The 72,089-nt window shown below is 38.1% G+C and overlaps 1 protein-coding gene across 1 annotated transcript; it reads right to left on the bottom strand.

Annotated features, from left to right (window-relative positions):
* Positions 1-21,045: 21,045 nt before the first annotated feature.
* On the bottom strand, positions 21,046-58,117 carry LOC128640826 (vitellogenin-A2). The gene is made up of 35 exons (XM_053693250.1): positions 58,075-58,117; positions 55,703-55,723; positions 55,458-55,609; positions 54,535-54,786; positions 53,536-53,697; positions 53,296-53,444; positions 52,047-52,197; positions 51,570-51,727; positions 50,904-51,069; positions 49,660-49,785; positions 49,031-49,249; positions 46,471-46,694; positions 46,259-46,356; positions 44,345-44,469; positions 43,200-43,301; positions 42,992-43,111; positions 42,711-42,900; positions 42,534-42,627; positions 42,238-42,423; positions 41,823-41,970; positions 41,326-41,551; positions 41,063-41,235; positions 40,304-40,969; positions 39,581-39,631; positions 38,918-39,007; positions 38,618-38,830; positions 38,366-38,508; positions 37,460-37,598; positions 36,363-36,498; positions 36,087-36,273; positions 25,522-25,616; positions 25,327-25,424; positions 24,047-24,206; positions 23,482-23,643; positions 21,046-21,329 (listed from the first exon to the last, which is right to left on the bottom strand). Exons 1-35 carry the CDS (start codon positions 58,115-58,117, stop codon positions 21,217-21,219), a joined length of 5,538 nt encoding a protein of 1,845 aa, XP_053549225.1. The 3' UTR covers positions 21,046-21,216.
* Positions 58,118-72,089: the final 13,972 nt, after the last annotated feature.

The following is a 72,089-nucleotide window of genomic DNA, read 5'->3' on the forward strand; positions in this document are numbered from 1 at the left end:
ATGTCTTTTATTGGTTCAAATCTATTTAATTTATTAGTTGGGCAAAATGTTAAGCCCTTGAATAATACATTCTTATGTTTGTCATTTAGGATACTTAAGTAATCCATATTATACATTACCCTAGGTAAAAAAACACTTTTGGCAAAAAAAATACTTTTTGCAGCAAAGAATTTAACCTGAATGATCATGCAACATGAACATCTTCTAACAAACTATAATCTAACATGCTACTTATGAAGACAGATAAGCATTTTGTAACTATTTTTTGATACAGTAATGATTAAAATAATGACTACTTCCCATTGGCCAGCAATATCATGTGAATCAATGATGTCACTAGAACTTTAACATTAGCTGATTGAGGAGGATTGTGTCACGCCGCTCCTCGTGGCGCCGCTCTGGCTTTTGCCAGGGATGCGGCATTTGCTGTGAGCGTACAGTGATGACGTCATCCCTGCACGTCAATTCCCCTCTCAAGCCGGTTGGATCCTTTGAAGTCTTCCTTGGCGCGAATCGGCCCCTATGTAAGTACCTGCATAACTTACATACACTGCTCAAGTATAGGACTTACTTTGTGTGCTCCTGGGTGTTACTTATTGCTGAATTGCTGGATTGCCTTTTTGTTACTGAACTCTGCCAGTCTGACTACTCTGCTGTTTAATCCCTGAATTGCTGGATTGCCTTATTGTTACTGAACTCTGCCTGTCTGACCACTCTGCTGTTTTACCCAGTACTGCTATTTCCTTGGACTGCCCTGTCTACCATGAGTATTGCTTACCTCATTTCTAATTTTTCTTAATTAAATATTTTATGGTAGATCAAAGGTTGAGATAAATGTTCCTTTAAATATTGGTTTGCAGCCATGGTAGTGATGCTCAGTAGAGTCTAGTGTCCTTTTTTTGTCCATTGCACTCATAGCATTCCTGATCTCATTTCACAACTGCCTGGTTTTCCTCTGTAATAGATCAGCAGTCTCCAGGCCTGTGGCTCACTGGTGTTTAGTGATTGGAGAAGGAAACCATAACATTTGCTCTCACAGGGGAAGTGTGTGTGTATATATATATATATATATATATATATATATATATATAAAGTTCCAGAGGGTTTAGCACTCACGAGTACTCTAGTATCCATGGTGCTCAGCAGTAAGAATAAACATCCAAAGAAAAAAGCAGGCACTCTCCGTGTTTTTAACACCAATGTGTTTAATCCATATTCGTGACGTTTCGGGGGTTTCACCCCCGTCTTCACACTTACATAAAGTGCAATTTAGCATATGCAAATTTATATACCCTACTTACCCCAAGTGCCTTGTTAGCGGTAATCACACCTTGTGTGCGTTCCAGCGGTAGTCGCCTGGTGCATAGCTAGCGTCATCAAAGCCGCAGTTTGTTGCCTAGCAACCCACCTCCAGAGTCAACTAAAACCACGTATAAACAGTGTCATAACCCGGCGCATTGCATGCATCACCAGAGATGCCGTCCGTTGCCAGGCAACCTCTCAATCCAACAATATGTTTTTCATAGTGATTAACCACCCATCTGTGAATTTAAAAACACAGAGAGTGACTGCGTTTTTCTTTGGATGTTTACACTTACTGCTGAGCACCCCGGACACTAGAGTACTCATGAGTGCTAAACCCTCTGGAACCTTGTATTAAGATTTGTTTAGAGCACCCGAGACTGAGACTGTATATTTATATACTATAAGACTATACATTTCAAGACTTTGTATTATCAGTATGTCACAGCCAAATCAGGCAGACATAGAAGGGGCAGGCAGCAGTATCATCCAGGGAGCTATTGTGTTTCAATACACTGATGAAGAGGCGATAGAAATCCTATTTGATACACTGACCACAGGCCTAATGGAAAAAACAGTTACACATATATTATCACATCTACTCAAACTCAAAAAGAGAGAAAAGGATCTGGAGCTACACGGCCAATATCTCTCAGAATATTACAAGAAGAAATTTATACCCAGAGGCTTTAGGGTGAAAAACATTCCAACACTGGGAAGAAACAACCCCACCTTCTGTGAGAGATGGTGCAACATTTTAAATAAATGTGCACTAGATTTGATACTGTTGGTAATCCAAGAGATAAGAAATTTACTCTTACAGGTGAAAATAGAAATTGAAGTATATACAACAGAACATAATGAAACTCTAACACAGAGGGGAGAGGAAGATTTGGCGGTTAAGCTTCAAACACAGCTGGATCAGTACCAAAAAGAATTAGCTGCATTCAAAAACAGAAAGTTTGAAGTGGTATAGGAACATTAGATTACATTACCGCGAAAAGAAAGTCTATAAGTGGACCCTAAAGCCAGAGGAATAGCGAATACGAGAATATCACCCTAGAAGGTTCAGGGCAAGAAGACCCTGGAATCTGACTACCGTGGATAGTTCAGGGTCAGGCACAGACTCAGACAACATATCTGAAAGAAATACCCAGAATGGTACATAACACCAAGGAGGGGTAATATAAGGACGTCCCCACCCGAGGAGGGGGAAATATAAGAGGCAGACCACCACGACAGAGGCGTTAGAATAAAATATAGTAATAAACATAAGCCAGAGATTACTATCAGAAGAAGACAAGTCATTATTACAAAAAGGACTGTCATTTGTACCAACAGGGCTTACTGATAAGTTTGACCTATATGTTGATATACAACGGTTCCAGAGGTCATTAAGGCTTAACGAATTCTTTGGACCAAATAAAACTTAACAACCAATGGGTTTTAAAAGGAAGGGCATGTTTGACCCTAAAAGTAATAATCCTACTATACAAACTTTCTGTAGAATACTGGAGAGAGATATTCACAACTCTATGAAAACACAACAAGAACAAGTTAGATTTAATCTAACAAAGAAGGAAAGGGAAGCGATGAGGAACCTGGCTAAAGACAATACAGTTGTAATTAGACGAGCGGACAAGGGCGGTGCAATTGTACTGTTAGACTATTCATACTACAGAGAGGAGATTCTTACCCAGCTAAATGACTCTAATGTCTACTCAAAATTACCAAGGGAGCCCACTACAAAATTTAAAAAAGACATTGACGAATATCTCAAAGAAGCCCTGAAAGATAAGTGGATAGATCAGAATACAATGAATTTCCTGAGTATGGACTTCCCAAAGACCCCAATATTCTATACACTCCCTAAGTTGCATAAGGATCTGGAGAGACCACCCAGCAGATCAATAGTCCCGGACGTGGATTCATTACTACAGCCCCTGGCTATATATATAGATGGCCTACTACAACCGTTGGTTCAGAATATGGATACCTATATTAAAGACTCTAATGATGTGATAAAAACCCTGACTGGCGTTTCCTTGGAGGGAGAAGAATGGCTAGTGACACTAGATGTCACTAGCCTATACACTGTGATCCCCCATCATTAGAGATTGGCAGCGGTAAGGAAGCAAAGGCTTAGACACCCTTAAATTGGACCCCTAATAGAGTTTATTTTGGACCTTCTAGAGACCTGCCTAAAGAAAAATTACTTCAGATTCGAGCGACAGTTCTATCAGCAACTAATGGGTACAGCAATGGGGTCCAATGTGGCCCAATCCTTCGCAAACCTTTTTATGTCTGAATTTGAGAGTAATGGGATGAATTGTTTCAAAAGGAAAGAGATAATATACTTTAAAAGGTTTATAGATGATCTTATGATTATATGGTCTGGCAAAGAAGAAGATCTACTTACCTGGTTTAATGAACTGATCACAGAGCATACTACATTAAAATTTAAAATGAACCACAGCCCAGATGAGATTGAGTTCCTGGACCTAAGGATATTTAAAGAAGGAGACAAATTGGGCACTACCCTATTTCGAAAACCTACGGACAGGAATTTGCTCCTAGAGGCATCCAGCTGCCATCCTCTGGCCTTAAAGAGAGCTCTGACTAAATCGCAGTTTGTCAGGGTCAAAAGAAATAATACTGATAGAAAGAAGGCAGATATACAGACTGAGGAAATGCATGATTGTTTCCTAAAAAGAGAATATTGCAATCAACTCCTCCAGCAACACATATCAAATGTGGAGACAAGTGGTATTAATAAAAGAACAACTGGCAGTAAAGAACCAGAAAAAAAATGACTATGGTAACCACCTATGCTGCAGATACAAATGACTTTAATGAAATCCTGAAAGAGAATTGGAAGATATTGAGCGCTGAAGAATCACTACCCTTCAAGGAAATGGGACACCAAGAATAGGTTTTAGACTGGGCAGATCATTAAAGGATATATTACAACAAAATGACCCCACTGGCACTGTTTCTTTAGGCATGTTATAACAGTTATGTTTAGAATAATATGTGAATGATATTTTTAACTGTAATGGGTTAAAACCCCTAAATGATGCTGACATAGATCCAATTCCTGCTATAAGTTCTTCCTGATGTGATATGTGCCTTTCTAAAATGTTTAAATCTAAAGGAGTTAAATCTAGAGTAGTACCTAGAGTAAAATGTGTATAATAGCTTTGGTAAGAGGCAACATACTGCTTCTTTGGTCTTTAAATTCACAGATGGGTGGTTAATCACTATGAAAAACATATTGTTAGATTGAGAGGTTGCCTGGCAACGGACGGCCTCTCTGGTGATGCATGCAATGCGCCGGGTTATGACACTGTTTACACGTGGTGTTAGTTGACTCTGGTGGTGGGTTGCTAGGCAACAAACGGCGGCTCTGATGATGCTAGCTATGCGCCGGGTGACTACCGCTGGAACGCACACAAGGTGTGATTACCGCTAACAAGGCACTTGGGGTAAGTAGGTTATACAAGTTTACATATGCTACATTGCACTTTATGTAAGTCTGAAGACAAGGGTGAAACCCCGAAACGTCACGAATATGGATTAAACACATTGGTGTTAAAAACATGGAGAGTGCCTGCTTTTTTCTTTGTACAGGTAGCCCTCAGTTTACGCCGGGGTTAGGTTCCAGGAGGAATGGTTGTAAATCAAAACCATTGTAAATTGAAACCCAGTTTATAATGTAAGTCAATGGGAAGTGAGGGAGTTAGGTTCCAGGCCCCTCTCAAAATTGTCATAAGTAACACCTAATACATTATTTTTAAAGCTTTGAAATGAAGACTTTAAATGCTAAACAGCATTATAAACCTAATAATATAGATTGTGTCATCATCAAACTAAGTTTAATGAACAAAATCATTTGCTAAACATCACCTAATAAAATAATTACACAACAGATTGCATCATCATCAAACTAAGTTTAATGAACAAAAACGTTTTTTTACTTGCATTTTTCTGCAAACAGTTCTCTGCATTGTTAGCATGTTAGATAATATTGGGTCCAGGCCCGGACTGACCATAGGGCATACCGGCCAAATGCCCAGTGGACCGCCAGTTACCTTAGCCCCGCCACTATTACAGCACATACCAGTGCTTGCCTTTCAATGTAGCACTGTCTTTGTTTGCCCCATTATTACTGTGACGTCCATGATGTTATTGTTTAGTGCCGGTGCGGCTGTTTTTTTTTTTTTGGGGGGGGGGGCACTCCCTCCGCTCAGCCTTGCGCAGGTTCACTATAGTCAGGAGACCAGAGAGACTGAGTCAGAAGAGGGCATTGGACTTTTGTACAGCAAGGAAGTGTAGGAGCCTGAGGCGAAGAGAGCATGATCTCTGAGGCTGGTTACCAAGCACGGAACGTCCACAGTGTGTGTGACACTGTCAAACTTCCTGTTCCCTCTGCCTGGGTGAGCGGTCCCTCCTCACTGAGAGAGAGGAGCCAGGTGGGTGAGTAAGGACCGTGCAGGCAGAACGCGGTCTGCACTCTGCTCTGCTGGGGGCCCTGTGAGGCGAAGTTAAGACTTCCTGGGATGAGACTGACATGGTGACCAGAGGCGGAGCAAATGGCTCAGAGGCAGAGAAGAGTCTGCAGAGTGGGCCCCAACCGCACCATGACCTGTACTGCTGCACTGCTGCCTGGACCTCAGAGAAGAAGAGGTAAATAGGCGCTGGCCAGAGGGACTAGATGGAAGCTAGTGCTACCAACCAACTAGTAAAATGTGTAAGTCTCTTGGATGCCCGGGAAGCAGTGGTTACCAGACCAGGGCGCAATGGTGTCCCTGTTCTCTCAAGGCATAATATACACAGGGAAGTTTTCTCAGCAGTAACTAAACACTTCCTTGTAACCCCTTTTTCTGGCTGACTCACCAAGAATGAGACACCTTTTACATAGCAAAAAATACAAAAACTGTTAATATTAGAAATGTTATTCCTAAATATGCTTACAAAACAGAAAGTTCAAAATGAATAAACTCACATTTTATTTATTTTTAAAAGTGCACTGCAGTTGTCTCATCTTGCCATTAAAGTAAAAATTTAGAAAATGCCCTTAATCAGGGTATAAAAAAACTCACACATCTCCTCTGTAGTATTAAATGGGAAATAATACATAAGGCTTTGACTTTGACACCTGATAGAAATGTTGTACACCCAATAGTTCCATGTTATTAAAAAACAAACAAACTAGAAACATGCTGTACTGTACTTTCTTTATAAGTATCTCCTACTTTTGTAGCTTTAATATTATGATAACATAAACATTTTGAAATATCAATGCTTTTGTATTGACATTAGGGCTCCTAAGATTAGGGAGAGTGGTCATTATGGATCTAGCTAGGACAAATGTTTTTTTAGAAAGTTGAACTCTGCTCTGCTGAGGGCCCAGAAGGGTGAGGTTAAAGGGATAGAAACCCTCAATTGTTTCTTTCATGATTTGGATAGAACATAACATTTTAAATAACTCTCCAATTTACTTCTATGATCAAATTTGCTTAATTCTCTTGTTATCCTTTGCTGAAGGAACAGCAGTGCACTACTGGCAGTTTGCTGAACACATCCAGTTAGCCAATCACAAGAGACAAATGTGTGCAGGCACCAATCAGCAGCCAGCTCCCACTAGGGTAGGATATGTGCTTATTATTTTTCAACAAGGGATTCCAAATGAATGAAGCACATTTAAAAATAGAAGTGGATTTAAAAGTATCTTAAAATTACATGCTCTATCTAAATCATGCAAGTTTATTTTTACTTTAATATCCCTTTAAGGCTTGGGGGTGAGACTGAGACTGCGGTAGAGGGAAGCAAAGAGTCAGCAGAGCAGGTCCTAGCCACACACTATGCCCTGAAGTTTCCCCAGCCAGGGGGACTTAAGGACAGCTACTAGCCAGTAATGAGTGAGTTTTCTAAAGGCCCAGGGGTAGGGATGGTTACCAGACCAGGGTGCAATGTCTCCTCCATGTCTCTCTCCCCTCTACCTCTCTCTCCTCTCTTTCTGTCCCCCCCCCTCTTTCCCCCTGCCACTCTCCCTCTCTCTGGCTATCTCTTTCCCCCTCAGTAGTGCATTGTTGCTCTTAAGCAAAGGATATCAATGGAATAAAGCAAATCTAACAATAGAAGAACATTGGATAGTTTGAGCATCATAGCATAATAGATATCTATCTAAAAGACTGAGCATTATGAGTAACAAAAAAATATACTACTTACAAGCATGTTTCAAGTGACCTCTAGGTCCTCTGTTTAGGTATAGTTGATGTGAATTGTAAAAATGTTTATCTCATACATGTAACTGCATTTGACTGTGTGTTTTGTGTGCATATAAGAGTGTATGTGTGGTGTGAATGCATGTGAGTGTGTGTATGTGTGGTGTGCGTGCTTCTGAATATGTGTATGAGTGGTGTGCATGCATATGCTTGTGTATATGTGTGGTGTACATGCATATATATGTGTAGTGTACGGTGTGTATGTGTAGTGTGCATACTTATGAGCGTATTTATGTGTGGGGTGCGTGCATATGAGAGTGTGTATGTGGGTGGTTCAATAAAAAATGGGGGAGGAGTGGGCTGCTTTGCTTTAAAATGCCCGGGCCTATTTTTGGTCCCAGTCCAGCCCTGATTGGGTCTGCACCTATTCTATGCATTTCAATCTGCAGTGATTAATAGGCAGTTAGGCACCCTCACCTCAAGCAGCTGGACAGGAAGATAATAGGGAAGTGGCTGCTATATCTTGCTCGATAGGTCTTGTCTGATCTGTGTACACAGATCAATTTCAGGCTGTTAAACTTGCTTAACTTTGCTGAAACACAAGCGGACAGCTCCCCCTACTGGCTATTTTAATCAGTGCACTGCTTTTCAATGCATTTCAATAGCAGTCCCATGACTGAAAAAAAAGGTTGTTATTCTGAAACGGCGCAAATTGAACCGGCGTAACTGAGGGCCCCCTGTATGTATATATATATATATATATATTTATATTTATATATATTTATATACATATGCAATATACTTTCATAATTTATTTTGTCCCCTTTTCCTGTTATTCCATTCTGGAATTGTGAGCATCTGAGTTCCTTTTAGAAATGGAAGTGCAGAACACTGTTATATTCCACACAGCCATTCGCTGCACACTGACCTTTTATAACTGTCTCTAATTGGCCACAGCTGAGAAGATATCCTAAGTTACAACATGACAGCTCCCATTGTTTTATAGAAACTAAGGCCTAGATTTGGAGTTCGGCGGTAAAAGGGCTGTTAACGCTCCGCGGGCTTTTTTCTGGCCGCACCATAAAATTAACTCTGGTATCGAGAGTTCAAACAAATGCTGCGTTAGGCTCCAAAAAAGGAGCGTAGAGCATTTTTACCGCAAAAGCAACTCTCGATACCAGAGTTGCTTACGGACGCGGCCGGCCTCAAAAACGTGCTCGTGCACGATTCCCCCATAGGAAACAATGGGGCTGTTTGAGCTGGAAAAAAACCTAACACCTGCAAAAAAGCAGCGTTCAGCTCCTAACGCAGCCCCATTGTTTGCTATGGGGAAACACTTCCTACGTCTGCACCTAACACTCTAACATGTACCCCGAGTCTAAACACCCCTAGCCTTACACTTATTAACCCCTAATCTGCCGCCCCCGCTATCGCTGACCCCTGCATATTTTTTTAAACCCCTAATCTGCCGCTCCGTAAACCGCCGCCACCTACGTTATCCCTATGTACCCCTAATCTGCTACCCCTAACACCGCCGACCCCTATATTATATTTATTAACCCCTAACCTGCCCCCCACAACGTCGCCGACACCTGCCTACACTTATTAACCCCTAATCTGCCGAGCGGACCTGAGCGCTACTATAATAAAGTTATTAACCCCTAATCCGCCTCACTAACCCTATCATAAATAGTATTAACCCCTAATCTGCCCTCCCTAACATCGCCGACACCTAACTTCAATTATTAACCCCTAATCTTCCGATCGGAGCTCACCGCTATTCTAATAAATGGATTAACCCCTAAAGCTAAGTCTAACCCTAACACTAACACCCCCCCTAAGTTAAATATAATATTTATCTAACGAAATAAATTAACTCTTATTAAATAACTTATTCCTATTTAAAGCTAAATACTTACCTGTAAAATAAATCCTAATATAGCTACAATATAATTTATAATTATATTATAGCTATTTTAGGATTAATATTTATTTTACAGGCAACTTTGTAATTATTTTAACCAGGTACAATAGCTATTAAATAGTTAAGAACTATTTAATAGTTACCTAGTTAAAATAATAACAAATTTACCTGTAAAATAAATCCTAACCTAAGTTATAATTAAACCTACCCTATCAATAAAATAATTAAATAAACTACCTACAATTACCTACAATTAACCTAACACTACACTATCAATAAATTAATTAAACACAATTCCTACAAATAAATACAATTAAATAAACTAGCTAAAGTACAAAAAATAAAAAAGAACTAAGTTACAGAAAATAAAAAAATATTTACAAACATAAGAAAAATATTACAACAATTTTAAACTAATTACACCTACTCTAAGCCCCCTAATAAAATAACAAAGCCCCCCAAAATAAAAAATTCCCTACCCTATTCTAAATTAAAAAAGTTACAAGCTCTTTTACCTTACCAGCCCTGAACAGGGCCCTTTGCGGGGCATGCCCCAAGAATTTCAGCTCTTTTGCCTGTAAAAAAAAACATACAATACCCCCCCCCCCAACATCCGTTCCGATCAGCCAATAGAATGCAAGCTCAATCTGATTGGCTGATTGGATCGGCCAATCGGATTGAACTTGATTCTGATTGGCTGATTCCATCAGCCAATCAGAAAATTCCTACCTTAATTCCGATTGGCTGATAGAATCCTATCAGCCAATCGGAATTCGAGGGACACCATCTTGGATGACGTCCCTTAAAGGAACAGTCATTCGTCGTTCAGTCGTCGGTCCGGATGGATGTTCCGCGCTGGAGGTCTTCAGGATCCTGCCGCTTCGCTCCGGATGGAAGAAGATCGAAGATGCCGCTTGGAGAAGATGTTTGCCGGTCCGGATGTCCTCTTCTTGCCGGATAGGAGGAAGACTTTGGAGCCTCTTCTGGACCGGATTATGGATCGCCAACCCCCGCTTGGGTTGGATGAAGATCTTGGAGCCAGGACGGATCGGTGATACCTGGATGGTGAAGACAAGGTAGGAAGATCTTCAGGGGCTTAGTGTTAGGTTTATTTAAGGGGGGTTTGGGTTAGATTAGGGGTATGTGGGTGGTGGGTTGTAATGTTGGGGGGGGGGGTATTGTATGTTTTTTTTTACAGGCAAAAGAGCTGAAATTCTTGGGGCATGCCCCGCAAAGGGCCCTGTTCAGGGCTGGTAAGGTAAAAGAGCTTGTAACTTTTTTAATTTAGAATAGGGTAGGGAATTTTTTATTTTGGGGGGCTTTGTTATTTTATTAGGTGGCTTAGAGTAGGTGTAATTAGTTTAAAATTGTTGTAATATTTTTCTTATGTTTGTAAATATTTTTTTATTTTCTGTAACTTAGTTCTTTTTTATTTTTTGTACTTTAGCTAGTTTATTTAATTGTATTTATTTGTAGGAATTGTGTTTAATTAATTTATTGATAGTGTAGTGATAGGTTAATTGTAGGTAATTGTAGGTAGTTTATTTAATTATTTTATTGATAGGGTAGTGTTAGGTTTAATTATAACTTAGGTTAGGATTTATTTTACAGGTAAATTTGTTATTATTTTAACTAGGTAACTATTAAATAGTTCTTAACTATTTAATAGCTATTTTACCTGGTTAAAATAATAACAAGGTTGCCTGTAAAATAAATATTAATCCTAAAATAGCTATAATATAATTATAATTTATATTGTAGCTATATTATGATTTATTTTACAGGTAAGTATTTAGCTTTAAATAGGAATAATTAATTTAATAAGAGTTAATTTTTTTTCGTTAGATAAAAATTATATTTAACTTAGGGGGGTGTTAGTGTTAGGGTTAGACTTAGCTTTAGGGGTTAATACATTTATTAGAATAGCGGTGAGCTCCGGTCGGCAGATTAGGGGTTAATAATTGAAGGTAGGTGTCGGCGATGTTAGGGAGGGCAGATTAGGGGTTAATACTATTTATGATAGGGTTAGTGAGGCGGATTAGGGGTTAATACATTTATTATAGTAGCGCTCAGGTCCGCTCGGCAGATTAGGGGTTAATAAGTGTAGGCAGGTGTCGGCGACGTTGAGGGGGGCAGATTAGGGGTTAATAAATATAATATAGGGGTCGGCGATGTTAGGGCAGCAGATTAGGGGTACATAGGGATAACGTAGGTGGCGGCGATTTGCGGTCGGAAGATTAGGGGTTAATTATTTTAAGTAGCTGGCGGCGACGTTGTGGGGGACAAGTTAGGGGTTAATAAATGTAATACAGGGGTCGGCGGGGTTAGGGGCAGCAGATTAGGGGTACATAAGTATAACGTAGGTGGCGGTCGGCAGATTAGGGGTTAAAAATTTTAATCGAGTGGCGGCGGTGTGGGGGGACCTCTGTTTAGGGGTACATAGGTAGTTTATGGGTGTTAGTGTACTTTAGGGTACAGTAGTTAAGAGCTTTATAAACCGGCGTTAGCCAGAAAGCTCTTAACTCCTGCTATTTTCAGGCGGCTGGAATCTTGTCGTTAGAGCTCTAACGCTCACTTCAGAAACGACTCTAAATACCAGCGTTAGAAAGATCCCATTGAAAATATAGGCTACGCAAATGGCGTAGGGGGATCTGCGGTATGGAAAAGTCGCGGCTGAAAAGTGAGCGTTAGACCCTTTAATCACTGACTCCAAATACCAGCGGGCGGCCAAAACCAGCGTTAGGAGCCTCTAACGCTGGTTTTGACGGCTACCGCCGAACTCCAAATCTAGGCCTAAAACTTTACACTTATTTTGTCAATATTTAAATAACTAATGGAACATTAAAAAATGCATCTATAAAAGCAGTGGATGGTGGATCTGGACTAATACCTCAATAACTCAAAGCCAACCCTAGTGTAGACTGTGATACCTCAAACACAGTTAAAAACTAGTACATAGACAATAAAAGATAAGAGTGGCGCTCTAGGCTGAGTTAAATATAAGATCAATTACAAATATCCAATACACTAAGAAATAAATACTATATGTTGGAGGTAGTAAGTAATTAAAATAATTGTCATAAATATCAATCGCTAAAGGTACAAAAAATGGTGAAAAAAATTGTTGTGGAATACCATAAAAGGACAAGATAAATATATCTTATAGAAACGTTTAATATAACAGTGCTAAAAAATCATAAATAAAGTTCCTTAAAACATAAATAAAGTTCCTTAAAAGTGTTAAATCAGACACAAAATAAGCAAATGCATTCATTCAAGTGTTAAATCAGAAACAAAATATGCAAATACGTTCATTCAAATGTTATAAGATGTGGCCACATCTAATAGAACTAATCAAACTAATCAAACTAATATATCACTCATAGGTTTACTCCTATAACTGAAAGATAAAATGAATAAAACCTAATACATACAAGTAATAATCTACAAATCTATAAAAAAAAACTGTAGAAAAGGCAGCTGCACGTTAGTGAAAGAACAATGATGATTTATTAACAACCAGCAAAGTCCGTTTCCTGTAAAGAAGTCTGTGAAATAGTCTGTTGGATTTAATTTAGCAAACAATTGTCGTAGATATAGATAAAAAGTTGTCTGCAGTCCAAGTATATATACGGAAACAAACTGTCACTTTGTAGGTATCCTATGTTTCTCCAAGTACTCCTAAGCCATATTTAAGACAAAAGAGTTCCTGAAAAATAACTAGTGCTGACCGGTCAGTTAAGAAAATGTTCCAATGTTAGATTAGGATAGCTTGAACGTACCTAACAGACTTGATGGCTGTAAGCAGCTACAGTGCTGTGTAGACGCTCTCACAGAGCAATCAGCTACGGGCACTACACGCCGAGTATTGTTTCACTCCTAAACGCGGCTTCAGCGTCTTCACTGTCAGCGTGTACGTGTCTTCGTCACCTGACTGGATCGACCAATCCGGACCCTGGAAAAACGTACCAAATTTGAAAAGCTCACTTGTATTCTCAGATAATCCAATTGAGGGTGATTCATAGGTTGTAAGTCATTCTATGCGTTTCAGCACTTCGTGCATTTATCAAGATGACTTACAAGTGGTCTAGTCCTTCCTTTTATAGGCTGAAATCTTGTGCTGCCTTTTTAACTCTAAGTTGTCCATTGCAATAAACTTAGGATATGAATGAATCAATTCCATGAATAGGTGTATAGATTAGCAAAAGGTTTCTTTACTGATAATATTAAGACACTTTATACCATATATAATACTTGTTTGAGTATCAATCATAGATATCTGTCAGATTGCATTATTTATTATAATTGAAACGGAATGTCCTTTTGAAATATAACATTTGTGGAATATGTCATACACCAAATAAGGAAAAAGACCACTGATAGAAATTTAGCTTTGTTGCACAAATAAAGTTTATTGCAATGGACAACTTAGAGTTAAAAAGGCGGCACAAGATTTCAGCCTATAAAAGGAAGGACTAGACCACTTCTAAGTCATCTTGATAAAGGCACGAAGTGCTGAAACGCATAGAATGACTTACAACCTATGAATCACCCTCAATTGGATTATCTGAGAATACAAGTGAGCTTTTCAAATTTGGTACATTTTTCCAGGGTCCGGATTGGTCAATCCAGTCAGGTGAAGAAGACACGTGCACGCTGACAGTGAAGACGCTGAAGCCGCGCTTAGGAGTGAAACAATACTCTGCGTGTAGTGCCGGTAGCTGATTGCTCTGTGAGAGCGTCTACACAGCACTGGAGCCGCTTACAGCCATCAAGTCTGTTAGGTATGTTCAAGCCATCCTAATCTAACATTGGAACATTTTCTTAACTGACCGGTCAGTACTTGTTATTTTTCAGGAACTCTTTTGTCTTAAATATGACCCATTAAACTGGCTTAGGAGTACTTGGAGAAACATAGGATACCTACAAAGTGACAGTTTGTTTCCGTATATATACTTGGACTGCAGACAACTTTTTATCTATATCTACGAAAATTGTTTGCTAAGTTAAATCCAACAGACTATTTTACAGACTTCTTTACAGGAAACGGACTTTGCTGGATGTTAATAAATCATCATTGTTCTTTCACTAACATGCAGCTGCCTTTTCTACAGTTTTTTTATAGATTTGTAGATTATTACTTGTATGTATTAGGTTTTATTAATTTTATCTTTCAGTTATAGGAGTAAACCTATGAGTGATATATTAGTTTGATTAGTTTGATTAGTTCTATTAGATGTGGCCACATCTTATAACATTTGAATGAACGTATTTGCATATTTTGTTTCTGATTTAACACTTGAATGAATGCATTTGTTTATTTTGTGTCTGATTTAACACTTTTAAGGATTTATGATTTTTTAGCACTGTTATATTAAACATTTCTATAAGATATATTTATCTTGTCCTTTTATGGTATTCCACAACAATTTTTTTCACCATTTTTTGTACCTTTAGAGATTGATATTTATGACAATTATTTTAATTACTTACTACCTCCAACATATAGTATTTATTTCTTAGTGTATTGGATATTTGTAATTGATCTTATATTTAACTCAGCCCAGTGCACCACTCTTATCTTTTATTGTCTAAAAAATACATCTATATGATATTCTCAGACTAATCTTTTCTTTGAATGCATCATTCTAAGAAGCACTTATTTAGTGTTTAATTTCCCTTTATTATAACCGTTTTGCTAAAAAAATGTCAAACTGAGGTCACTGCAACAGGCATAGAGGCCTATTTATCAAAGGTCTGTCGGACCTGATCCGACAGTGCGGATCAGGTCCTACAGACATCACTGAATGCAGAGCGCAATGCCGTCCCCTGCAGACTGGGGTGTCAATCAATCCGATCGTACTCGATCGGGTTGAATTGTGGTGATCTCTGTCCACCTCATCAAAGCAGGCGGATAGGTTTTGGAGCAGTGGTCTTTAGACCGCTGCTCCATAACTTGTGTTTCTGGCGAGTCTGAAGACTCGCCAGAAACACGGGCCCTCAAGCTTCATTCGGAGCTTGATAAATGGGCCTCATACAATTTAAAAGTTTGGAGTGGTACCTATGTCACCCCATATAGCTGCCACTGAATTCAGGACACCTAACAGACATGCCTAATATGAGATGAAAAATACAGAATGAGGTTAGGGATATATAATATAGATAGTTGTTAATCTTCACTGTGACAGTAATTTTTAGATATATGACTTAACCCTCACTGAGCCAGTAACACACAAAGCAGTGGTTTGACTACTGTTGTTAAACAATGTATTACTGGCACAAAAGGGTTACATAGCTACTCTTTGTCTTACCAGAAAGAATAAAGGGACAGTTTACTCAGAGGAACAGCAAATATTAAAAGCTGATTCAAACATACTCTTTAAAATGATCCAGGCTCTCTTTCTCTTCAACCCCATATTGAGAGTTGTATTTTTTTTCAAGCAATCTTGTTTACATAGCATTTCTGCAACAACTATAGCAGTATTAAAATGTTTAATATATGACACAATAAAGGTAACGGAGCTATTTGTAAATAACTTAATGCTAAAAAGGGAAGAAAACAGATCAGTGTAACCTATTACTCAAGGAAAAAACGATAAACTTTATTTTGCACACACAAAACAACTGACTCTTACAAGAACAAAAAAAATATAAGCAAAACACTGTATATGTACAATTTTGATGCTTCCGATATTGCACTGTCCTTCCATTTCCAACGGACGATCTGTGCTGCTCATCATCAAACGTCTCGGTGGCCACCGTGGGACAAACTTCCCTTGCATGTTTCTTTCTTCAATGGAAAAAAATTCTCAAGGGTATACCTGATTTTCCTTCTATGCTTACTTATTTATTTGCTTATCTACTTCCCCTCACTCTAGTAATTTAATATGTACCGGAGGAGTTAGTTTCTATTGTGGTTAATATAAAAAAGATTGTACATTTACAATTATTTGATTGCAATTTAGTATACACTTTAAAAACATTTTTAGCATTAGAAGTATCTTTATTACATACAAATAAAAGAATAAAATTAAAATAATAAATGTTAAAAACTTTTTAATATATACAATTTATAGATTATTATCAGTTCATACCAAATCTCAAACTTAAAGTGAAGGTCAGTTTGGATGAATTAGTGAACCTATTAAAAACAAGGGCACTTTAATTAATCAAAAATGACATTTCACTCCTTTTCTTCAAAAACTTACCTTTTAATCCTAAAAGCCGCTCCAGCGATTCCCCCGGCCGTCGAAAGCATCTTCTTACGTCAGAAATGACGAATCCGGTTTCCTCCAATCAGGGCTTTCCTCCCGGGGGGGATAATGGCCTGATTTAATGCCGTGATTTGAGGAAGCCGGATTCGTCATTTTGGACCCACGAAGAGGGCTTGCGAGGGGAGGAGGAAGCGCTGGAGCGGCTTTCAGGATTAAAAGGTACGCTTTTGAAGAAAAGTAGTGAAATGTCCATTTTGATGAATTAAAGTGCCCTTGTTTTGAATAGGATTATTAAAAACCGGGCACCTATTATTCATCAAAATTGACCTTCACTTTAAAAAAGACTTTTCTCCCATATATATTTTGTTCGGGTTGCTTTCTTTATAAATCATACTTTATCCATTATGTTAGTAATTATTGATTGATTGTTAAGCAATAAATTGCACTCCACTCATAATCTAGCCCAATATGTCTAGAGTAATGATTGTTTCTCCAAACAAATCTTTCCTCAAACTGGGACATATAAATATTTGCATATAATGGGGCACATGTAATCCCCATTACAGTACCCTGACTCTGGGAATAGAAATGACCCTAAAAGAACAAGTAGCTGTGATTCATTATGTGACCTATAGCGTCTATCTAAAATGTAACATGTTCTTTGGTTCATGGTGCCCTGCACTGTCATCAGGGCTGAGGGTATGAGATGGTGCAATGTACATAATGTATTTATTGATGTGTTTATGGTATCTGGAGGTTTAATATATAGGGATTCATTTATCAAGCTAAAGATATTGCTTTGGAGCTCCTTCAGTGTAGGTTTGCCCCCTTATCTCAGTGCTTTTGACAGACATGCAGTTTAGCCAATCAGCGCAGACTCCCTAATAACTCCACGGGAGTGAGCACAATGTCATCTATATGACACACATGAACTAGTACTGTCTAACTGTGAAAAGCTTTCAAAATGCTCTGAGCTAAGAGGCGGTTTTCAACGGTTTAGAAATCAGTTTAAGCCTACCTAGGTTTAGCTTTTCAAAAATACCACCAAGGGAACAAAGCAAATTTAGCGATAAAAGTCAATTGGAAAGTTGTTTAAAATTGCATGCCCTATCTGAATCATGAAAGTATAATTTTGACTAGACTGTCCCTTTAACATCAACCCAGACTAGTCCAACTGAGTCTGACAGCTGTGCGATGTCAGGGGGCTGCATGGCATTAACTCCACTCTAGTTGCATCTCTTCTTCAGGTTTATGGTGCTGTTATATAAAGTGATAAGCTTGAAGCCATTTTAACTAGTTATTTTATTGATTATAAATGTTTGCTCCACTAGTGTTGTGCAATCACTCTCTCAAGCAGAGAAACAGACAGACAGATACGTTTCCTCTGTATGCTACAAGGACATACAGGTATACCTCACTTTACAGCGCTTCACTTTACAGCGCTTCACTTTACAGCGCTTCACTTTACAGCGCTTTGCTAATACAGCGCTTTGTGGAGCTGAATTTCAACCTACAAGGAATTTGAAACAGTGCTGTAATCATCATGAAATTGCGAGAAAAGTGACTGGCACCATTTTTTTATGCTTTGTTCACTCTATTTACATCATTACAGTGCAATCTGTGTCTCAGTGCTATATTCTGGCAAATTGTACTACAGTAATTGTCACTATTTTACAGGTACAGTATTTATTGAATAATAATTGAATACTGTGCTGTGCGAGTGTTAAACTAATCGTAGCGCTATTGCACCCCTAATATAAGTTAAGTCAAACATGTTATCAAGTTTTTAAACACACTGGCAAGTGAAAAGAAAGCTAAAACTGCCTTGTTTCACTTTAAGGCGTTTTTCACTTTACAGCGGGGCTCCGGTCCCTAACCCGCTGTATGAGCAGGGTATACCTGTATTTAAGTTTTGTGCTGTTAAAAGGATTCTACAGCACATACAGCTCCTCATTTCTGCATTTCTCTCACATTGATAATCTTTATGTTGCCCTTTTCCCTTTTTATTGACCCTGGCTTTTCTCAACAACCAATGTGTAAGTTGAAAATGTTATGAAGTTCCTTTGAAATTGTTTCAAAATACAGATTAGACACAAACATTACCATTTGAGAAAGTAGATGGCAGGTAAACACCAATAAATGGTCTAATTGTGGCCTAAAGTCTATGAACTGTCCTTCCTTCTGGACTACTGGGGTTGCTTTGTGTCTCATATGTGCATGATGGGGCTGGGGAAGGGTCTCATGGAAGCACAGGAGTGCTCTGGAGTCAAATGTGGGCATAACAAAACTGTAGGGGATTGTGATCTTATGGACATATTGGGGGCTTCAGATGGCAGCTCTAAAGGTCTGGTAAGTACATAACGTGGTTGTAGGTGCTGTTCTTTGTTAAGATGCAGTGGCGTCACTAGGGGGGGGCGGGGGGGGCGGGCCGCACCCGGGTGACACCCGCCAGGGGGTGACACCAAAAAAAAAAAAAAAAAAATTTTTTTTTTTTTATTTTATTGAAATTCAAAGAAATACAATGTTGAGATGCATATATTTTTTTTTATTAGAGGGGCTGGCATTTGTGAACATTGGTGGGACTGGGGAAGATGTAGACACACAATTTTTTTGCCCCTTGAGCCAGTGCTGCAATTTCAACAAATAGTTTTCCCGGCTGCTTTTGCTTGTTTGTACTTTGCTGCTCCCCAGCCCAATTTCGCTATGAATGTTGTGGGCATGCGGCTGCCGTGGGGCTTGCAAAGTTGCGCTGCTAGCCTAAACCTGCCTGCCTATCTGTGCTCACTGCTCAGTGACATGTGGAGCAGTGGAGTCACTCACTGCTGTGCTGTCTCTCTAAACGGGAACTGGCAAATCATGAGGGGATGCCTGGCACCTGACCGCATGACTGTTTGACACTGTCTTTAAAGTGAAGGAGCCACGTATGATGCCCACCAGACCATTACGGTTACGGTACACTAAGTGCACACTGAACAGGTAGGAGGGCGGGCGGGGGTCTGGGGGTGGGCAGAGTGCAGAGGTGATTGGCCATAAGAAGCGGTAGGCACGCGGCCCGGGGCTGTGCACTGACAGACTTGGAACAGAGTCAGAGAGCAGAATTTTCATAGTTTGCACCTAAAACTTTTCTTTAGTGATTTATTTTTAGAGTGCTCTGTTTATCTTTCATTTGATGCTCTGCTGAGCCAGGGAGCAGCTCTAGGCATGAGCTTTATAATTAATGCAGTGCAGTTTACATATTTTGTATGTGTGTGTCTGAGTTTTTGTGTGTGTGTCTCAGTGTTTTTGTGTGTGTGTTTTTGTGTGTGTGTCTGAGTGTGTTTCCGAGTGTTTGTGTGTGCATCTGAGTATGTTTTAAGTGTGTCTGAGTGTTTGTATGTGTGTTTGCCTGTGTTTTTGTGTGTGTCTGCTTTCTGGGGGGGGGGGGGTGACACCATAACTTACCGCACCGGGTGACACCAACCCTAGTGACGCCACTGTTAAGATGTGGGCTTACTCGGGCTACAGGACTATTCTAGGCAATACTAAAGGCATTGTAGGGCTGGAGGGGAATTATATGGGGCCATGTGTGAGCATAATTTGGTTCCAATAGGCTGCTGTTGAGTCTTATGTCGGCATAATTGAACTGCATGGACAGGCATCTGTTCCAATGTATGATATTATAGGGTCCGAAACGTTGTCTTGTATTCTTTGAATATCCCAATAAAGATGGAATCTTTTGCATAATTGGTGAGTGCTGCTGTCTTCTTTGGACTATATTACAAGTTTAGGGTTTTTTTGTGGTACCCCTACAGCCTGCACCACCTACCTACCTTTGTGCTGTACCACTTGGACTGTGCCAATTTGTGATATTGGCATACTCTAGCACAATGGGGCTGCAGGGCAGATATGTCTTCAGTGATGCAGCAATTTAGGTAGAATTAAAGGCTGCAGGGGCTATGTACTAGCCTGAGGTGTGACACTGATATATGTCTGGCATTAGGATCTGTATGCATCTGGTCTAAGGATTGATGTTGCATATAGCTGTGCATATAGCTGTGCATAAAGTGGTGAATTTAACATGGGTAAATATCTGGTCTGGGAATTCAGCTGGAATAAAGGTGTTCCTGGGACTTACATAGTAGGTAGGTAGGTGTATAAATCATGTGCATATGCATACATTGAATTCATCGTTTTTTATTCTCAATATGTCCCTATGAAAGTGTAGTTTCTATAGACAATATTATTATTAATACAGTATTAATTATTGCATGTTGGATGTGTGCACTAAAATAAACTTCTTTTATGTTTGTGGATAAAACATGATGTAGACAATGCACCAAGAAATGTATGAATTTAGAATAAATACTGAATCTGTAAAATTCTTTTTCAAATGCAAATATTTATTTGGAATGCAATATATTACAACATATAGATTGTTGGGGTTTTTTGATAATTCCTCAAATAAAAATCACGCACGTACACAGATTATGTATTAACAGCTTCCCGATATTTAGAAAATTACAATATAATCTATGCAGTCTTCCTGAGAAAGAATAAAATGCATTGTCTTTTATGCACATGGGGATGATTCACATGAACAGGCTGTGTGAGCTTGAATCTTATCAGAGAAATCTTCAGATTTATCCAGGTGAATTTGCTCATCAGCCAGGTCAAGAGTTGCTTCTGCAAGAGAGAAGTTACGTTAATCCACAAATAATCCAAAATGACCATAAATCTCTTGCTTAATAAAGGGATAGTCCAGCCAAAATTGTAATCCACATGGATGTATTTCAGTTTTAGAAGTGTATTTAAGTATGCACCGTGCACCGCACTTACTCAGAGAGCCTAAGGTGCTTGTACTATTGGATAATGACTCCATTTGTTAATTGCTGATATAATACAAGCCCCCACTGGCACTCTGAGCAACTGCAGTATTTACAATGCTGGTGCACTGAGAATATCTAGCTATGCTTCACATGCACGTGCAGAGAAACTTGTTATCATTAAAACAGTTAAAACTTTTAATAGAAGCAATTTTGCCAATACATGTATATTTAAAATATGTCTCTATTCACACATGTAATTGATTAATGTGCATTTACATTTCGACCGGAATGACCGTTTAATGAAGAGCACAACATTTTAAGTACAAGAATCAACTCAAGATTAACTGCAAATGGACTAATGTTTTAGACTTATATGACTAAACCTCTTTTCTATGCTAATGATTATTCTCTGTGTTGTAGTGTATGTTTATATTTGACTAGGAAATGTTCATTATGAACCGTTCGTATGAATAGTAACTAAAGTGTCTACAATTTCAGGCCTATTGCACTGAAAATAAGTTTATCAGTTTTTCTTCTACAAATAAAAATAAATAATAATGAATTAAAGGGCCATAATACCCAAATGTTTAAAAACTTGAAAGTGATGCAGTATAGCTGTAAAAAGCTGACTAGAAAATATCACCTGAACATCTCTATGTAAAAAAGAAAGATATTTTACCTCAAAAGTTCCTCAGTAGCCACATCCCATTGTAAAGGATTTCTAAGCAGCATATTAGTATGTCTGTCCTGGGACAGCTAAGGGGATGAGCATTGTGCACTCTCATATTATTTCACCAATCAGGTAAAGGAAGCTTACTATGAAATCTCATGAGAGTTAAGTCAAATCTCATGAGATCACAGTAAGAGTTCATGACCTCAGCACTGCTGATGCTGATTGGCTGCTGTTCATTTCTTCATGCTGAGCTGAGGAGATTGTGAGGTAAAATATCTTCCTTTTTTACATAGAGATGCTCAGGTGATATTTTCCTGTCAGCTTTTTACAGTTATACTGCATCAGTTTCAAGTGATTTAGCATATGAGTATTATGTCCCTTTAATAATTAAAATGTATGATGGATATTTATGCCATTATGTCAACTACTTGAGATCAATACTTTATAAGTCTTAAACAACCATTACAATCTGATTTTTTAGATTAGATACTTCAGTTTAATTTTTTATTTCTTAATCTTATTAGGATATTTCACTATCTATTAATATGATCATTTAAAAATAAGACAGCTTATTGGAATTCCTTCATGATTTCCGTGTGCCCTGTTAACATTATCTGACTAAGTATTTTTATTTCTTGTCAAAGTTGTTTACTTGTTTTTGTTGTTACATGAAAAACGTCCTAATCCTAGTGTTATTCTTATTTTGTATAACTTTTGTTTTGTAGCATTTTATAAATATTTATTAAAGGTGGATTATGACTAAAAGAATAAATAAAATGTATGGAACTTTTTGTAGATATATTATGTGATAAGCTATTTCACCTGGAAATAGACCTACTTTTCTGTTGGTGAAATATTTTTAGTCCTCATCTGGGTAAAACTATATACAGTATATATATATACTCTCTGAGCAGGCGGACAGACATCACCTTAATTGACACTCCCCTGCTCGCGGCCGATTGGTCGCGAATCTGCAGGGGGCGGCGTTGCACTAGCAGTTCACAAGAGCTGCTGGCGCAATGCTGAATACAGAGAGCGTATTGCTCTCCGCATTCAGCGAGGTCTGTCGGACCTGATCCGCACTGTTGGATGAGGTCCGATAGACCTTTGTTAAATAGGCCCCATAGACCATTATATCTTCCTGCAATTCAACATGTTCCCATTAAATGTAACTTTCTCACTTTCTAATTTAGCCATATTTAACCATTCGGCTACCTGGGATAAAGCAAGACATTATGGGGCAGAAAAAGGCATGCATAAACAAGTTGTTGAACTACAATACTATGTAACAACATAAATATAATTGTCTAGGGAATTAATGCAGCTTTAAACTTACCAGAAGGAAGACAGTGGAAACCAGTAGTGACCTCTGCAGTCTTAACTGGGGAGCATCCCTTGAGACATTGTAAAACTGGACGAACAGAATAACATTTTGCATTTTCCCCATAAAGTCCTACTGGTTTGTCAAATTTCACCAGAGAGTGCTTAACTTTGCAGTCTACAAAAGAATGTAATAATTTGTACGTAAATATTAAATGATATAATTAATTGAAAACTCTAAAATGTAAGAATGTTTCATGCAGTTATCCTTCTATACATTATTCTTTTCAGTAAATGAAACAAATAAAAAACTAAATTAAACAGATTTATTTCACCAAGTGCATTTCTCATTGTTGCTGTATCCAAGTTCAAGAGGTTCTACTATATCCTAGGTAGTGGTTATTTATTATTAAAATAATATTTTTTAAATTCTAGTAACTAAAGTGAAATTGAAAATGTCTGGTATTTCAAAAGACAATAAAGATGTATACAGTATGTATAGATAGATAGATAGATAGATAGATAGATAGATAGATAGATATTACAGATACATTTTGCAGCAGTACATATACTTTATATACCTTCAGAGCATCTTTCTGAATTCAGAATCCATGAATGACCAAAGCTCACATCATCTTTAGCAACATAACCATCAGGTGTCTGGAACTCCTGTTCATTTTCATCATCATGGCGACCACATAATCCACAGGTCTTGGCTTTCATCCAAATAGCAGTTCTTACCTATATATTTACAAAAATTGCTTGATGAATTTTAAATGTCATTAGTCTAGAATCAAGGAAGTGAAAATGATAGTTTAACAATAATTGACAAATTCATGGCCATAATTATCTTGACCTGTTGTATTTAATAAATATTTTCTTTACTGATTTGAATAAGTACGACTTTTTCATCATGTACTTTTTATTTTTTTATATATATATATATATATTAATGAAAAATTTTGAAGTTAATGGAAAAAATTACATGCAGTAAGAGGTATAATGTGGTATGAAGTTGATGAGTAGGGTGTGATGGACTGATTCTCCATGGCACCTTTTACAAAAATGTTAGCTGATGCCTTCCATGAGATAGAGTAGTAACAAATACAATACATTTATTAAAAATAAAATAATCCTAAAATATGTATGAAGACAATCCAATGTATTAATTATGCTTACACTATTGATATGTGTATGGGAAAACTAGATAGGTTTTGTGGTAGTTATGTGTGTCAGAATCCATTTTATAGTTTACTTAGGACAATTAGAAAACATACAAATTCTAAGTAAAATGTATTTTATTGGATGCCACAGGACACACATAATTTAGAACTTTAACATAACTCATCCCTTGATGAGACTTATTGCCCAATCAGGATCTTGAATCTTGAAACTTATGCTGCTGCGAAGTAGTACACAAATGAGCAAATACATGTTCCATTATCACTTTAAATTATGTGTGCCTTTGCTTCTAAAACAGAATCCATTTCAAACTAAGCTATGTAACATACTCAGAATAGATATCTGCAGACATCTATCATTTTATGAAAGATCCTTTACCATGCATAAAATTGTCCTGTACAAAACATTCATCCAACAAAGTATATTTTACGTAATAAAAATATGATGCTTGGGGGTCAATTTACTAAACGCCGAGCGGACACGATTCTCTGTAGCTAATAATGTCGGCCCGGCATCGCTAAATGCCAACAGCATACGCTGTCTACATTTAACATTGCACAAGCTGCTTCTTCCCTGCTTCTTCACTTCAGTTTCCAGATCGCCGGAAACTACGGGCGGATAAAAAGCATCCACTGCTTATTAAATCTCCCCCTTGGACTTTTATGTTATTAACAAGTACCTTGATATTTTCACCATCATAATGAAGAGCTTCAATACCATAGTTTGGGGCTAATACAGTCACACCAGTTTCTTCTTTAAGAATCTCGACAGATGGATCTGAAAACACATAAAGATCATATTTTATCTCTAATTACATATCCTTAGGATAATTCTTTTTAATGCTTAAACTGTTTAATGTTCTTTGAATTCTTACCAGCATGTGATCTATATGGAAGGTTTTCTTCAGATAACTCTACATCATTTATTTTCATTTTCAGATTGTTCTCTACATAATATAAGTCGATGTCACTACATAGACATAAACAAATATATATCAGTATTAAGCAATTAAAACCAGATACAAATATATAAAAGATATACAGTATATTTATATAAGTCAACCATAGTAATATTGTTTAGTGTTTTGTTGCTAGTCAGTAATATTGTGGTTAAAAATCCAAAAAGGGTAAGATATCGGTGTAGTTAGATGAATTGTGGTGATATTGTATGGCACTAACGGCTACTGTGTATTCAGTGCAAAATAACCATTCAGAAAGTATTAGTTGAACTCTATTAGAAGTGTAGAAGTACTCATTGATTCTTAGGACCTACAAACATTTGCTCTATATATAATTGCTATTTGTCCTACAACAAATTAGACAGGTACCCTCCTAGTCTTCTTACCTGTTAGAAAGTGAAGAACCCAAAGTTTTTAATAATTTAAGACATCTTAAAAGCAAATTTTGGTCAATTTACTTTTTAAACATTTTTGTTTTGTTTATGTGCCTGCCTCGCCCCCTTTCCTGGCATCTGGTCATTCCGGTATCCTCACTCAACTGATGAAGATTTGACAAAAATCCATAGCCCAATTAGTAGACATTTTAAATAATTAAGTAGATATGAGGAGTGGATGGATCCATATGACCAGATGTAGATTGAAGAGAGCTAAATAACATAAAACCACCCCGTTTAAATTTATATAATAAAAACAAGCTATGAATGATGTTCCTTTCAAGAAAAGACATCTACCATTTTGTTAGTAACAGAGTGTGTAAACCATGCATTATATGGTTTTTGAAACAAGTACTACTGCAATGTGGCATCTTTTTCCTTATGTAATTGGTAAGCCAGAGTGATTATACTTAAAATGTGACCCCTTTCTGGCTTTTGTAGGACTGTCTTGCACATCAATGGTCTTCAAGTATGCAGTGTTACAAGCACTGTCAAAGAACTAGTCTATGTATCTCACTATCCTGCAGCTAAAACAGACCTATCAAAAAGTACAGGAAAATGTAAGCCATATATTTGCTATTCATCTTAACTGCTGTCTGTAGAGTCTTTCTGACAATATGCTGTTTAAATGCATGAGTATGTTTGCCATTGATCTCCATAAAACTTCAGACCTATAAACACTGGGTTTGAGCCATCCATATTTAAATTACTTCTGAACGATACCATAGGATTTTATGCCAGCATGCAGAGTTACTATTCTGTAAGTTTTTGTTTTTAAATAAATATTTTTAGAAATAAATGATCCAATAAATCTAAAACATTAACATAGTACAATTCAAATACTGACAACCAAAGATCCTTATTCCATATGATACCTTTAAGAGTGACATATGGAAAGTATAATTTTTCTAATTCTCAGACAGGACATTATTCCCCAAAAAGCAAACCATCTTTGATGGATAATCAGAAACTCACAACTACCAAGTCTTCATAGCAAAAGCCATCCAAAATGTAATTGAAAAGAATAACTTTATAGTCTAAAAAACAAACAATTTTAAGCACAAAAATGTGTACACAAGATAATATCCTAAAAAAAACATTTTACCACCTTTTAATTTTTCTGTTTATTTTTCTATAGTCCGCGCATTTTTTCATCTTTAATACCAAAGATAACAAGCCATTCTATTTTTCTGTACTGCCCTGTAAAACTACAAAGCAAAAATAATCCAAAAATTTGAAGGGTCATTCTTGTCCAAGTATGTATTTCAACAACAAAATAAAGCACTGAGACTTCAAATCCTGCCAGTTCCTAAGGCAACTACTCTATGTACCTGATGCCAAGGACGTCTTTGCTAAAGCTGCTAATCTTCCCATACAAGGGGGTATTACGTATTTGGGCATTCCAAGCCTTCTGACAACTTGTTTGGAACCAACTGCCGAATTTTATGCCACTGAAAATGACACAAAACATCAGCAGTTGGATATCACATTACAGAAACGAGCCTGTAAATGTTTCTTTTTTTTTTTTTAAATAAATATAAGACACCCAAACGTCTCAGAAGCTTTACTCATGAAAGCTGACTTGAAGACAATTGGTACAACTTAACAAGATGTTTCCTTATAAAAAACTATTTTTAAATGGTATATAGAGTCTTAAACATTATTGGAGCAAAATGTTGCTTGATGTGATTTAGATTATTAAATTCAAACTTCTTTCTCTGTTCCTTGGATACCAAAATATGAAAAAAGGAAAATGCTTTGTGTTCAGCAATCTGAAGAGGTCCATCATCTATTTTAATCTAATTCCTTCAAATTTTTTTTATCAAGAGAAGTATTTACTTTCTCCGGTAGCTTCTATCATCAGAAGAGTTCCTCAGTTCTCACATAACTTTCATCCTTTGCTTTCTAAAATGTTTGTCGCGATCGCTCAGCTGCTGATCGCTTCCTTCTGTCAGCGCGGTAGCACTTCCTTGGTTGCTTAGCAACCTTGTTCTCCTCGGCCCCTTCTGCTGACGTCAGAGGGCCTTCTTATTCCGGCGTCTCCTCACCTCGGGGCCTGTTTGTTCTGTTCCTGCTTGTAAGTAACTTTTGGATTACTTATTTTGAATCGGAATTGCTGGCTTGTTTGATTCCTAACCCCTTCCTGCCTGTTTCCTGTTATCTGGACTATTGCTGGTATTGAACATTTCAACTGTAAACCCCAAACTGCCTGATTACACGTTTCTGGACCTTGCTTGTTTGACCATTCTACTGTTTAACCCCAAACTGCCTGATTACACGTTGCTGGACTTTGCTTGTTTGACCATTCTACTGTTTAACCCCAAACTGCCTGATTACACGCTGCTGGGACTTTGCTTGCTAGACCATTCTACTGTTTAACCCCAAACTGCCTGATTACACATTGCTGGACTTTGCTTGTTTGACCATTCTACTGTTTAACCCCAAATTGCCTGATTACACGTTGCTGGACTTTGCTTGTTTGACCATTCTACTGTTTAACCCCAAACTGCCTGATTACACGCTGCTGGGACTTTGCTTGCTAGACCATTCTACTGTTTAACCCCAAACTGCCTGATTACACATTGCTGGACTTTGCTTGTTTGACCATTCTACTGTTTAACCCCAAATTGCCTGATTACACGCTGCTGGAACTTTGCTTGCTAGACCATTCTACTGTTTAACCCCAAACTGCTTGATTACACGCTGCTGGAACTTTGCTTGTTTGACAAACCCTTCTGGTTAACCCCTGCCTGCCTGATTCCATGTTGCCGGTTATTGCTTGATGGATTACTCTTTTGGTTAACCCTTATCTACCCGAAGTTCTTCTCCTGACCCTGCTGTATCATCTTCCAGTTTATTTCTGTGAGTATACTATTGCAGCTGTCGCAGGGTCAGTTCCGGGAATATACTCACAGTGCTAGAGTGTTATTCTAACTTCATTTTAGCATTTGGGTCTAACTCTGGACTTAACCTATCCTGACATTACAAACAGGCCATAAAAAATGGACCCTGGTGAGTTATCCAGAGCTGTGGCTCTACAGGGGCAGCTTCTTGGAACCCACTCTGCACACCTGCAATCCCTGGATTCTAAATTGGATCAAATTACTGCACTTTTGCATAATCTCTCTCCTTCTCAAGTTTCTGCAACACCTGTTGTTCCTGCGGCCAGTTCTAACCCTGCATTTAATCCGCCACAACCTGCAGAACAGTCTATTCCCAGAATTCCACTACCGGATAAATATGACGGCAATCCTGAAGACTGTCGCAAATTTCTAAATCAGTGCCGCCTTCACTTCAGAAATAATCCTCAGATGTTTGTTTCCTCTTCCTCCAAGATCACCTTTTTAATTTCTCTTATGAAGGGTAAAGCCTTGGCTTGGGTTTCTCCACTGTTGGAAAAGGATGATCCTTTGCTCCATTATATTGACACTTTTGTTTCCATATTTTCTTCTGTGTTTGATAAACCTGGTAGATCAGCGGCTGCTGAAGCAGGACTTTTAGATCTAAGACAGGGATCTCTTTCTGTAGCACAATACGCTATTGAATTCCGGACTTTAGCTGCTGAAACTATGTGGAATCATGGCGCCTTACGTGCAGCGTTTCGTAAAGGTCTTTGTGACCGTTTGAAAGATTAATTGGTTTATAGGGATCTTCCTGATTCTCTAGAAGAACTTATCAACTTATCTATCAAGCTAGATGCTCGTTACTCTGAGCGTCTCCATGAACGTGACCGTAACAGAAGATCCTTTATCAGATCTTCCTTTCGTCCTATGCCTCATTCTCCAAAACTTCCTACTCCAAATACTTCTATCTCTGAGTCAAGTGAACCCATGGAGGTTGGTGCTATTAAATTATCCGAAGCTGAACGTCTCAGAAGGCGTAATCTGGGACTATGTCTTTACTGTGGTATTAAGGGGTATATGTTAAAAGATTGTCTGACTCGTCCAGTAAAAGCCAGGGCTTAACTCCAGAAAGAGGGACTGAGTTAAGCCAAAGATCTTTTTCTACCCTCAATCCCAAGCTATTTGTTCCAGTCACTGTTCGTTTTGGCAACACCAAATTTCAGGCTCAAGCACTCATCGATTCCGGAGCTGCCGGAATGTTTATGGATTCGGACTTTGTTAATGCTTTTCATATTCCTTTGCTTTCCAAGAGCCAAGTAATCAAGGTCACTACTGTCAGTGGTCAACCCTTAGGTGCTGGTTTCATTCAATATTCTACGATACCACTTCTCATGTCTGTAGGAGTACTTCATTCCGAAACCATTTGTTTTGACATAATCTCTTCCCCACAGTTTCCTCTCATTTTGGGACTCCCGTGGCTGCAATTACATGATCCAGTTTTTTCATGGTCTAAAGGAGAGCTTGTTGCTTGGGGATCTTCTTGTTTCAAACAGTGTCTTCAAAGTACTCCCAAAACTTCTAATACAGTTGTGGCAGCTTTGGACATTCCTGATTCCTTGCCTGGACATTATCATTCTTTCTGTGATGTCTTTTCTAAAAAGGATGCTGAAATATTACCTCCACACCGGACCTTTGATTGTCCCATTGACCTATTACCAGGAGCTCCTCTACCTAAGGGTAAAACATACCCACTTTCTCATCAAGAAAATGTTTCACTTGAGGAGTATATCAAGGATAATTTGGCCCGAGGTTTTATCCGCCCTTCTTCTTCTCCAGTAGGAGCAGGTTTTTTCTTTGTGGAAAAGAAAGATGGAGGCCTTCGTCCTTGCATTGACTATCGAGCTCTAAATCAAATTACAATCAAGAATTGTTATCCACTTCCTCTCATTCCCGAATTATTTGACTGTCTCCAGGGTGCTTCCATCTTTACCAAATTGGACCTTCGTGGGGCATATAATTTGGTCAGAATTCGTAAAGGGGACGAGTGGAAAACTGCCTTCAATACTAGGTTTGGGCATTATGAATATTTAGTTATGCCTTTTGGGTTATGCAATGCCCCTGCAGTTTTTCAACATTTTGTTAATGAAATATTCAGAGACTATCTTAATCAATTCGTTATTATCTATCTTGATGATATTTTGATTTATTCCCGGAATTTACAGGACCACGTTCATCATGTTACATTAGTACTCCAGAGGTTACGTGAAAATTCTCTCTTTGCCAAGCTTGAAAAGTGCTCTTTTCATCAAGAATCTATTCATTTCCTGGGTTACATTATTTCCCCGTCTGGATTCAAGATGGATTCTGACAAACTGTCTGCAATTATAGACTGGCCTAGACCAACTTCCTTAAAATCTCTTCAAAGGTTCCTGGGGTTTGCCAATTACTATCGTAAGTTCATAAAAGACTTTGCTAACATCACTGCACCCCTTACTGCTCTTACTAAGAAGGGTCAGGATTGCAAACATTGGTCTGATAAAGCCTTACAGGCATTTGAATCTCTGAAGTCTGCATTTACTTCTGCTCCCATTCTTTGTCATCCTGTTCCGAGTCTACAATTCATCCTTGAAGTGGATGCTTCTCTGATTGCTGCTGGGGCAGTACTATCTCAGTGAAATCCTGTTTCTATCAAGATCCTTCCTGTGGGATTTTTCTCCAAGAAGTTCAATACTTCAGAACTGAATTATGATGTCGGTAACAAGGAATTGTTAGCTATTAAAATGGCTTTGGAAGAATGGAGACATCTGCTTGAAGGCACGGTTCAACCATTTCTTATTCTCACGGATCATAAAAATCTTCTGTATCTTCATACTGCCAAACGCCTCAACTCACGTCAATCCCGATGGGCTTTGTTCTTCTCCAGATTTAATTTTGTCCTCTCTTATATTCCTGGTTCTAAGAATACGAAAGCAGATGCTTTATCTAGACAATTTCTAGCTTCTGATTCTACAATTTTGGATTCTGAACCCATTCTCCGCCCTGCTAAAGTTCTAGCTCAGTTGTCTGCATTTCCTTTCCAAGCATTACAGTCTGTTCAAGCTTCCGTTCCTTCATCCTTTAACATACCTCCTGGAATCTTATTTGTACCTACTGAATTCCGTCTAAAACTTCTTCGTTGGGCTCACGATAATGTTCTATCTGGACATCCAGGAGTGCGTAATACTTTGAGGAAACTCAAACAACATGTCTGGTGGCCTTCCATGGGCAAAGATGTCAAGGATTATGTTGCAGCTTGTCATTCTTGTACCTCTAATAAACAGTCTTCATCTTTACCTCTTGGACTCTTACAACCTCTACCTGTTCCGTATTATCCCTGGTCTCATGTTTCCATGGACTTTATTACAGATCTTCCCAATTCTGCCGGTAACAAGACCATATGGGTTGTGGTAGACAGGTTTTCCAAAGCAGCTCATTTTGTTCCATTACCTGGATTACCATCGGCCCAGAAACTTGCTGAATTGTTTATTCTTCATATAACCAGATTACATGGTTTTCCTTTGGACATTGTTTCTGATCGTGGAGTTCAATTTGTCTCAAGATTTTGGAAATCTCTGTGCAAACAGTTTGGAGTTACCATATCTCTTTCTACTGCTCATCATCCTCAGTCCAACGGTCAAACTGAGTGGGTAAATCAATCTCTTGAATCCTATCTCAGGCACTATATTAATCATCAGCACTCCAATTGGTCTCAACCTCTTCCTTTAGCTTTACTTGCTTACAATTCCCGTTTCAATTCTTCTTTACAGACTTCCCCTTTTAAGGCAGCCTATGGATTTGCGCCTAGAACTTTTCCTATGTCTTCGGGAGGTTCTGGAGTTCCTGGAGCAGATCGTACAGTGAGAAATCTTTGTAAACACTGGAAGAAGGTTCGGGAAATTCTTCTTCTCTCTTCTCAAAAGTATAAAAGATTTGCTGATCGCAGACGCCGGAAGGCACCCTCTTTTTGGACTGGAGACAAGGTTTGGATTTCCACCCGATTCATTCGACTCAAACAACCTTGTGCTAAATTGGGTCCCAAATACATTGGACCATTCAGGATTGTTTCCAAGGTTTGTTCTACTGCCTACAGGGTAGCTTTACCAGACAACTTGAAGATTCACCCTGTCTTTCACGTATCTCTTCTTAAACCAGCAGTCTCTAACCGGTTTTCCACCAAATGTATAGTTCCCTCTCCGTTCCTTGTGGATGGTACTTTAGAATTTGAGATCAGTCATATTCTTGATTCCAGATTACGGGGTACCCGTCTATATTATTTGGTCCACTGGAAGGGATATCCCATCACTGAACGTTCTTGGGAACCTGCTTCTAATGTTCGTGCTTCTGCTTTGATCAAACAGTTCCACGCTCAGAATCCCTCTAAACCTGTTCGTGTTCCCCGGAGGGGTCCTTGAGGAGGGGGCACTGTCGCGATCGCTCAGCTGCTGATCGCTTCCTTCTGTCAGCGCGGTAGCGCTTCCTTGGGTGCTTAGCAACCTTGTTCTCCTCGGCCCCTTCTGCTGACGTCAGAGGGCCTTCTTATTCCGGCGTCTCCTCACCTCGGGGCCTGTTTGTTCTGTTCCTGCTTGTAAGTAACTTTTGGATTACTTATTTTGAATCGGAATTGCTGGCTTGTTTGATTCCTAACCCCTTCCTGCCTGTTTCCTGTTATCTGGACTATTGCTGGCATTGAACATTTCAACTGTTAACCCCAAACTGCCTGATTACACGTTTCTGGACCTTGCTTGTTTGACCATTCTACTGTTAAACCCCAAACTGCCTGATTACACGTTGCTGGACTTTGGTTGTTTGACCATTCTACTGTTTAACCCCAAACTGCCTGATTACACGCTGCTGGGACTTTGCTTGCTAGACCATTCTACTGTTTAACCCCAAACTGCCTGATTACACGTTGCTGGACTTTGCTTGTTTGACCATTCTACTGTTTAACCCTAAATTGCCTGATTACACGTTGCTGGACTTTGCTTGTTTGACCATTCTACTGTTTAACCCCAAACTGCCTGATTACACGCTGCTGGGACTTTGCTTGCTAGACCATTCTACTGTTTAACCCCAAACTGCCTGATTACATGTTGCTGGACTTTGCTTGTTTGACCATTCTACTGTTTAACCCCAAATTGCCTGATTACACGCTGCTGGAACTTTGCTTGCTAGACCATTCTACTGTTTAACCCCAAACTGCTTGATTACACGCTGCTGGAACTTTGCTTGTTTGACAAACCCTTCTGGTTAACCCCTGCCTGCCTGATTCCATGTTGCCGGTTATTGCTTGATGGATTACTCTTTTGGTTAACCCTTATCTACTCGAAGTTCTTCTCCTGACCCTGCTGTATCATCTTCCAGTTTATTTCTGTGAGTATACTATTGCAGCTGTCGCAGGGTCAGGTCCAGGAATATACTCACAGTGCTAGAGTGTTATTCTAACTTCATTTTAGCATTTGGGTCTAACTCTGGACTTAACCTATCCTGACAATGTTGTATATGAAACAACAATTTTCAGTGGACATATCTGTATGGGTTCTGTTTATGAAAACATTTTTGTATTCTTTCAACAGCGCCCACCCTGAATAGAAACATTCTTCAATCATCAAAGCCAAAAATTCACTTCACAAAAGCCTACATAACATAAATTACCTAAATAACATATACCTTTTATAACAAACACAAATCTTTCAGATAATGTTGAGTTAATCTGTACAAGCTAAGCTATAAATGTTATACTATTGTTTATAAAGTATATGAGGCTATTATTTCAGACGAGTTTACCTTTTATCAACATGATTATCCTTATGAACAACAGGAAAATATCATACTGATCTCTCCAACATTATTTGTTATTTTCAAAACTAAGTGCCTGACTCATTGAGAGTCAGATATCAAAGAATACATATTTTAAACTAACTGAACATACTTCTGATAGAAGTAGCAAATATCATAAAATAGATAATTAACAGCTTTAAAAATGCCAACTAATATTACAAAGGGTACTCATTTCTATCACTCTCCATGTTTATGAACCCTCCCAATCATATTTTCCACCATTTGTACCCTTTTATTCAAGGTAAAAAATACTACCCGCTATGACTGCCTTTATGGGTGCCCCAGTAATCAAAACATGCATAAATGCTTGTTTCCACAAGAGTCCAATGTGAAATAACTGTTAAATGTTTGTAAACTATGTGCATCTCCAGGGACTGGTGCCAAAAAAATATTCGAGAAATCTTCTTTGCTTTGAGCTCAAATTTTTATTCTATTTGGACAAGTCAACCTAAAAGTTCCCTAAAGATTATATAAAGGAAAACATCCAGGGACTGAAACACAAATTCAGAGAATAGACCCCCTACTTTACAATATAAGGACCAAACAAAATAAACTCAAATATTGTTTGGGATTTCTCTCTGTGCCAGCAAGTTTTAGATCATCTTACCTCAAGATTCAAAGGAGTTAATTGTTGGTTTTAATGCCCAATAATGTAGAATATTAATGACACAGCCTTATTTTTATTTGGAATTGTTAGGTGCAGCTGTGAATAAATATACCTTTACTGTCTTCTTAAAAATATGTTGGTTTTATCTATTGTCTTAGAAATAGTTATTATATATTGTATATCTATGGTTAAGGCAATATGCTGAAACGCATAAGATCTCTTTTCTGGTGCACCCTTCTTTCCTGTGTGACATGTACAGCGTGTGCTGTTTTTAAAATGGATAAACAAAATTTTGGCATTTTTTTACTCTATGTTTTTTCAGTTGAGGTTAGTGGTTTTGCTATCCAAAGAGACAATACCATTTAGCCATTTGTAATTCAACTTTTTTTTTTAGCTACCAGCTACAATATTAATGGAGCTCATGGTCAAGAGCACTGTGTTTATTCTGTGTTAAAATGGAGGCAAATAACCAACTCCACTGGTACCTGTATCTCAAATTATGGAGCAATGCCATTTGTTATTTTACTTATACAGATTTAAGGTTCATTAATAAAAGTATTGAGACCATACTGATATTGCATACTGTGTCACTATTACTAAGCTTTAGGAGAATGTGTTAGATGAGTGTATGTGCTGCTGAAGACTATTTAGAATCAAGAAATACTGAAGCAGATGCTAGGAACAGTGTGCTCATTAGCCAGCTGAAGTTGTTATACTTACTAAGTGCCAAGTTTAACATTTATTTCTTTGTTTAAAGTGGAGTCTTTGGAGTTTTTCATTGTCACCAAAAATTTCAATTCAGGGCTGCAGTCCTGCACCAGAACATGGGAGCATCTTTCAGGCAAAGCATAGGCTAAGTTGACCCCATTGAATGTTTGGATTGTGCTTTGAGAGACCTTACATTGACCTAGGAAGTAGGAAACATAATTCACATGTAAAGCTATCTAGTAATAATATGTATGCAAGTAGTAGAATGTGTAACATTACTCAGTCTACCTTGCAAAGACTCCATAATTACACGTGGTGCTTCTGAGAACATATTCCATGTTGGTGCTTGCAGGACTTCTTGCTGCATATGATGACCAACAGGGATGGACACTGGGATTTTCATACCTCGGTAATACATTGTAAACTGCAATTGTAATAAGTAGTAAACACGTGAAATTATATATATATATATATATATATATATATATATATATATATATATATATATATATATATATATATATATATATATATATATATATACTGTATATATATATTACTAAACTATGAGGAATGCCAAAAAATTTAAATTCAATTTTTTTTATATATATCAGGATTATCTAACATAAGGTCCATGAGCCACAATGCACCTTTCTAATTTCTGCCTTTTCTGTGAGGACCTAATGTATATATGAATGGATTCATGTGTATTTACATATTTGTGACAGATATTTTGCTAGTGAGTTACTCAGCTGAAGCTTGTTTATACAGAAGTATATACTTTTGTGGTGCTTCATAGAATCCCTAAGATAATTTACCATCTTTGGAATATGGTCCTTCATTTGAAAAGGTTGGGTATCCCTGATGTATTAAAGAGACAGTCTTGTTAAAATAAGCTTTAATGGTCATTTTTAACAACTTTCCAATATACTTTAATCATCAATTTTGCTTTGTACTCTTGGTATTCTTAGTTGAAAGCTAAACTTAGGTATACTCATATGCTAATGTCTTAGCCCTTGAAGGCCGCCTCTTATTTGGATGCATTTTGACATTTTTTCACAACTAGAGGGAGTTAGTTCATGTGTGCCATATATATAAAATTGTGCTCATGCCCTTGAAGTTACCTAGGAGTCAGCACTGATTGGCTAAAATACCAGTCTGTCAATAGAACTGAAATAAGGGGGCAGTCTGCAGGGGTTTAGGTTTAAAGGTAATCACAGAGGTAAAAATTATATAGTATATTAATATAACTATGTTGGTTATGCAGTACTGGGGAATGGGTAATAAAGGGATTTTCTATCTTTTTAAACATTAACAATTCTGGTGAAGACTGTCCCTTTAAGTAACATAATTTGTTGTAAAATAAAAGTATGTACTGTATTTACCCAAGGCACTTGGACAAGCACATCAAGAGTCCTGGGAGAACTTAAGGACAGAACAAGTTTTGCTTGACGCTGAGAGTTTTTCTTTAGCTTCTCGGAAAATCCAAGCATATAAGCAGCTCCAGGAACAAACTGGGAGACTCTAAAAATTAAATGAATGAATAAATGTATGAACGAATGAATACATGAATGAACCATCAATATGAGCCCAAGAAATTGTATTACAAAAATGTATTTGGACACTGAAATCATATAAAAATGGGATCATATTTCCACTATTACATTACAATTTTTAATTAAAAGTTGACAGGTGATGTTTCCTGTAAAGTTATTTTAAGGACCCAGTTGTTTGCATGTCAAAGACTAACATTTTGTCTTTGACAGCTGATTTGTTAAGGAAAATGTGGCATTCAACAAGGAAGGGAACCAATAAGTTACCTTGGAAATTCATTATGATCTGGGCTGTGAAAAACAGTTCAAGTCTCCTGAAAAAACGTGGGCAGAGAAGCCTACATGTACATTAATATTCCTCATTATGTTCCTTAAAGGGACAAGAAACCCCATTTTTTTCTTTAACTATTCAGATAGAAGATACAAATTTAAAGAACTTTCTAATTTCCTTCTATTATCTCATTTGTTTCATTCTCTTGGTATCATTTGTTGAAGGAGCAGCAATGGTTCTCTGCTGCTCTTGAGCTTGCCTAGATAAACCTTTCAGCAAAGGATAACAAGAGAATGAAGCAAATTAAATAATAGAAGTAAAATGGAAAGTTGTTTAAAATTGTATTCTCTATCTGAATCATGAAATAATTTTTTGGGGTTTCATGTCCCTTTAAAGGACCATTGTCAGATAGGCAGGTTAAGATTACCCATAACAATCTAGAATGGATGCTGCTTATATAAACTTACTTTCGACTAAATGATTTCAATTTTGATGGAATTTTAGGCCAGTTCACAGTCATCTTCATTGCAGGCTGATTACCAAAATGACCGGTTTGTGCTTTCAGTTTAATCTTGTAGTCTTGACAATTCTGGCCCCATTTGAGACTTGCCTATGAATGCAAAGTAGAGAAAAAAAATGTTGTATTGCAAAAAATGGTATCATGTTGTTCTTTGTAAGTTAGGCAATGCTAAATGTATATGTATGTATTTTATATTTACCTCAGCTTGATGAGGATTAACAACAATGCCATCAAAGCAAGCTCTCCATCTGCTTGTTCTTTGGATATCCACAATAAAGGCTTGTACTTGAGGCTTAGAGCTTGAGTAATCTGCATAAGTGATTATCTGGAAACCTTGCTCTTTGTTATCATTTCTTATAGCCCGTGCCGTGATAACCATAACTGGGGGTTTATTGTCACCCATGAATTTCCTCTAAAAAAAAAAAAAAAAATGATTACTGGTGTTTTAGGTGAAATAACCATTTGACTGTGGTGTTATACTATAGGTCATAATACTTACTCTGTGTTGTACAGCGGAAGCTCTGCTGCTGGAAGATGACGATGAAGATGATGATGATGAAGAAGACTGTGAACCTTGTTTACCAGTATTCTGTAAAAGGTATCAAAAATAAACTTTAAGAAAATGTTACTGCAACTTCAAGGGGCCAAATTATCAAGCTCCGAATGGTCTAAATACCACTGCTCCATAACTTGTACGCCTGCTCAGAGGTGGCGGACAGAAATCAACCCGATCGAATATGATCAGGTTGATTGACACCCCCTGCTAGCAGCTGATTGGCTGTGAATCGGCAGGGGGGGGGTTACAAGCAGTTCTGATGAACTGCTTGTGCAATGATAAATGCCCTCAGCATTTATCGATGTGCAGCGGCCATGATACGCTACATTGTATCATGTCCGCTCGCACTTTGATAAATATGCCCCCAAGTGTTCAGCAGAAATATTTAAAAGGTGTAGTCCTATGTTATATGTATATGCAAAGATAATTTGTTGTTACTGTCTAATTAGCATCCATTAAATTAATTTTAATCCATACCAAAATGCAAAAAAACAACAACAAAGTATTTAACTTGATTGTAACACCTTATAATTTGCCAAATGGGAATTTAAATAGTAGATTGAGGTGTCCAGGACATAGAACAGAATTATATTTTTAAAAACTTACTTTTTGTCTGTTTGCTGGATTGAAGCGAAGATTGTAAAATTGTCTATGCTTCTACAAAAAAAAGAGTCCAGATTTGTATAAAACACATAATGGAAACAGTTTTAAATACATCATTATCAAAACGCATGAGGAATAAACTTCTAGACTCCAAGATTTTATTTCTTAGAATATTATACGGGTGATACCACTTTCACATTTTTCAAAGTATTTTATTAAATAATATTTAATAATTATTAAAGGGACACTGAACCCAATTTTTTTTTTTTTCATGATTCAGATAGAGCATGCAATTTTTAGCAACTTTCTAATATACTCCTATTATCAATTTTTCTCCGTTCTCTTGCTATCTTTATTTTAAAAAGGAGGCATCTAAGCTATTATTTGGTTCAGAACACTGGACAGCACTTGCTTATTGGTAGGTGAATTTATCCACCAATCAGCAAGAACAACACAGGTTCTTCATCAAAAATTGGCCGGCATTTAAACTTACATTCTTGCATTCCAAATAAAGATTCCAAGAGAAAGAAGAAACTTTGATAATAGGAGTAAATTAGAAAGTTGCTTAAAATTGCATGCTCTATCTGAATCACGAAATTAACAATTTGGGTTCAGTATCCCTTTAATTGCATATTTATTAGTTAATTATTTAATAATCAATAGATGATTATTGCATAAATATAGTTATTGCTAATTGAATAGTTGTAGGCATAAAGTGTAACTCACCCTGTCCTTAGACAGCTGTTGACTGCTGCTTTCTGAACTGCTGCTGCTGCTACTACTACTGCTACTGCTGCCTGTTTGTTTGTTTCCTTTGTTTTGTTGCTGCTGATGGTGTTGTTGTTGGTGTCTTTGTTTGCTGCCTCTAACAGAGCTGCTGCTGCTGCTGCTGCTGCTGCTGCTACTGCTGCTGCTGCTACTGCTGCTGCTACTCTGTTTGCCTCTGTGTCTATGTCCTTGTCGATTGCTGCTGCTGCTGCTGCTACCACTGCTGCTGCTACTACTGCTGCTTTCGCTACTGCTACTACTGCTTTGACTCTTGGCCCTTCTATTATGCCCAGGATTTTGGTTATTTTTGTTTTGTTCCTGATTGCTGCTTGATTCACTGCTTGAGCTTCTTTGTTGATGACCATGTTGTCCTCTCTGCTTATCTCTCCGGTTTGACATAGAGGATGAAGATGATGAAGAAGAAGATGAAGAAGAAGATGATGAAGAAGATGATGAAGAAGATGAGGGTGAAGATGATGAAGAAGAGCTGGAGCTGCTCGATGGACCACGTTTCTTAGCCTCTACAATTTCATCAACTAACTGTCTAGAATTATGATGTTTTTGCTGTTGGTTTTGATGTTTTCTGTCTTGTCTCTTCCTCTGATGTAAGCTTCCATTTCTGGACTGTATATATAGAAATAATAGTATATATATAAACATACTTCTCCCAAAAGTTAACAATTGGTCCAAAGACAACCTGTTCACAAATTCACTTACCATAAACTCATCATCTAATCCTAAAATCTTTTTCAGTCTTATTTGGACTTCTGAGTCTTCAAGCTGTTCATCTTCATTTTCTTCTAGTTTTACCAGGGCATTGATCTTAGAAGCAGCTTTTGGTCCAGTTGTGATTTCAAGCTGCAGTTTTTCAATTGGTGCATCAGTGCGAGCTGTGTAACATACACAAACAAAATCTTACATAACTTCTTGATTCATATATTTATGACAAGCAACTTAATTTCTATTGAGTGGCACTGTACCTGGTTTCATTGTGACTTTGAATTCATGTTCTCCAACAGCCCGATAAAGAGGAGAATTTCTGAGAAAAGCAGCATTTTGTTGTTTAGCATCAAAGCATATTTGGAAGCCAAAATTTTTAGCTTTAACACAATAATGATATGATGCAATACGTCTTTGTGAAGACTGGTGTTGTACTACTTCTGCAGAATAGGCATATTTCTTGGATACAATTTCTGAGGACACATCCTACAAAGGATAACAAGTAAAGAAATGTTATACAAATAAACTAGAAGCAAGTGTGACCCTTTCTATGAGCCATATAAGAATACAAAGATAGATAGAAAGATAGATAGATGATATATATATATATACATAGATAGATAGATAGATAGATAGATAGATAGATAGATAGATAGATAGATAGATAGATAGATAGATAGATAGATAGATAGATAAATAAATATAAAGTATAATCATTGAAACACTGATTTTATCATATACTTTTTTTGTTCATTACCATCACGCTAGCTCCTTCTGCTGAAGCTTTTCCTGCTGTCTCAAAGTGTTTCTTCTGAATGTCTAGCTCTGCTCCTCTTGGCAAAATTGGTGTCTTTTTGGCTGTGTCTAGTTCTTCCACATTTCTTGTGATAACAAATGCCTGAGTCCTAAGGAAGATATTGAAATATAATAAAACCTTAGAAACAAAAATCTCTATATTTCCCTGATTGTAACTTAAACCTATAATTGTGCTGCTCAAAGCTAGAGTACAGTTAGCTATGCACAAATGTTCCTGTAAAGTAAACCCATATTTCTTTACATTTAGCCTTTCCATGATAAAAATAAAATTACTTAGACATTAACAAAGAAAATGTAGCGGTCATTGAAAGAAATGTTTGATAGTTATTTGGAGTAGTCGATTAAATTTCAATTACCTTACTACAACAAGGTCATCTTCTTGCTGGCATGGTGATGTTTCAATTTTAAAAATTTTCTCTTTCATATCAAGACGAGCAGACAATTTTGCAGGTAGGTTTGCACGTAGTCTGGCATGGAATTCAAGACCACTCTGAATCAAGTGGGTATTCACTCCCATAGTTGCCACTGCATGTACTAATAAACTGCAAGAGAAATTAACATCATTTAGATTTACAATCAATTATGCATTTAAAAAAATTAAAAAAGAGCATTCCTAAAATTCATATAATGCAAAAAATATGACTTTTGTTACCTTGGGTTTAAATCAGTACGAAGTTGCACTTGAGATTCCAAGAGCTGTGAAACACTAAAACCTGAAGATGGAGTTGGAGTAACCTTTACATCATCTGAACAAAAAAATGTACATTAATAAGTAATCATGAGAAATTAACAAGAACATTGGCACTAAATATTAAACATCATGACTTACTTGAGATGGCTGCATGGACAACACCGCAAGTATATAAGCTAAACTCTGCAGGAAAACCAACAGATGTGGGAACAATGTGTCGAACTTCTGTGGCAAGCAATGCATGGGCCCATTGTCCAGCAAACCCTCCAAGAAGCTTGTTCATCACATTCTTGACAACTGTATGTCTTTCAGCTGGCTCATTGAGTGCCTAAAACATGCAGTTAAAGAAAAGATTTTAAGATACAAAAAAAATACAATGATGTCAACAATTACAACATTTGACATGGATTTCTGTATACCTGTATAATGGTTTGAATTACTTCTTTGTTGATTTTAGAGAAAGAAAGCTCTTGACCGTATATCTTGATATAGCCAGACAGAAGAGTAACTGGGGAAGGCAGTGCTTTCCATCCCAATAGCTATTAACAAACAAAATATTGATTATTCACACCAATAAAGATACATTCTATGCAGATAAAATAAATATGGATAAAAAGTGCTTCTCACCGTTTTCACAATCTGTGTGATCTTCTTACGTATTGGGTACTCCGAAAATGGAATGTTCTGTTTTCTGAGCAGTTCCTCTAGTCCTTCTCCTCTTATCCCAATCTACAGAAATACATAATTATGATGCTTTACATTGAGTGTAATTGCATAACAGACCAATTATAATGAGTTATAATTAATGTTACGGTTACCCTTAGTCTCGTTAGGCGCTGGCTTGCTGGTTCAGGCATTGCTGCTGGGAAATAAGCTCTTCACAACAGAATAACTAATGCTTCTGTAACAATTAATAATTAAGATAATGGGGTAGATTTATCATAGTGCGAGCTGACATGATGCAATGTAGCGTATCATGTCCGCTGCACATCGATAAATGTCGACAGCACACGCCCCTGCAGATTCGCGACCAATCGGCCACTAACAGGGGGTGTCAATCAACACAATCGTATTTGATCGGGTTGATTTCTGTCCGCGGCCTCAGAGCAGGTGGACAAGTTATGGAGCAGGGGTCTTTAGACCGCTGCTTCATAACTTCTGTTTCCGGCGAGCCTGAAGGCTCGCGCAGAAACAGGGGCATCAAGCTCCGTAAGGAGCTTGATATATTGGCCCCAATATTTTGATTTTCATCTAACTTCAACCTCTTTTATTTTTCTATTTGTTTCTCCTGATTAAATCATTTAATAAATAAACTCATTTATTTTTCACACATTTCTACTAATGGAGTTTTATGCCATCTTTAAATAACATAAATATAACGTACATTTCTTTTTTTTTTTTCTCTCATATTATTACAAATAATGGGGATTTTTTTTTATCAACTATTTTCTTTCTTTCTCTCTAGTTTTCTCTTAATGTGTTATTTTTCTATTTCTTATTAGTTCTAAAAATGTAAAATGTGAAATTGACATGAATAAATGTAGAAATCATTAATGTTAATTTATTGTGTTTTCTAAAATGTGTCAATAATCCCTATTGGTGATAAAAAAAAAATGTACACCATCATATATTGGTCCTTATTCATGTAAATGGATATTTATTTCAATTCATGCACATTTGATGTGTGTGTGGGGGGGGGGCTGATAAACAGCACAGAAATACTGTAGTTACATTTGATTTTGAAGATTACCCTGGGGTAATTTAGAATTTACCTCTATGATATCAGTTGCTCCTCCCGCAACATATGTTCTGATTTTAGTGAGAATGAACACAGGGAACATGGTATTTGCACTATTCATAATGTAGACTTTGGCAGCAGCACCAGCCATTAGAGAATCTATGAGAAGACACCATAAATATTTATGAAACAGTAGATATAGTAGATTAATGCAAAACAAATATGCTGCACTATACATGAGGAACCGTGATCCACTAAGCAGATCAGTAAGGAAATGATTATTTGTAATGATTTGTATAAACATCTATGATATCTCAGCCAAGGAATAAAATAATGACTAACATACAAATGCATCCTATTAGCAAACACACAACAAAATAAAAAGGATAAAAAAAGGACAAAATATAAGTAGATCAGTCCATTCTATAGAAAGATGTAAAAAATGCACACTGGCATTAAGGAATCAAATATATCAATAAAATATAGAAAAGCTTCAGAGTGTACCTGAGGGTTAAATTAGTAAATTATATTTACACATGGTTGGATAAAATGGCTCAGTACTAGACATGGGCGAATGTGTTTATATTCAAATTCAAATGTTAGAACGAATGTTATTGTAAAAATTAAATTTACATAATAGAAAGTTGATAAGAACGAATATTCTTAAAAATTCTATTTTTCGAATGTTATTTGCAGTTTTTGAATGTCACATTCGAATTCGAATGTCACATTCGAATGTCACATTCGAATTCAAATGTCACATTCAAATGTCACATTCGAATTCGAATATTATATTTATAAAACACAATTGTAGACTAGAAATATTATTTTGAATTTGAATGTGACATTCTAATTGAATATTACATTTAAAAAAACACAGTATTAGACTAGAATTACTATTTCTAATTTGAATGTTACATTCAAATTCGAATGTAGCATTCGAATATTACATTTATTAAACACAGTTCGAATTTGAATGTCACATTCGAATTCGAATGTCATATTCGAATTCGAATATAACATTTAAAGAACACAGTATTAGACTAGAAATACTATTTCGAATTTAAATGTTACATTCGAATTCGAATGTAACATTCGAATTTGAATATTACATTTATTAAACACAGTTCGAATTCGAATGTCACATTGGAATTCGAATGTCATATTTGAATTCGAATATTACATTTAAAAAACACAGTATTAGACTAGAAATACTATTTCAAATTTGAATGTTACATTCGAATTCGAATGTAGCATTCAAATTTGAATATTGCATTTATTAAACACAGTTGTAAACTAAAAATACCATTTCGAATTCGAATGTCACATTCAAATTCGAATGTCATATTCAAATTCGAATATAACATTTAAAAAACACAGTATTAGACTAGAAATACTTTTTCGAATTCAAATGTGACATTCAAATTCGAATGTCACATTCGAATTTGAATATTTCTTTTAAAATACAGTATTAGACTAGAAATACTATTTTGAATTTGAATGGGACATTCGAATTTGAATGTAGCATTCAAATTTGAATATTACATTTATTAAACACAGTTGTAGTCTAGAAATACTATTTCGAATTTGAATGTCACATTCGAATTCGAATATCACATTCGAATTCAAATATTACATTTCGAAATTGAATGAATACATAGCTAAACATTCTATTAATCGAACAAATATTTTCAAATTTTATTGAAAAATTTGAAAACAAAAATTTGAAAAAAGAATGTTAGAATGTTATATAAACATTCGAAATTCGATTCGAACGAATGAATGTATAAAATTCGTTTTAAATATCGAATTTTTAGAAACATTCGCCCATCCCTACTCAGTACATGTTGTACCGACATGAGGTAAAAAATAATGGCTCCACAAGATTTTAAACCATGTAAATATTACTAGGAATGTATAAAAATGCCATTTTTATGCACCTACTTACATTTGAAATTATCTACTCGATAAACTTTGCTGTATCGGAATCCTAATTTGTCAATAGCTGGATTCATTATCTTAAGGGCAACATTGCAAGCTGCAGCCCTAGATGTAAAACAGATATCATAAATATGAAAGTTTATAACAATACGTATTTCTTATTATTATATGTAAAATCTGATTGGAATGAATAACAACCATTGCTACTCTTGTACTTACAGGGGTTCAAGATGTGGCACTCTGCTCCTGGACAAGGCCTTTATTTGGTTGAATGTAAAACTTGCAAGTTGTAAATTTATTTTGCTCTCCTTTACAACCACATTGGCAATGGTTGTTACTAAAGCAAGACCTGGTTTAGTCTCAAACAATGCCAAACATGCCATCTGTCGGACTTCTGTACGTGCATTGCGGTTCATGAAGACCTGGAGTAGGATTTCCTGCACCTAAGAGTGTAAGAAAACAATATTACACCAATATACTTATATGGGATCTTTAATTCAAATATTCTTTTTGCGCTCCCATCACTCTGCCCAAAACTTGATTCTTTTTTTCCTCCTCTCTTACTACCTCCTCACATTGCCACCTACAGGATGTTTCCATAACTGCCTTTATTTTCTGGAATTCTATACCTCAACCCACTTGCCCCAGACTTTCAGAGCTTCATGTGTTGCCTGAAAACACTACTGTTAAGGAATACATACCACTTACACTAACTGAGTTCTCTAATTTATCACCTTAGTTCCCTCTCCCTATCTTATCAACGCCTCCATTTCTCCATTTAGCATGTAAGCTGAAAAGCCCACCAGTCCTGTACACCACCGTCACACAGAAGGAGCAATATCAAATGATCGTCTACCCCTTCCTCATTATGTAACATAGTAACATAGTAACATAGTAGATAAGGTTGAAAAAAAGACTGAAGTCCATCGAGTTCAACCTATACAAATCTAAAATACTTACAAAAAGCTCCAGTTAAGCTTAAATAACCCCATTAAAATGTGACCCATTTAATACTAGCAATCATATCCATGAATTTTGTTAGTATACAGAAACTTATCCAGACTATTTTTAAATGTATCTATGGTATTGGCATTCACTACCTCCTTTGGTAATGAGTTCCACAATTTTATTGCTCTCACAGTGAAAAAACGTTTCCGTTGCAGGAGATTAAATCTCCTTTCCTCCAACCTTAAATTATGACCTCTTGTCAGAAACAATTTTCTTGGAATAAACAGAGCTTCTGCCATCTCTGTATATGGGCCTTGAATATATTTATATAAAGTAATCATGTCACCTCTCAAGCGCCTTTTTTCTAAAGAAAACAGACCCAGTTTGGCTAGCCTCTCCTCATAGGTTAATTTCTCCAATCCCCTTATTAGCTTTGTGGCCCTTCTCTGAACTTTTTCTAGTTCTGCAATATCTTTTTTAGCAATTGGTCCCCAGAACTGCACTCCAAACTCAAGGTGAGGTCTTACCAGGGCTTTATATAATGACAGAATTATGCTTTCCTCCCTTGAATCAATACCTCTTTTAATACATGCTAGTATCTTATTAGCCTTTGAAGCCGCTGCCCTGCATTGTGCACCCATCTTTAGCTTGTTATCTATTACTACTCCCAAATCCCTTTCCTCCTGTGTTTGGCTAAGTCTTGTCCCATTTAAAAAATACGTAGCCTGCTTATTTTTACTTCCAAAATGTAGAACCTTGCATTTTTCCGTATTAAATCTCATTTTCCATTCACTTGCCCATAGTTCTAATTTTAGCAAATCCCTTTGTAAAGACAGTTCGTCCTGCTCTGACCTTATGACCTTACTTAACTTAGTATCATCTGCAAAAATAGAGATGTCGCTATTTAATCCTTGCTCCAAGTCATTTATAAAAATATTAAAAAGAACAGGGCCCAGTACTGATCCCTGGGGGACGCCACTGATTACCTTTGTCCAATCTGAGTATGATCCATTTACTACTACTCGTTGCTCCCTATCTTTTATCCAGTTATTTATCCATGAGCTAACATTTTCAGCTATTCCCAGTCCCTTAATTTTGTGCATTAATCTCTCATGTGGCACTGTATCAAATGCCTTTGCAAAATCTAAGTATATCACATCCACTGATTCCCCTTTATCTATATTTTGACTTACTTCCTCGTAGAATCTAATCAGATTAGTTTGACATGATCTATTTCTCCTAAAGCCATGCTGATTAGAACTCATAATCTTGTTTACACGAATATGCTCATCAATATAATCCCTTATAATCCCTTCAAATATCTTCCCCACTATTGATGTCAGACTAACTGGTCTATAGCTTCCTGGATCATCCCTGCTTCCCTTTTTGAAGAGTGGCACCACATCAGCTTTACGCCAATCCTGGGGTACCATGCCTGAGGATAATGAGTCTTGAAAAATTAAGAGTAAAGGTTTGTCTATAACAGTGCTAAGTTCCCTCAACACCCTTGGGTGTATTCCATCTGGGCCTGGAGTTTTATTTACCTTAATATTTTCCAGTTTTTTCCTGATATCCTCTAAACAAAACCCAGTTAGTGGTATGGACTGGCATGTTCTATTATGTTCAAAAGTATTCAATGGTTCTTCTCTTGTGTATACTGAAGAAAAAAACTGGTTTAGTACCTCAGCCTTCTCCCTGTCATTATTTATCATGCTACCCTCCACACATTTTAATGTACCTATATTATCCTTCTTAGATTGATTTTTGCTAGTTTTCCAATGGCAACATAACTGAAGAAAATGTTACTGCTTTACAAATAAATATCACTTACTTTTCTTTGGTCTTGTTGGGCAATGTTTCTCAGAGCCATGACAGCATCAGTCTGAATTCTGACTGGGAGCTGGGAAGCAGCGGAGGAAAAGCCGGGCAAGAACTTCTGGATCCGTTTGATACTTTGAGGTTGCCCTGCATTGCCCAAAGCCTTTAGTGCCAGGGATATATCCTCTTCATGTGCCTTGCTGTGGGCCTCAGCCACTAAATCATGCAGGGGCTAAAATAGAATGGAATGAACTATAAGAAGCGATGAGGACAACATTGATCCACAGATTCCCAAAATATGCAGACAGTAGGGCAGAAAATGGGAGGAGATGTGCCTGGTTCAACCTCATGAAAAATTTTTATGTGAATGCTAAAGGGAGTTCCAATTAATGGTTTTGCTATACAAATGAAAAATACCTAAGCTGGAATTTATAATTATCACTAGTCTAACAGATTCATATAATTTTCCTTCTGTCAGAAAGCCACTGTAATTAGAATTTCCAACAATATTTTTTCAAATTATTAATTCCAAAATTATCAATTATAATTGGTCAAAAAATCTAATGTGTATTCTAGAAAGCACAGCAGGATTACTATTAGGATTGGCCTTGCCTTTGTTACACAACATTAACAAATACTCACCTCTAAAGCTGCTTCGGGACAGCCACTCTGATGTTGACAGTACTTATTCACCATGGAGCCATAAGCAAGGATTGCAGCTTTGTACACTTGACGATATTTCTGTATCTTTGGATCTTTTACTAATTCCTACAACACCAAAACAAATAGTTAATAGATGTTCTACAAAGAAAATGTTTGTAAATGGACACATTGAGCTCCATGTACAAAGCCGGTGCAGACATCTTGAGAACTTGTCCACCCAGTTTTGCAGGGAATTGGCAGCTACCACTGTAGGTCTGCTTCCCATATGTACATTTGCACACTCAACTGAGTGTGTAATTCCACAACCTTCTCTCATGTGACCAATCACGTGAGAGAAGGGCCTGTCAATCACCTCAAATTAACATGTTTAGGGTGATTTCTATCCCCAAACTAAGAGGTGCCAGAGATAGTAAGAAGCAGCGGTCAAAAGGGCTCCATGGCAGAATTTGCTGCTTAAAACATGGAACCCATTTTTGTGTGTGAGGAATATCTTATATATTTGCATATATACATACAATTGTATATGCAATTACTTACTTTTTAAACAACATATAGAATTAAAATATTTAAAGAAAAACTCTCATGCTTGTCTAAATACTTTGCAGTATAAATATGAGCAAACTAGATTTTTTTCAAAATTTATGTTCCGTGTTACTATGATTAAGGATTTCTTTCAAATCAGTTATAATTAAAATATTGTTTTTATATTTGTATTTGTTTATATTCTTTTGTTTATCTATATTTGCTGTGTTTAATTTTGAAGCCTAATGAATACTAATTACATAAGTTATGCTATATTAAAGGGACAGTAATGTCAAAATTAAACATTCATGATTCAGACAGCATAATACAATTTTAAAGAACTGTCTAATTTACTTATTTTCCATTATCACATTTCTTATGTTCTCTTTTAGTATTATTTGTTAAAGAGTAAACCTAGGTATGCTAATTGGAGCTTAGAAACTACAAATGTGTCCTTATCATTCTATGGCAGCAGTATTTGCAACACCATAAACATTGCTGCAAACACTGCTACCAGATAGCACTCCTGAGCTCACCTGGGATTACTCGTTAACAAAGATGACCAAGAGAACTAAGCAAAATGAATAAAAGTGGTAAATTGGAAAGTAGTTTAAAATGTCATGCTCTATTCAATTAATTTGATGTTACCTCAACATTCCAGAAGTAGGATAAAAGATATATCTATATCTGAAATAACTTACAGCCGAAACTTGGAAAGCACGTTGATTGGATCTTGCAAATTGCATTGCCAGTGTAATTGTTACTGCTGCTTCATGAGGGCTCAGGTCCTGGTTGTGAAGACTCTGTTTGATAAACTTCAGGGAATCCATTGTTCCAGCAACAGGGATAGCATTCAAGAGCCAACGTCTGGATCAAACATAAAGCTCAGTATGATCATTCAGGTTTATTATAGGCTTCAACTACAAAAGTGATTATCAAAGTATTTTATATATAAAAAATCCTGGATGAATCTTATTTATTTCTAATGATCAAATCTACAAAAATATATTCACAAATCTAAACTATTTATTGTTCAGTGATATTTGCTTCCTACACATGGTTTGAGTACAGCAGGTGACATATTTGGTGACATGACTGGCACACGCTCCTTACCTATGCGCATGCACATGACCTCTGGCTGTATCAATAGCAGGTTGCTTACATGTTAAGAATTATTGCTGTAGCAGTGATAATGTTTAATTAAATATGTTTGCATAACTGTGTATTTCAAATGTGACTTTTATGTCCCACTAAAGGGAATTCCAGTGCAAACTAGTATGGACTATAACATTTGCAACATACTTTCGGATCAACACAAAAGAGTACACTAGAAGGGAACTCTTAACATTCTTTTGATTGGTTCATACCTGTACTGAGGTCTAGCAGAATACTGCTTCCAAATGCCCTGGAGGCCTTCAGTAGATGATAAACGTAGAAGCTGAGTAAGTTCCAAAAATTTGGCTGGAGCATCATTGTGCACTTGCTGTTGATTATTCTGTACCAGGTGTTGCAGAGTTTCCTCTATCTTTTTTATTGACGATAAAAAACAATCATAAATACAAAATTCCAATAATTTATAATTTTATAAAAATTAAAAATGCACTGAAGTACCTGGGGAAAATTAACACTGGTGTGAGATTCTTGATCATGCAAAAAATCAGTTAGACTAAAGTCTAGATGATCAGAAACTCATCAGAATGGAGAAAAATCTTTAGGGACTTTTTTGATAATAATATTGCAATGTATCTGTCTCTCCTTCACAATATGTTGCTTTATTTTGCAAATAGATCTTGAAATGCTATGATTTGTGGTTTAGTTTAATGATTTTAATAATTATTATGTACCTGTCCTTCAGGGCTCTTGGTTCTCATAAGATGGATAGGAATTTGGTACACCTCAGAAGCCACCTGATAATGAAGCCCACCACGGTTCTGCAGCTGAATCTGTGGTGCATACGTCTGACCACCTTTGGTTCCTGCCCAAGTTATTACTTGTCTATGGTGTAGAAAGAATATCAAATATTAAATATGCTAATTTATATTCTGCAATTCATTTTTTTTTATGCTCATCTAGTCATTTAGTATAAGTATTCAAAACATACAGACAAAGCCTATAGGCTGGTTGCTGTACCTGTATTATTATTTTTTTCTAATTATTATTATTAAAACTGAATCTTCCACTAACTCTAGATGGAAGATTTGCTAGATAGATATAAATATAGATAATGGCAGATTTAGTTAAATATGCAGTAAAACTCTAACTGCCCACTTCCCTTGGGTGTAATGGTCCCTAGGGGGCACCTACCAATACCACAATCACTTTAATAAAAGGATTAGCCAAGAAAATACAAAAATATTTTAGCTCACCATAACAACATTTAATTACTGTAAAATGGGATTAAACAGACATAAAAGCCTTAAAATGTGTTTTAAATCTCCTAATCATTGTGAAAAAGAGCATTCTTTTACAGAAAATGTGGTTGATATTTGGGCAATAAATGTGTATGGTATACAAATCATCTAGGTAAGTGCAAGAGAGATAGTTATACTGAACAGCCTTCCTACATGGGTGGAAGTATAAAAGGATAAAGAAAATTGAAATATGCTTAGGATATGTAGTTGCTAATTCTGAAAAATTAGCTCAAAATATTGTACAGTCTAATCAAATAATAAGCAGATAAAAACGTTTTATATCAATTTAAATGTTTTTATCATCACTTTATTGTAACAAAGAAGAAACATAGACATGGTCTAATACAGTGTTGGTTAACTCCAGTCCTCAAAGTACCCCTAACAGGCCAACTTTTCATGAAATCTGAGAGCACAGGTAAAATAATCACTTGATCGGGAACCATGGTTACTAACCTGCTCTTGCACATGAGGAGATTATTTCACCTTTTATCTAGTTCAGATTTCATGAAAACCCAGCTTGTTACTTGAAGAATGGAGTTGAAAAACACTGATCTAACAGATCACATTCTCCAGAAGACAGATGAGTTTAGCTTAACCAAATACAAAATACAGGTGAAGTGTGTATTTGGAAATAATGTCAACATAAGATGACAAAATACGCCATAATATTACAAATACAAACCTGGCTTCCATAACAGCAGCACCATTGAGTTCAGCAAATGGAGAATAATGATATATCTGCCGTGCGGAAACTTCCATTATAAAAGCGCCTTGTTCCCTCTTCTTCAACTTGTAGGTATATGTTGCTGTTCCACGTAAATTTTTTCCCAGCTAAATAAAAATAAATAAGACATTGTATATAGTTGAAGTGATGTGTTATTTTCCTTTTCCTCTATAAAAGCTAAACATAAAAAGTACCTACATGTTTACAAGCTATACAGGACTCCAAGAAGGCAATGCCGACATTCTTAGATACTTTGTCTTGACAGTTGTTCAGGTCTGTAGACTTATCTACAATGATTTGATCTCCTCTTCTGTCCTCTTGAACAACATATCTGGTGTGGCAGACTCCACCAATGCTTGACTAAGACACAAATATATATAATTAGAAAGGTAAGCAGAGAAATGTTAGGTTTGTATTTAAAAGATGATAAAATAATAAATGGATCTACAATACAGGTATGTGCAATAAAGTACAGTTACATTTAAAGGACTATAAAACACAGCAGAAAGTGCATAACAAAAAAAGACAACTCAATATAAATTACTCTGAATTTTTGATGAGCAATGGATTTTAAAAAGGCAATTTAAAAAATCTACTTAAATGTCCCGGCTTCCTGTATCATGTGACAGCCATCAGCCAATCACAGACACACTTAAGTAGAGTTTAAAAAATACTACAACAGAACTAATTAGATCAATCTGTAGATGTTGCCTCATTTTCATTATTTAAGAAGTCAAGAATATAGAAAGCAAATGCTGAAATTTTGTTAATCAAATTGTAGTATTAATTCCCCTTGACAAATGTTTTGTCATTCAAATGTTTCTGTCACACCAGTATATGAATATTGAATATAACAGCAGCATATTCAAATGCAACATTTGAATATAACATTGCAACATTTGAATATTGCATATATCATTGATTCCTATAATGTCTATCCATGACGTTTAAGACGATCAACAATTGAATTTCCATTCTATAATCTAATGCTACATTTTATAAAGGGAAATATGATCTTTTTTGTTTGCAAAACAAGTAATGAATGTTTGACAAGCAATTCAACATTTGCAGATAGCTTTTATTACTTTTCATTAATGTACCGTAACATTTGCCCATCCTTAGTAAGTAGTCATCAATAAAATTTGTAGCAATTGTTATCATTTTACTGAGTAATATGTTAGAAAACACAAAACTAACCTCTTGCAAGTCATAAACATTTTGTGTCTTTTTGATGGTCATTTGGAACAAGTTTAGAATTCCTCTGTAAATGTTGACAACAGTGTCTGAAACATCATCAGAGGCATAGAGGTTTCCAACCCGTCCATTGTGGTATTCAAACTTTACAGGTTTTGTAAGCTGGTCAGCAATTATCTTTGTCAACTTGGATGACCGCGTAAATGGATCCTTTGGCCACACACCATTGTACTCCTTTATTTCTGGAGATTGAATCTAAAAATATATAAATATATTATTTTTCCTTTAAAGTGCACAAAAAGATAATGGATTTAGCTAGCTGTATAATACAATGTACACTATTACTAAAAGTATTCTGTAGACAATGAAGGCAAAATATTATACCCATTAAAAATATTAAATCCCTGAAAGATCAATACAATTCTAGTCAATCTTGAATTTTATAATTGCAATTATTTTATTAGAAATACTTTTAGTACTAGTTTTTAAAGCAAATTTCCATTGTCCTATGCATATATTTTTATTACTTTAGCATGTGTGCCTGGATAAAATTAAATTCGTATCATGGCAGCTGGTCAAGCCTGGGCACAGATGGGTGAAAAATTTGTCAAGCTTTTAATTGTCACTGAAAATATCTCACAATTGAATTTAGAGGAAATGTTCTTAGCTATTATGCCATTGTGTTCCACTTGTATCCAGTGACATATTCTAATATGTGCATACACACTTAAAATGTCTTAATTAGGAGACTGGTATTCTTGCAGCTACAGCAGGTATGGCAATAGGGTGAGGCCATCCACAAACATTCAGCCAGACCAGTGGTCCTCAACACAAATAGTCATTTATAAAATAGCCATTCAAGTTCTGGTTAAAAGTAGAAATAATATCCAATATTGTGTATCAACATTTAAATGTTTATTTTTTACCTTGAGAAGATACATCCTCTGAGCAAAGGATTTGATCTCAAATTTGCAGTTCACTTTAATACCAGACCGCGCCAAGCCATTTTCAGGAAGTCCATTCAGAATAACAGCCTCATAGTTATATACAATAGTTTTGCTTTGGCTGAACATGGGCTCTGAAATATATTAACATTATAGTATTAATAAATCAGCTATGACATGTATAGCAATATACAAAACAGCATACATATGAGATCTGTTAGACCTACCTATATCTGATCGTTCAGAGCCTGTAAGTAAACCAGAAAAAAAACTTATGAGAATTGACAGAATTGTGATGGATTTTATTACAAGAAAATAAGGTCTTAATATTTCTTAAAATAAAATATAGTATTGCAGAACAAAGGTCTGTTCTACGCTTGAGGGTCCCAAACACACCGGGCCAGATTGCACGTGATATTAGCTCTCCACTTTGTAATACCAGTGCAAGATAATGTGCACTGGTATTACAAGTAAAGCTCGCAGTCACATTGCGAGGAAGCATTGCGCTCATGAGAGTGCACTTCCATATACTCCTATGGCAGCGAAGGTAGTAAGTGGTGCAGAGATGGGCATCAATTTTAAATATATATGTTTATGATTATATACATATATATTTATGTTTTAATATGTGTATATGCACCTATTAACACATAAATATATATGTATTTAATCATATACATATATATATTTACATTGCGGTCTATGGGAACACACAGTTCCCAAAGACCACAATGTAAAGACACTTTTCAGTGCCGTTTTTTTATAACACCTCACTCCCACCAACTTTAAAGCCCCCAAAACTGCCTAGTACTGTTTTTTTTTATTAAAAAAATCTACTTTTTTTTTTAAATAAAAAGCTACAATGCCCTCTATTTTGAGTGCATTTGGGGCACTTTTAAAAAATTAACCAGAGATCTAATCTCTAGTTGATTTTCAGAGCGTTTATTGCTACCACAAGCTTGTGGTAGCAATCACCAGCCAGTTGTATTGGGCAGTTAATTATCTTGCTTCCACAAACGGGCAAATTTGGCCATTTGAAGGAGTATGAAAATTTAGTGCTCCACTTCGAATCTAGCCCACCAGGTTTTACAAGCTAATGTCTGAGACTTATTTATTACATTATGAGTAAACACTGATATAACATGAGAATTGGAGAAAAATCATGTAACCTATTTTGTAAATTCACATTAGTTGTTAAGTCACCTTTTGCAACCAACGTGCATATCCAAAATATGTGCAAGTTGGTTATTAAAACAAAAAAAAAATATCTGACTTGCTATTAGAATGAAAACAGGTAAAATATTCATAAGTCCATATATATCCAATTAGCAACCAAATTGCCAAATTCATCCAAATTTAAAGATAACGCCAGCGAATATAATTAAGACGATCCTTGCTTCATGCCTGTAACCTTTTTTAATATATCTTAATAAACTTTTGTTGTTTTTAATTTCTCACTGATGTGCAACTGATACCTTAATTCTAAATGTGATATTGCAGTTTGGTTCGCTGCTTAAGTGGCTAGCACCCTGCCTGTAGCAACTGACAAGTCGACGGGTGACCTCATCACCAGGTGCTTGGTGCCGGAGTGTTACCAGTGAGCTTGGAGCGGCCGTGTTGCATTTGCTGTGTATTATAATTTGAACATACAGCTGGTCTTAGAGGTCTAATTATAGCCTCAGGTTAAATGGATAGATACAAATATGTTTCTAAACCTTTAGACTAGCTATAATTAATTTAAAATTTTAATATTAAGTATTGCAAACTGAAATTGACTTCCAAGGATTATCAGTTAGATAGTGGAGAAAAAGTTGTTAGTCCATTCAAAGCTATAGGGACATTAAACACTTTTTTTTGTTTATGTAGTAAAAACAGCTTTGCAATATACTTTAATTTTTATTAATTTTATTATTATTTTTTGTACCCTTTCCCTTCAATTTAATTATGAAAATTGTGGGATTTCCAATTCCAGTTAGAAGGGGAAGTCATTGGTTGAACACTCTAATGACTAACCTATAACTGTCCCTGATTGGCCTCAACAGAGAAGGAAATCTAGGTTACATCATGGTGACGCTCATTGCATTATGAAGACACTTATTTTATTTAATATTTAAAATTATAACATTATATATATTTTGTTTATATATATATATATATATATATATATATATATATATATATATATATATATACTGTATATGTTTAAAGTAAGGTAGAAGTGTGTTTTATTTAAGACATGAAATACTGATTTACCTGAATATACTTCTATATAATTGTATAATTATCACCCAAGTAGAATTTGTTAGCATGCATAATAGCTGATAGGATTGATTTTAATAGTATATTGGCCATGCCAATAAAGACAAACAGTATGGCAACCCCAAATGATGCACACTCTCTAATGCTGCTTTTATTTTCTATGATTTCTACGTTTCTTAAATGGAGCTGGAAAGTCACTTCACATCTCAAATACATTTTGAAGCATAGCCTAAATATTGGAGAAAGAAATATTATTACATGGTTGAGTTGATTTCTGAATGAATTAAGCTGAGCCCAGTACACATATGTGAATCCCTTATTTATGAATGATTTTACTTACCCGCTGCCACAGCGAGCAGAAATGCTAGGATGATTCCCCTCATGGTGGCGAATGCAGAACTAAGAGCAACCTGCTCTATTTATAATAGTAAATCTGAAACACGTGATACAATTTTGGCTCATTCACATCTCTTTATCAGTTTGTGCAAACAATTATTAATTCACATTGAAAAAGAACTTCAGAGAAAAATGTGAACATTTCTTTAAAAAAAAACCTGTAACAAATATATGTTAACAGGAATAGCAAAACATACGTAATTAAATTTAATTTTCATTTAGCTGTTAAACAAATTAGAATTTTGTTTTGTACCATTGTGTAAATTCTGGTTTTAGATAAATTACAGGTTAGATTAACTTTGCCAGGGTCAAAATGACCCAATAATGATCAACTACTGTTATCTTTTAAAAATGATTGTGAATAATCAAACAGATATCAGCATGAAGGACACAAAATTTAAGCCATAATGCAGACTTTTTATTATTAAAAGCTTTATTCACAATAATAAAAAAATGTTTTAATAGAATCTTTTATATTTAAAAACCTATACACACACACACATATATATATTAATCTGTCACTTGTGCGACTTATTAAAATAAATACATTTAGAGCAGGATATAAAAAATACCTTATAGTAACAAAGATTTTAATGAAGACATAAACAATTTACTAATTAGGTAATGTACATGTGTCAAAAATAGGCTAATCAATAACTTTTGGAAATTATACATTAATATATAAATGTAAATTCAATCTACAAATGTTTGCACAATATTACATTCTATAGATTTGAATTAAGTAGAAAGGAGAAAGATAAATATTTACATAGAGATGTGAAAATAAAAACGTCAAAAAATTTTAAGCAGATGAGTGTAAAAATACAATATATAAAAAAATCATAGGGCTAGATTACAAGTGGCGTGCTATTTAGCACTCCTGCTCGAGCATCAGCACCGCTAAACATAATATTGTTATGCGCATGGGTAAGCATACTTATTACTACTTGAAAGTAAAAGTTTTGTGCACGAGTGAAACCCGCCACTTCAGCACATCAGATATCACCACTAGACTTTTTCATCCCATAGATTTTAATGGAGAGCGCTAAAGAAGAAAAAACTAACACTTATCACTCACATGCTCATCCGACAGGAGTTAATCATATTTCACATTACAATATTTTTAACATACAAGAAAATTTTATTTTTATTTTAAATACAGAATTATATATATATTTATATATGAGGAGTGAGGGTCCCAGATTGCAGCGCTCATAGAAGGGAGGGAACATAAACAGAAAATAATTTATGGTGCAGTATGAATATACTAGTATACAGTGCTACACTGTATACTAGTATATTCATACTGCACCATAAATTGTTTTCTGTAAAATAAAAGCAAAATAAACATTTGCAATCTTATCACTCCTTCCTTTATTTATATATATATATATATATATATATATATATATATATATATATATATATATATATATATATATATATATATATTAAGGTCTTAACCCCCTATTACGTCCTACGTAGTGTAGCATAAACCTGAATAAATAAGACAACACACCATGTTGGGAGAGAAAGACCGGTCACGGTCACGTTTATTAAAATAAACGGATAACTAGTGCCTAAGGTGTTATCCAATTATCTTAGGCACTTTAACTCTTAATACCAAACTTGGCAACAAGTTCGTAACACAACGTTGGCGGCATCTTTCCCTAACCTAGCCGCTTAAAGCAGATGGTCAAGGCCCCTTTCGGTGTTTGCAGCGTGACACCCGGCTGTTCACGCCCAATGGCACTGAGAGAGAGCTGTGATGGTTTAGAGGTATTCGGTCTTATTCGCAAGGGAGAGGACCCCCAGGCTGGCGCCTGGCGGGCGTAACCCCTCCCCAATTTTAGACCGTCACTCTTCCCTTCCGCTCCCCAGGGCCCTGACCACCCGCCACAAGAGCCAAGCGTTCTCTTGCCGCCACACACAAAACCGACAGGCACCTATACATAGCATAACATGTCAAAACTGTACAATTAACTTCAATAACAATTAACAATTAAACTTTTTTTTTTTTTTTTTTTAAACTAAATTACTCTTAACAAAGCGCTCCTAATGTCTTTTAGGAATATGTCCAACCCAACATCCGTCAGGTGTACCCCATCGGGTCAAAACAGGTCCTTTTTGTCAGCCGTTATTCCATTGTGACGAATCACAAAGCCCCCCAGGGCTGTGACCGCTCTCCCCAACTCTCTATTGACCTTCTTACACACGTTATAAGCTGCTTTCTGGGTCACAATGTGCCTCCAATGCAGCCGAGCAACCACATTGGACCACACTATTTTGACCTCCTTCAACCACGTGTGGACCCACTTAATATCGGCTGTCATCCTTTTAATAAGGTCCAAAGCCGGCAATGACCCTAAGTCATTTCCTCCCAAGTGCAGCACTATCACGTTAGGCTGCCCCCACCTTTTATGTGCCTCCTGCAACAATGCTGGCAAATCGTCCCAAACAAGGCCCCTGCGTCCTAACCACCGGAAGTTGGCCCTGGACGTTTGGAATCCAAGCTGTTGCCCTTCTGGTGTCCGCAGCTCCCTGATGGATGCCCAATGGATAAAGGAGTGGCCTATTATCCATACTCGAACCGTGGGTGAACTTCCTAATGTACCTGGTGAAACAGATGACACCCTATTAGCCGGTCAAAGCTCTCACCCATAACACCACCCCACCGTTCAATCCCTTGCCAGCTACCGCCCCCACCCACACCAACCTGCCACCCTTGGGGTACCCCTTCAGGACCCCGCATATAACCACTAATGGTCCTGATCCACATCCGCCTTAGGAATGCGTTCCTGGTGTGGGCCTAATATACACTTTATACTGTGCTGACCTCCACCTCCCCAGTCGCTTTATCTCCGCTGAGGAGTCCCCCTTCTCTGCCGCACTAGTCGCTGCCCCAATCCTGAACGAATGGGCAGCGATTCTTTTGGGATCCAAGCCCGCCATCTCCGCTGTTTTTGCGAGCACCCTATGAAACTGAAATACCTACAATGCTGACCCATCCTCGTGTACGAGAAACTGGTCACACTGCCCGGGACGGAGTTTTGAAAACTCCTCTACGCAGCGCACTGGACAGCATAACGCTTCCTCCTGGCTGGCCAGGGGTAGCCAAGTCCCGCTACCCTCTTGATCCGTCTTGGACCTTGGGACAAATAATAGCACCCTTCCTTGTGCCAACCGCACGTGCTTCGCCAGGACCCCCCCTGTACCCTTCCTTTTGGATGATGAAACTAACTCACTCACCCGAAGGGCCCCGGCAAATGCTATTGCAAAAGCCGTTTGAAAGAGCAATCTCTCATAATCAGACTTACACACCTCTTGTAAACCAAGCGCCAACTGCCTCAGTCTACTGGCTGTAATAGGTTCCCTGGGGTCCTTAACCCTGGGAACCATTCTCCCCCAGCCCTTCAGAACTTTCTGCTCCAGAAAAATCCTAGAGTGGTCCCCGAAACCGAGTGCCCTGTTAAAGAATGCAACTGCTGACAGCCTACCCGCAGCTCCAGCCTTGCTAACTCCATCCCTTCTCAGCCCTGCCAGCCATTCCAACACATGCACCCTAGTGGCCCCTTGTACCTGTACGCCTTTCTGATGACAGAAAGCCTCCCATCTCTTCCAGTGGCCCAGGTAAGTGGCCCAGGTCTTCAGAGCCAAGGACGCCTTAACTAAACCGAGGATGCCTTCCCAGCCTTCATCAGCTGCCAAAGATAAGATGGGCACGTTAGACCCTCCTTCGCCGCCCTGGGTGCTGCTTTCCTAAACTGCCCCCAATTGAATCGAGAGAGAGCATCAGCGATCACGTTCTGCACTCCCGGGACGTGTTTGGCGGTGAAACAGATGTTGAGCTGCAAGCAGCGCAACACCAGGTGCCTCAGATAGCATACAACATTAGGTGAAGCAGCAGACAACCTATTAATGGCGTACACCACACTCAGGTTATCTGTCCAGAATACCACAGACCTGTTCGCTAACTTATCCCCCCATATTTCCACCGCTACAATTATCGGAAACAGCTCCAATAGCGTCAAGTTCCTGACACACCCAGCCTCTATCCACTCGCTGGGCCACGGAGCCGCACCCCATTCCCCCTCCAGGTATGCTCCATAACCAGAGCTCCCTGCCGCATCCGTGAAGAGGTGCAGGATTTGATTGGAAACTGGTGGGTGCCTCCAAAGGCAAACCCCGTTGAAGTTTACCAGGAAGCTTTCCCAAACCCCCAAATCCTCCTTTATCTCCGCTGTTACGCGTGCCCATTTCGCTCGCCCAGAAGGACCTTTCAATTGGCCTTCCAAGCGGCGATTGAAAACCCTACCCATGGGGATCACCCACCCCGCAAAGTTCAGGAGGCCCAGCAATGACTGGACCTCCCTAATGGGAACCTTCTCGCTCCCCCTGACTGACCTGACCGTCTGCAACTTGTCCTCAGGCAATCTGCAGACCGCCTGCACTGTGTCAATTTCAATCCCCAGAAATGTTATACACGTACAGGGACCCTGCGTCTTATCGTCCGCCAGTGGTACCCCCAAAACATGCCATCATGTCTACCATGACTTTCATGAGTTGTTCGCACTCAGCGCCACCAGCTCCCCCCCACCAAAAGGAAGTCGTCGAGGTAATGGGCAACCGCCCCACCCCTAGACGCCGTCTCGACTACCCAGTGCAGAAATGTACTGAAACACTCGAATAGCGAGCAGGACAAGGAACACCCCATTGGGAGGCACCTGTCCACGTAGTAATAACTCTCAAACTTCATCCCCATAAGCCTGAATGCTGAAGGATGAAGCGGCAACAGCCTAAATGCGGACTCAATGTCCAGCTTTGCCATCATCACCCCAGGGCCACATGCCCTGACCACCTCTAGAGCATTATCAAAAGATTAATAATGCACCGAGCTGAGTTCGGGGTCGATTGCGTCATTGACCGATCCCCCTTTTGGGAAAGACAGGTGATGAATCAGTCTGAACTTCCCCGGCTCCTTTTTTGGCACCACCCCCAGAGGAGAGACCACCAGGTCTTCAATCGGGGGCTCAGCGAACGGGCCGGACACCCTTCCCATTGCCACCTCCTTCGCCAATTTCTCTCTCACCACGTGAGGGAATTCGTAAGCCGTTTTTAAATTCTTGTGCCCTTTTGTCCCCAGGACATCTCTTGTAACTGGTATCTCAAAACCCCATTCCAGACCAGCCTGAAGCAGCTCTGCCACTCCCCGGTCTGGGTAATTAGCTAGCCATGCTAGCATTGGTGACAGCTTAAGCGGGGTTGGGGCCCTTGACCGCAACTCCTGGTTTCTGAGCTGGTTTAAGCTGCCCTTGCTCCTTGCGTTTAACGCAATCAGTCCCTGAGTGGGGGCCCCCCGCAGTATCTACAGATGTGCCAAAAGGAACAACCGCTCCCCCTGTCGCACAATTTGTCCTGGAATTTACAGCACTCGCGCCCCCGCCTACTCACCCTTGCGCCCGGCCGGGGCAACCCCTGCCGTGCCTGGGCGGGTGGCGTGGTACCCCCTTCCAGCCCTAATTTCGACCACAAGTGCATGTCCTGTGTGCCGAAATGCAGTAAGGCATTCCCCACCATTTTCCTCCTGAAGGCCATGTCATACTCTCTCCATGCCCCCTCTTTAAATCTAGCGTGGATATCCTCAATAGTATCCTGGTACTTAAAGAGGTTGTGGCCCTGCAGCGGCCACCTATCCACGTAACAGGCCGCCAGCACCCTGAAACATTTAAGCCATTCTTCATATGTTTCCGGCCTGCGCACCCTTTTAGGCCCAGACCCATCCAGGGCTCTCTCTTTCACCCGAAATGCATCCAGGGAGAGGTCGAAAATATTCACATATCGACCCTCCTGTATCTTTTTTACTACTTTTGTCTTTAGATGCCCGTACAATGAATGGACTAGGCATGGGTATGTGTGCCCTTGCGCGGCCACTTTACGCAGCACAGCGACCCCGGGCATGCTGCCCCCAGGCCCGCTAGGCCCGTGCTCCTCCTCCGCAGGCCCCGGTCCCTTAGCCCTATCCTTCGCATGCCCCGCCGCAATTTTCTTGATCCATCTAAACATCCTACGCTGCCCTTCCCCAACCAGCCCCAGGTCCTCCCCACTCTCTGAACCTGACCCACTAGTTGAAGACCCTGTGTCAGCGTGTAATGTTTGATGTGCATAGTACTCACGATTCCCAGGGCGGTCTGCGTCGACGGGTGCCTGTGCCGATGTTCCTGGATGAACCGACTGTTCCCTGCTTGGAGCCGCCACAACCAGTGCACTGGAAGCCTCCGATGCCATCGTCGACGTAGTTCTATTGTGCACCTGGGGAGACAAAATAACTTGGGGAGTACTCTGGCAGACAGGTGGTGTGTCAAAGGAACTATCCCTCCCTTCCGCCCTCTGCTCCACCCCAGTATTCATCCCCAGAGCTGTCAAAACAGCTCGCCTTATTATGGCCTCTTGACAAGGCCCCTCCAGGGTGTGGGCACTCAACCCTTGGGGGGCCTGTTGCCTAGCCACCTCACGCAGCGCAGCCTCAACTGCCTTCTTTATAATTTCCTCCTGCACCAAACCACTGTGCCCTTGGGCATCATTCGCAACACACATGGGCAAAACCTGCCTCCTATCACACTGCTCCCTGTTCGCATATACCAAACATCTGTGCCCCCCATGTAATGCATCAACACTCCTGTCACACTGTGCCCTATCCTCACTAGCATGCGTTATCCCCGCATGCGGCCACCCTCTGCCCATAGTGGCATGACCCACAATCGTCCCCCTATTAGCATCCACAACTCCCCCCCTGTGCACTCACAGCAGACCCAGCCATACCAATGAGGCCACTAGCGCCACCATGCAAGCCTGCCTGCGCCCCAGACTGAGGTCCCACCACTCTTGAGCCAGCCTCCCGACTCACACTTGGCCCATCTCTACCAGCCAAACCTGTTCAACTCCGTAGGCCGCAAGCGCCAATACCCATGCGCACATGCGCAGTAGTGCAAGGACCTCTGATCGCCACGCGTGCATGCTAGTACTGGGCCCTTCTCCTCCACTGCCTCTCGGTGTCTCCGCCTCACCAGCAGCCCTGGCCGCCCCCGGTAAGTGCGCCCGCTGCCCTCCTAAGCCACCCGTTGGCCCACCACCCGCAACCGGAAGCCTCCCCAAGTTACCTGGGCCACTCCGGTCGCGCGTGGTGTCTCCTCTTCTACTGGCCCTCCCTCCAAGATGGCGGCCGAGATCCTCCTCCTCAGATGAACTGGAGGAGTACAACTCGCGCGATCTGCCATCTGAGAGGGCGGGTCCCGCTGCGCACTCTGCAATTCCTTGCGCATGAGGCCCCAAACACCCGGCCTCAGCACCTGCCCCACCACCGGCAGCCTGGGCTGCGATCCGGCTCTGCCCATGCCCAGGGGGGGACATAGCCGCAGATAAAGATTGGGCTAAGGCCAAGACCGCCGCCATGGCTGCCGGTGCGAGTGCAGATAATTGCCCTGCCACCTCGCCCTCTACCAGTGCCCCCAGGCCACTGATAGGAGTCCCTGACACCAAAGGCCCTCCCTGAACCCCACTAGGCCTGGGCATAGCTTCACCCCGGCCTACTCCAGACCGAGATTGGCCCTCCCCAGCAGGGGCTATACTAGCTACTCTAGCATTGGGCCCTGAGCCCCCTCTCCCACCCTTGGCAGGCCCCTTTCCTTTGTTAAAACTCCTCTGAGGCCTATCTTTCTGGGGGGTGGGGGGTACCAACTCATCAGACTCATGCTCCTCCATCTGTCTTGCAGGTTCTTTCTTTCTAAACGCCATTTCCACGACCTCCCTGTATCTCTTAGGTGGCAGAGATTTCCTCCTGGATCTATCCATTTCCAACTATTCCTTCAGGGACACAGCAGAAAACTTTCTCCTTGAAGTCTGGAACCGAAAAGAGGCCGGACACCCTGCTGCAGGAACCTATAAAGGTAAGCACAAACACCTCCTACTTTCCTGCAACATTGTAACAAACACACTCTACCATCCTCCAGACTTCAAGTTGGTAATCCCTTAACGTTGTTACAGGCCCACTAGAGGGCCCTCCACTCTCAATATATATATATATATATATATATATATATATATATATATATATATATATATATATATATATATATATATATATATATATACAGGGAGTGCAGAATTATTAGGCAAATGAGTATTTTGACCACATCATCCTCTTTATGCATGTTGTCTTACTCCAAGCTGTATAGGCTCAAAAGCCTACTACCAATTAAGCATATTAGGTGATGTGCTTCTCTGTAATGAGAAGGTGTGTGGTCTAATGACATCAACGCCCTATATCAGGTGTGCATAATTATTAGGCAACGTCCTTTCCTTTGGCAAAATGGGTCAAAAGAAGGACTTGACAGGCTCAGAAAAGTCAAAAATAGTGAGATATCTTGCAGAGGGATGCAGCACTCTTAAAATTGCAAAGCTTCTGAAGCGTGATCATCGAACAATCAAGCGTTTCATTCAAAATAGTCAACAGGGTTGCAAGAAGCGTGTGGAAAAACCAAGGCGCAAAATCACTGCCCATGAACTGAGAAAAGTCAAGCGTGCAGCTGCCAAGATGCCACTTGCCACCAGTTTGGCCATATTTTAGAGCTGCAACATCACTGGAGTGCCCAAAAGCACAAGGTGTGCAATACTCAGAGACATGGCCAAGGTAAGAAAGGCTGAAAGACGACCACCACTGAACAAGACACACAAGCTGAAACATCAAGACTGGGCCAAGAAATATCTCAAGACTGATTTTTCTAAGGTTTTATGGACTGATGAAATGAGAGCGAGTCTTGATGGGCCAGGTGGATGGGCCCGTGGCTGGATTGGTAAAGGGAAGAGAGCTCCAGTCCGACTCAGACGCCAGCAAGGTGGAGGTGGAGTACTGGTTTGGGCTGGTATCATCAAAGATGAGCTTGTGGGGCCTTTTCGGGTTGAGGATGGAGTCAAGCTCAACTCCCAGTCCTACTGCCAGTTTCTGGAAGACACCTTCTTCAAGCAGTGGTACAGGAAGAAGTCTGCATCCTTCAAGAAAAACATGATTTTCATGCAGGACAATGCTCCATCACACGCGTCCAAGTACTCCACAGCGTGGCTGGCAAGAAAGGGTATAAAAGAAGAAAATCTAATGACATGGCCTCCTTGTTCACCTGATCTGAACCCCATTGAGAACCTGTGGTCCATCATCAAATGTGAGATTTACAAGGAGGGAAAACAGTACACCTCTCTGAACAGTGTCTGGGAGGCTGTGGTTGCTGCTGCATGCAATGTTGATGGTGAACAGATCAAAACACTGACAGAATCCATGGATGACAGGCTTTTGAGTGTCCTTGCAAAGAAAGGTGGCTATATTGGTCACTGATTTGTTTTTGTTTTGTTTTTGAATGTCAGAAATGTATATTTGTGAATGTTGAGATGTTATATTGGTTTCACTGGTAAAAATAAATAATTGAAATGGGTATATATTTGTTTTTTGTTTAGTTGCCTAATAATTATGCACAGTAATAGTCACCTGCACACACAGATATCCCCCTAAAATAGCTAAAACTAAAAACAAACTAAAAACTACTTCCAAAAATATTCAGCTTTGATATTAATGAGTTTTTTGGGTTCATTGAGAACATGGTTGTTGTTCAATAATAAAATTAATCCTCAAAAATAAAGGATGTCAGGGACAAGATTGTAGACCTACACACGACTGGAATGGGCTACAAGACCATCGCCAAGCAGCTTGGTGAGAAGGTGACAGTTGGTGCGATCATTCACAAATGGAAGAAACACAAATTAAGTGTCAATCTCCCTGGGTCAGGTGCTCCATGCAAGATCTCACCTTGTGGAGTTTCAATGATCATGAGAATGGTGAGGAATCAACCCAGGATCTTGTCAGTGATCTCAAGGCAGCTGAGACCATAGTCACCAAGAAAATAATTGGTAACACACTACACCGTGAAGGACTGAAATCCTGGAGTGCCCACAAAGTCCTTCTGCTCAAGAAAGCAGATGTACAGGCCTATCTGAAGTTTACCAGTGAACATCTGAATGATTCAGAGGAGAACTTGGTGAAAGTATTGTGTTAAGATGAGACTCAACTCAGTCATGTTTTGCAAAGGGGTCAAATACTTATTTCACTCATTAAAATGCAAATCAATTTATAACTTTTTTGAAATGTGTTTTTCTAGATTTTTTTGTTACTATTCTGTCTCTCACTGTTCAAATAAACCTACCATTAAAATTAAAATTATCATTTCATTTCTTTGTCAGTGGGCAAACGTACAAAATCAGCAGGGGATCAAATATTTTATTCCCTCACTATATGAATAATATTTATTAGAGTGTTTATATGAGTGTAACAGTATTTTTATTTATTTATGTTGTGTGTAGTGCAGATTTTATGTTATCCTTAACCCCTTACTCAAGGTCTTCAGTCACGCTAACCAAAAGCGCATTAAATTTGATTGCGCACAAGGAAACGTGTTTTTTATATTCTTATATAGATTGCACGCAAACATTAGTACGCCACTTGAAATCCAGCCCATAGACTTTTAACTATTTTTTGACTGCAGACTTTTAGCTATCTTTCACCTAGATTACAAGTTTTTGCATTATGATGCAGTACGGCTATACCGCTTAAAAATTGGCCATTGCGTGTGGAATGACAAGTCTCTCGTTTTACAAGTCGCGGCGATATAGCTATACCGCAAGCATTTTAGCATGTAACGCACAATCCACTCCCCACTCAAAAAGTGCGGGATTTTCCATTGTGGCATATTACAGGTTGTGCGTTCTGGCTAAAATGCTTGCATTATAGCCTATACCAAAACGATTCTTTCCGCAATCTGAGACAGTAGTTATGAATTTTGCAAAACAAAAATGTTTCACAAAATTCATAACTAAACTGTTACAAAGTACACTAACACCCATAATCTACCGATTAACCTCTAAACCGCCACCCTCCCAGATTGCAAATACTATATTAAATTTATTAACCCCTAATCCACCCCCCACCCACATTGTGACTATTAAATATAAATATTAGCCTATTAACCCCTAATCCGCCACCCACCCACATCGCCAATACTATATAAGCCTATTAACCCCTAAACCTCCGGCCCCCCCACATCGCCAATACTATAAAAAAAGTATTAACCCCTAAACCACCAGCCCCCGCATCGCAACTAATAAAATAAACCAATTAACCCCTAGACCTTCAGCCCCCCATATCGCAACAAATAAACTAAACCTATTATCCCCTAAACTGCCATCCCCCCTCCACATTGCGAAACACTAAAATAAACTATTAACCCCTAAACCTAACACCCCCTAACTTTAAATTAAACTTACAATATAACTATCTTTAAATAAATAAAAACTTACCTGTGAAATAAAAAAAACCAAGATTAAACTATAAATTAACCTAACAACTATTCTAAAAAAATAAAATAAACTACAAATTAAAAATCCTATATTACATGATTAAAAAAAAAAAAAAAAAAAAAAACGAAATTATCCAAAATAATAAAAATTACACCTAATCTAATAGCCCTAAAAAAAGAAAAAAACACCACAAAATAAAAAAACACCCCCTAACCTAACAATAAATTACCTTAAAAGGTGCTTTTGTAGGGCATTGCTATAGGTTAAACAGCTCATTTATCTAAAAAATTATTGTCTTCCTAACAGTAAACCCCCTTCCCAACCAACCCCACAAAATAAAAAAACCTAAGTTTAGAGAAAAAAACTAAGCTACCTATTGCCCCTAAAGGGGCATTTGTATGGGCATTGCCCTTAACACTAACACTTAACACTAACCCCAGAAAATCTACTCACAGTTCCTGAAGTCCAGACATCCATCTTCATCTAGGCGGCCAGAAGTCTTCACCCAGGCGGCGACATCAACATCCATCGCAGGGGCATCTTCTTTCTTCATCCCGGGGGCACGAAGTGGTGGAGGTACGGCGCTGTGGAGGCGTGGAGCATCTTTGCCCGGCGGCGCAGATATCCAGCGTGGAGGATCCTCTTCATACGATTACCGCCGTTCACTGAAGCTTGAATGCAAGGCACCCATTTAAATATGGGGTACCTTGCATTCCTATTTTGTTGACATTTTCAAATCAGCCAATAGGATGAAAGCTACTGAAATCCTATTGGCTGATTTGAACATGGATGTCCGGAACTGTGAGTAGATATCCTGGGGTTAGTGTTAGCTTTTTGTTTATTTTTTGGGTGGGTTTTATTTTTAAATTTAGGTTTTTTGGGCAGTAAAAGACCTTATAAGGTCAATGCCCCATTAAATGGATAACTTAGGGTTTTTTTAGACTTAGGTTGCTTTATTTTGGGGGATTGGTTTGGTGGGGGGATTTACTGTTAGGGGGACTTAATAATTTTTTTAGGTAAAAGAGCTGTTTAACTTAGGGCAATGCCATACAAAAGGCCCTTTTAAGGGCTATTGGTAGTTTATTGTTAGGTTATGGGGTATTTTTATTTTGGGGTGGCATTCTGTTTTTTATAGGGTTATTAGATTTGGTTTAATTTTAATTATTTTGGATAATTTCTTTGTTGTTAGATTTTTTTAATTTTTTCGTAGTTAGGTTTATTTAAATTTGTAATTTAGGATTTTTAATTCGTAGTTTATTTTATTTTATTAGAATAGTTATGTTAGTTTAATTTATAGTTTAATCTTAGTTTTTTTTATATCACAGGTAAGTGTTTATTTATTTTAAAATATTTATATTGTACTTTTAATTTAGCGAGGGGTGTTAGGTTTAGGGGTTAATAGTTTAATTTAGTTTTTTTGTGATGTGGGAGGTTGGCGTTTTATGGGGTTAATAGGTTTAGTTTATTCGTTGCGATGTGGGGGGCCAGCGGTTTAGAGTTAATAGGTTTAGTTTATTTGTTGTGATGTGAGGGACTGGCGGTTTAAGGGTTAAAAGGTTTATATAGTGTTGATGGTGTGGTGGATTGCGGTTTAGAGGTTATTAGTTTTATTTATTGTCGCAATGTCGGAGGGTGGTGGATTAGGGGTTAATAACTTTATTTAGTGTTGGCAATGTTGGGGGGCAGTGGACTAGGGGTATTTAGACTAGGGGTTTATGTTAGGGTGTTAGGTTTAAACGTAACTATTTTCCCCATAGGCATCAATGAGGATTGCGTTACGGCGATCGCCATTCCGCAAATCGCAGGTGTTAGTTTTTTTTCTAACACTTTCTCCCCATTGATGTCTATGGGGAAAAGCGTGCACAAGCACTTAAACTCAACCCTTGGCTTTTGTGTGGTAAGGAGCTTAACGCACCATAATGCACAGCACAAGGAGGTTTTTTCAGCAACTTGTAATGGCAGCGTTATGGAAAGTGCAATACCGCAAAACTCGTAATCTTGGTGTTTGTTATTGAGTGGACTAGTAACTTTAACTCTCATGTATAGTAACAGTTTTCCAGATTAATAAACATTAACAACAGTCTCCAGTTCTGCGTATGTATAATTATTTTCAACCATTAAAGGACCAGTCAACACATTATATTTGCATAATCAACAAATGCAAGATAACAAGACAATGCAATAGCACTTAGTCTGAACTTCAAATGAGTAGTAGATTTTTTTTTATAACAAATTTCAAAGTTATGTATATTTCCACTCCCCTTGTACCATGTGATAGCAATCAGCCAATCACAAATGCATATACGTGTAGTCTGTGAATTCTTGCACATGCTCAGTAGGATCTGGTGACCTCAAAAAGTGTAAATATAAAAGACTGTGCACATTTTTTTTAATGGAAGTAAATTGGAAAGTTGTTTAAAATGACATGCTGTATCTGAATCATGAAAATTTAATTTAACCTGAGTGTCCCTTTAAATGACTAAAAAAATTGGAAATGCAATACTAATGACAGTACAGATAGCAATATCCCTTTATGAGGACTTTTTTGTAATCTCCAATTACTGA

Source organism: Bombina bombina, chromosome 10, assembly GCF_027579735.1.
Source record: "Bombina bombina isolate aBomBom1 chromosome 10, aBomBom1.pri, whole genome shotgun sequence".
In the NCBI taxonomy this organism is placed as follows: domain Eukaryota; kingdom Metazoa; phylum Chordata; class Amphibia; order Anura; family Bombinatoridae; genus Bombina; species Bombina bombina.

Excerpts from the sequence above, each read along its gene's own strand:
- LOC128640826 (XM_053693250.1), bottom strand. The coding sequence starts at position 58,117 with ATGAGGGGAATCATCCTAGCATTTCTGCTCGCTGTGGCAGCGG. Across the intron at positions 55,724-58,074 it reads TCTGCTCGCTGTGGCAGCGG|GCTCTGAACGATCAGATATA; the intron begins GTAAGTAAAATC and ends GTTTACTTACAG. Across the intron at positions 53,445-53,535 it reads CCTGTATAGCTTGTAAACAT|CTGGGAAAAAATTTACGTGG; the intron begins GTAGGTACTTTT and ends ATTTTTATTTAG.